The sequence below is a fragment of the Drosophila obscura genome, unplaced genomic scaffold (assembly GCF_018151105.1).
Source record: "Drosophila obscura isolate BZ-5 IFL unplaced genomic scaffold, ASM1815110v1 contig_181, whole genome shotgun sequence".
Taxonomy (NCBI): domain Eukaryota; kingdom Metazoa; phylum Arthropoda; class Insecta; order Diptera; family Drosophilidae; genus Drosophila; species Drosophila obscura.
The window spans coordinates 12,827-80,566 of record NW_024542769.1 but is presented as its reverse complement, the minus strand read 5'-3'; the positions used below and the strand labels follow the sequence as shown (position 1 = coordinate 80,566).

Below are 67,740 nucleotides of genomic sequence, written 5' to 3'. Positions count from 1 at the left end.
TCCATTCGTTTGGGTGGCTCTGGTTTGCTACTTTTGCACATTCTTTTCAATTTCAGCGGCGACGTTTTGGTGGGTGGGGGTTGCCCGCCCGCCTGGGTTGGCTGGAACCGACTTGGCCGAGGCATTTTCTTTTGCAAAACTTTTGCAATTTTCTATTAAAGCAATACACACATGAATGTGTGTGCGTGTGTGTGTGTGTGTGCATGTGGTGGTGGTTTGTTCGTATCTTTCTGTTGATGTGTGTGCGTGTGTGCGAGGGTTTTTCCTATTTTCCATATAAAATGGTAAATTTTCTTTATGTGGCCTTTGTTAGTTTTTCCACCCATGCGAAATGCTTTCATGCCCACCCACCATCCCCGGCTTACTAACTCTCGCATTTATTCATCTCAGCAAATTCTGCAAATGTATTTACAAGGAGCTCGCTCTCGCTCTCTCCCTCTCTCTCTCTGTCTCCTGGCACGGCCGGCCGTGCCGCCATGTTTGTTCGTTCGCAACCTCAAAACTTTGTACGCATTTTCCCCAAATTGCGTGGCATTTTCCATCTTTTTCAGACGCTACAAGAACTTTTTGGCTTTGAAAACAGCATTGGGATAGATAGTTTTAGCCTGGCTTTTGCTTGTGGCATTTGCTTTTAGCAGAATTTCCCCCAATTGGTTTCGCCTTCAGCATTTTAAAGCTTTAACTCTGTGGCGGGCTGGCGTGGCCTGGCGTGGCCTGGCCTGGCGCCCGTTTGCTGGATGTTGGTGGCGTGTGCCTAATCAGGCAGCGTGTCCAAAGCTCGTTCATGCCTCAATGATGACATAAGCTTAACACTTGAACGCCGCACGCAGCAGCAGCAATCGCTTGGGTGCTGGACACGTTGGCAGCAACACTTCAAAGGGTCGATGCACCCCCCCCAGAGCAAAGGATGAACTGAGGATGGGGGGGCTAATGGAGTGCAGCAGTGTACACATTTGCATGCCATCGATTTATCTATTTGGGTAAATTTTCTAACCTTTTCTACTTCATTTCATCGATTGTGTATTCCGGAACAGAGATTAAAAATATTCAAACAATTCTCCTAGCTTTGTAGCTTTGGGATAGTCTTCCATTCCAATTGTTCTTCCATTCCTTCTGATTATTTAAATATAATTTGTTATATTTCCCATCAAGATAAGCTTTTTCTTTATATGCCTCTCTCCACCTCTATACTCTTCGCCCATCAATCTTATCCATATCGTATCTTTATCCAAACCACATCCTATGTATTTTCTGTCCGCTATTTCCAATCCCAAATCGCTCTTTAGCAGCTTTTGTCTTTGCTTGCCAGCGATGAAATTTCCGTTCTCTCTCTCTCTCTCTTTTATATTCTTTTTGTGGAGCCGCAACATTTGGGGCACACAGGTGTAGCGTTGGAGACAATGTGGCATGCGGCATGCGGCATAGGTACAGAAACAGGAACCAGGACTCTAATGTGTCCGCCTGGCAGAGCCCGTTCCGAGCCATTTTCTATTTTTATGTGCGCACAAACTGTAAAAACAGACTCTGCGGAAAATAAAGGAAAAAAGAAAACAAGTTGGAACCTGAACCTGATGCAGAAGCTGAAACTGAATCGTGGGCTGTGGGGGCTGTGGGGCTGGGAGCGTTATAAAACGGCAGTTTTGCTACGGTGGCCATAACAACACGGCCAGAACGAGGGCCAAGCGAGACAGCGAGACCAACGAACGACCAAGTTAACTGCATTTTAACGCGCATTTCAATTTGGAACGGATATAATTTATAGACGACTGACTGGCGCGGCCCGCTTATGTGTCCCGCGCGGTCCAAGTCCAGGTCCGAGGCGACGTGGATGTGGATGTGGATGCGGATGCTGAAGCGGAGACGGAGAGTCTGTTTGCTTCAAAATTGAACCTTGCGCTTGACTGCCTCCACTGAGAGGGATCCTCGTGCCCTTTTGAGACTGGGACTCTGGGTGCTCTGGGGCTGTATCTGCAAGGCATATTTATCTAGATTTTGTTTTGGCCTCCGCCCCACCGCCTGCGAGGCTGTTAATGTGAAAAATTTAATAATAAACGGCGGCGGTTAAAGAGTTTAATGCAAATGCAATTTAATGCAAGTTTTTCCTCTGCACTGCACTTCGGACTGGTCCTTTAATGGTCCACCCCCTGGCCTGTGCTTAAAGACTTTCCTGTGACGGTGACTTCGACTCCGACTGCGACGGTGACTATTTTCTTGCCAAATTTGTCTATGACTGCAAGTGACTGGCTGTCTGGCACTCGTCTTCGTCTTCGTCTTAGTCCCACTTCTCCCACTGCCCCCCGCTCCATTGCTGTGCTGATGCTGATGTTGAACTTTTTTCCACGCTTTTCTTTTTTCGGCCTGTCCTGTGTCCAGCCAACGTGAAATTTTTCCACTCCTTTGCAGCCACTGTCTGCGTGCTTAAATTGAACAATAACCCTAAGTTGTCGTCCTCGAAATAATATTTTCCGTGCTCTCCAATGTTGATTTCTCATACAAAATGTGCGTCTGCCTCGCCTCACCCCCAACTCATTCGCTCTCACTCTCTCTCTCTACATCTCTCTCTTTCTTTCTTCTTAAAACTGTCTGTCTCTTACTTGGTCCACCTTTCTTATTCACTCTACGAGCTAACAACAGCGAAAATCGCAAAGCAATCAAATAAAATTTGAATAAAAGATTTTTGTCTGCCGTTGATTTGCGAAAATGTACGAACAACAACAAGAATAGCAATGGGAAATGGTATTATGGGGGGGAAATAGAGAATGAAAATGATGGGCATGGGAATGGGAGGCGTAACAACTGAAAATGAGGGGCGGTAACTTGTGAGTTTTTCCATTTGCGGGTAGAGATGCGTACATCTCCTATACATACGTACGTATCCAAATAATATTTACTAGAAAATGTTTTCTGAGCGTCAAATGTGAGTACAGTTTTTGGCAAAGTTTTCTACAAATAATGGAAAAAGGAAATATGTTTTTTTGCATGAATCAGAATGAGAGGAAGCTCAAATATTGAAAACATTTTTAGGGAGTTTTCTTAGTGAATTGAGCTCGAGAGAATACTCAAATTTGAATGAAAAATCAACATTTAATCATACGAAAAGTTGCTGAATGAGGCACTGGTAAAGCCTTTTATTTTTTGTTTGTTTAAGAGCTCAATCTGAAGCTTACTGGCAGTAATTTAATTTAATAAATGAATTAATAAAGTAATTATTATTTAATAATAATTCTGCTAACAGTGGAAAATAAAGCACGGGCATCATAAATAAATTCTCAGCATTACTAGGAATATTTCCACTTACTTCCCCTTTTCTCTACTCTCTTTTTCCCATATTTCCATCACCTTTTTGGGGGGCGGTACTCGCTCATTAAATTATTTAACAAAGCCTAAAATAGCAACCAGTTGCCCCAACATGACCCTGAACCGAGTCTGAAATTTATGCTGACATTGACCTTGACCAAAATATACTTGAAATGCAAATTAGTGGAACCCAGAGACCCAGAGACCCAGTGCTCAGTGCCAGACTTGGTCCCAGACCCGCACCCGGACCCAAATAAAAACAAAAACTCATTATAAAGCTCTGTCCAAAAGCGACCCAAACAGAGAAGACATTGCCCCCGCCCCGCCCCCACTTCGCCAGCTCAAACCCGAACCCCTGGGAACTTTGGTCTAATTTCATTTCATACCAAATTACACCCCCCAGCCACCCGCCTGACCGTCAAACGATGACGTCACGCAATACGGAAGCCAGTAGCCAAAACCTAATTAGCCACTCTCCTTCTCCTCCTGCTGCTGCTCCTCTGTGCTATCATTTTCACTGTCACGGGCGGGTGGCCCGGCAGAGGCAGCGACCCGAACAAACACAGGACCCAAGAAGACAGGGGAGGACGGGGGTAAGGCAAACCACCCCGCGAAGGCTGACCCAAAGAAAGGACAAACTGTCCTTTAGCCAAAAGGAAAAGTCGCTGAAGAATAAAAAAGTTTATTAACACGCGGCAAAAGGCAAAAGAGAGAAAGAGAGAGGAAAATATGTACGCATTGCACATAAGCGGAGGAGGAGAAGGAGGAGGAGGAGGAGGAGGAAAATGTTGGGGTGGTCGTGCAGCTGGTGGTGGGCGGTGGTGACCTCGTTACGAAAGTGTTGAAAATGCCGCTGACCGCAAATTGAGGCTGCGACGCGCTGCGGCCAGGGGGTCAAAGTTTGCTGCAAGTGTCGGGACGCTAATGTAATTAACACTCTTCTCTCTCTCTCTGCCTCTCTCTTTGCGATGCGCTCTCTTTCTGTCTCTTTGTGTCCGACTCTCTCTCATTCTCTCTATGGTGAGAGCATGTCTCTCTCTTTCTCGCCACTGAGGTGGCAGAGCAATTTGCCGTCACTTGGAACAGGCGCCCAGGAAGTGCAGAGCACAGTGAAAGTTTTTAATTAAATTTAGCTGCTGCCTGCCTGCTGCTGCCACAGGCTGGAGGCGTGGCTAGACTTATGTGTATCTGCAGTTGTGTGTGTGTATTGTCCTTGCCCCTGAGCTTAAGAGTGTCTGCGTGAGTGTGTGTGTATCCAGGATGTAGGTGTGAATGGGCCACAGAGTTGGCTGCCAAGAAAGTGCCAGGCGAACAGGAGGCTGAACTGAATATCCACGGACAGGCGGAAGGAACTGAGATACATTTCCCACGGGGGTTTGAGGGAGAAAGAGAGAGCGAGAGAGAAGTCTGGAATTAAACAATTAATGAAATGGTAGCCCAAAATACTAAGTCCATTAAATCCACTTCCTGGGATTAATTTCTTTTGTTTACCCAATCGGAACAGCATAATGATGATATAATTTAATGGAAAATATATGCCAAATGTTTGAATACAGATAACAGATATCTGTTATATAGAAACTACAACAAAGGAAATCCCAAAATGCTCATCAGAGTCGCCTCTAGGCATGTTTCTGTAAGTGATCCGCGAAATTTATTACACGCGACTCTGCAAAAGCATCAATTTCAAGTAAAACAGCAGCCATAAACCCCATAATAATCCAGCACTTGACTGGGTGAGTAGCTCATGTAACACGTACTATAATTAGCATTCATTTGGCGGGGTACAGAGAGTCAATGGCAGGCAGAGCTGCAATTAAAATGGCAAAATGGCAAACCCTCTGGCAGGGCTGACACGCAGACAATGCAAATTAGCAGCACTTATTCCCTTCGATTATTGCCAATTGCCAATCTATGGGCACACAAAAAAGGGAATCGGCACAGGCAGAGAGAGGGATAAAAGAGGGGAGAGGGAGAGAGAGTGCCACAACAAAAGGCCCAACAAAACCGATGTCCTGTGTGCTCCTGCAAGTGGCAGTAGGCCTGTCCCTGAATGTTGCAATTAATGCTGAGCGGAGCGGAGCGGAGCAGAGCGGATATATGCGTTCCGTCGCTCCCCTTTGGAGTATCTTTTGCCATGCATTTGCATAATTTGCATATTATTCTCAGTCGCACACAGTTAGAAAAATATATATCCACATAATAGAGGGATAGCAAACAGAAGACAGCGAAAGGGTTCGGTTCGCTATGCAAATGCTGTGCTCTGGCGGCGTGTGAAAATTTCATGCCGCTTATAGAGTCAAGACAGCTGCCGCGACTTCTGCCCCTCCTGATGCTGTGTTGATGCTTCACACCTTTGAGATATCATTCCGTTTGCCAGAACAGAACCATTATCCTTCACTCTTTCGGACTGCAGTCTATAAATATTCAGACCTATCCATTGACAGGCTCCGCTTCGCTGGCGCGCCGCAAAAGTTTACCCCGGCCAAAGTTTTCACGCTGCGCGACAGCTTAAAACAATAAAAAATACCCCGGTAAAAAGAGCGAAAAGAAAAGCAAACATTAGAAGCGAATGAAAACAAAGTTTTTCGAATCATTTGGCATTTTGTGTTGCGCTGATTTGGCGTTGCCACCGCAAGTTGCAACTACTTGGCGAAGGATTTAAAGTTTTTGCGCCACTAAATGAACTGCGTGGCGGAAAATGGCACTTAAGGCTTTTCCGAAATGTGAAAAATAAGAAGGGTGAGAAGGGTGGGAAAAAGGGAAAAGGAAAACTAAAACAGTTTTTACTTTGTGAAGGGAATTATTTTGTAACAAAATCATACCAAAAATGGAGAGGTATATACTATAAACGCTGCAGCAAAAAGAGAGCATACAGCTGAAGCTAGAAGGGGATATTGGAAGATCTAAGGACCATACGAAAAGAGCAGATGATCCATGAAGCATAAATTAGGAAGTTTAAATATGTAAAGATTTTTTTAGCGATAGACACACACATAGCACATAAACAGAGCTGGCAACTCTATAGAAACTTTTTTTTATTTATTTAATATTTATTTATTTTATTTAATTTATTTAAGTTTATTTTATTTATTATTTATTTATTAGTTATTTATTTAATAATAATTAATAATAAATATAGAAGCTAGTATGGCTTAAGGGAAAATTGGGCTTTAATCACAATTTATATAAATTATTAAATAAATAAATTATTATTATTAGTATTATTATTATTATAATTATAATTATTATTAATTAATTTACTATTTACTATTTTATATTGCTAAGTTGATCTTAATTTAAAGGAATACATATTAACTATAGAAACTTAATTCAAAGAACATGTAGAGAGTATATAGAATACCCAGCTCAGAGCTGGTGACCCCAGGCCGAACGTAGAAAGTCATTAAGATTGCTTAGAGCTGCCTTGCCCCATGCAGCTTCATGGCGCAGGCAGTCCACTCCATACTCGTACGATTGTGCAAAGGCTGCAACCAGTGAAACCTGTGAGTTGCCGTTGAGCTAAAATCAATTTCAAGCATCATAAACTCGCATCGAGAATTGCCGAAATTGAAATGAGGCTGAGACAAAAGGCGCACATGCTCGTATCCGTTCGTTTGGCTGGGCTCGCTGATTCCGGTGGCCAATTAACACGCCATAAAGCCCGACTGGCAATCGGATGGATCAGCCTGGCAGCAAACGGTAGCGCATTGCAATTAGCCGGGCTAATTAAGTCGCGCCCATGAATAGTTGGCAGCCGAAAACGTGGCTCATAATGAGCCAATTTGCATGTTTAAGAGCGCATTAAGCATTCAGGCATTAATGCATTAAGGCCTTAGCCTTTAACTGCTAAGCACAAATAAACAGAGACGAAAAGAGGCCACAAAGCAATCTCCAAGCAAGTTCCGGTGCATTTCGCTGCCGAATGCATTCCCAGCCAGAGTGCATCTTGTGGCCAGGAGCCACCACACAGAACCCCTGGGATGTCCTATAAATTTCGGCACTCGGCCATGTCCAAATATGTGGCTGCCACATGCAAACCCCCTGCCCTTTCCCTCCCCAGCCCAATTCCGGTGCAGACATCCAGTAGTTGTTCACATTCACATTTGTGGCCAAAACAAAAGCAGCAGCAGCAGCAGCAGCAAAACGGGGACAGGGATGGGGCCAGGAGGGCCCTGTCTTGCAGTTGGCAGCAGTCACATTTGGGCCAGTGGCCATTTGGCCAGCCATTTGTCTGCCGCAGACACAGCAGCGATGACGATACCAAATGACGACGGGGCGTGCATTTTGTTTAGCAAAGAAACCCCAAAGGGGAAACGGCAATGGTTTTTTTTTTTTTGTTTTTTTTTGGGGGTAGCCAACTTATGATTAATTGCCCCTTGCAGGCGCCGGTTCAACCTCCGCAGAAAATAGCCATTTGAAGAGAGTCGCCTGAGACGCCAACAAAAACAACAAAAACTTCACTTGTTAATACAACAACAACAACAAATTAACGCAAATTATTTCAACGCAAATGCTGCAAATGATGGCCGCATTAAAATCCCCCCCCCCTCACAGGGGGCGTAACGTGACGTGCAGGGGAAAGACTGTATTTAGACGGTAATTAAAATTGATGTGAGCTCGTTTCAAATGGGAAGCACCGACACAGCGGGGCGGGGACAGAAGTGAGTGCCCCGGCAGAAGAGACACAAAATGAAAAAATAAATTGTTGATTGAAGTTGTAAGCAAAATTGATAATGGCAGCGCAGCGTAAATGGAAAAGGTCTGTCTGTAAAGGAAAAGAGAGCCTTAAAAGATGATCAAAAAGATTAAATACTTGTATTTATGTGAGGCTAAATGCCAGAACGAGTTAATTACGTGAGGCAAAAGGCTGCATCAAGTGATTAGGCTAACAGAGTAGTTTGCCCCCGCCCCCACCACTCCATAGCGTGCCACATATTTTTTTTCCATTTCTGTTGCCAATTGAATCATCATTATTGAATCCATTCATTGCCCTGCCGCCCACTCCCCTGGCGGCCACTTCAGATCGGTATTATGGCCTGAATGGACCTGCACTTCAGCTGGCAAGTTGGTTACAAATTTTTTTGCAATTGTATCCCATGGATAGATAGATAGATATCCAGCCAGAGCTCATCTCTGAGCTGCCACTTGTAATTGTATCTATGCATGAAGCGGCAGCCGCACAGTCCCAATCAACCGCACTAATGAAGCCCATTCAAAGTGCAATGATATACCACCACATACCTCTATCCCTGCCCTGCCCTGCCCTGCCCTGCCCCCCGTCCTTGGGGAGGCTTCCGCTTGGCGTCGATTTTAATGGGCGCGAATATTAATGACATTTCCATTGCATTTGGCCAGGCCCAAACAGCAGCGGTGAAAGAGAGAGACAGAGAGAGCCAGAACGCTCTTGTCAGCATAATTATGAGCTCTGCTCTCCCTTGTGAAGATGAATGTCTAGCCGGCAGTCGCTATCCATCTATCTCTTGCCTCTGCGATTTTTCTGTAATTATTTGAATACCCTGGCAGAGCAGGGTCCCATGAGCAGAAGGGAAATCGAATGGATTTTGCTTTCTAAAGAACTTGCTGATAATTCCACCATAGAAACTATTTGTAGAGATATCTTCCTGCCACCAAGGATCTCTGTGGCAACCAAAATCATACCACAAGGGTATCAAAATGTTCAGCAGCCTGCGGCTATGGCCTGCTCTTCTTAATGATTCTTTAGTGCTGTTTTTTCCATTTTGGTTTTATTATTATTTTGTGTAGTATTTTCCATATGCGGCTAAACTAAAGGGAAAGCCCCCGCCTGGTGCTGGTGCTGTGGGGGGCGTGGCAGCGGCCATGCCAAATTTTCCCCTCTCTCTTTCCATCTGTTGGCAGCGTTTCGCGCCAAAGTTAAAGTGCAGCTGTGGCAGTGGCAGTGGCTGCTTCTCTGTGTTGCATGCTTCAATGCATATCCACTTGCCGAGCAACCAACCAAGAGCTCGAGGGGCAGTGGCAAAATGGAGTTGTTGTTGCTGTTGCTTGCTGCTTGCTACTGCTGCTTGGCTGTTGTGGCAATACCTTCAAGTACGAGAATTATTTTCGCTTTTCTTTATTTCCATGTTGCCATAATTGCGTCGTCCCCTTACCCGTTCCGTCCCGTCCCCGTGCCTCCTTCCTGCCATTGCCGTCGCCTGCTGCAATTCTTTCATCAAAGTGCGCGCCTCATCAGTGGGGGGAAAAAAAAAAACTGCTACCCACTCCATCTCGGGGGAAACCTCTTCATGCTCTTCGCTCAACCCCCCACCCATCCTTTCACTGGGCATTCTCCCGCTCTCTCTTTCTCGCTTTTCCGCGCGGTAATTAAAGCAAACTGTGAATTTTTTTCGGCGCTTTTCAGAGCTGTAATTAAAAATGGCAAAAGTTTTGTTTTTGTTTTTGGTTTTTTGCCTCGTCTTTTGTTGCATGCAACAGCAGCAGCAACAGCAGCAGCCAGTGCCGTTGTGTGGGAAAAACCGCGTCAAAAGCAACGGAAATGCAATGGAACGGACTCGACCCTCAGCCAGCCCCGATTCCCGCAGCTTCGCGAGTCCTTTGCTCTGCGCTCTGGGCTCAGGGCCCGGGCCTGGGCCTTGGCTTGGTTTTCCAGCTCTCCAGCTCTCCTTCACTTTTGTGCAGTTTTTTTTTTTGTTTCGTTGTTGTATTTTTTTCTCTGGCATTGATATGGCAAAAGTTGTTGGATTGCTGTTGTTTCATTGCCGCTATGGGGATTGATGCTGGTGGGGCCTGGGGCCTGGGGCCTGGGACTTGTGGCTTGAGGGGCTTGGGTAGTTATGACCGCAAAATCAGCTTAAAGTTGGGTTTGCTTGATGAACCAGAGCTCTCTCTCTCTCTCTCTCTCTCTCTCTCTGTCTCTCTTTGTGTGTGTTTTTCTCTGGCAGAAGTGGAGCTTAAAGAAGGGATTATTTAAGGGACAAACAACAGAAGCTTCCATGCAAAAGAACCCTTTCAAAACGTATCAATCATCGCACTTAATCAACAATCAAACCAACTCCCCCTTCCCCACGGTTCGCAATCATTTACATCCAATCAGATGGTGTCCTTCCGCTGTCAAGCCCGACACTTGTTAAGAAACCTCTCACCTCCCATGAGTCGAGTCAGCAAAAGCAACCAAAACCAAAAAACCAAACCGTCAATCAGCGGAGCCCAAAAGGAAAATAAAAGCCTCAAGAAATGATTCGTCTCTGACTTGCCAACTAGCCATAAATTCGAGTGCAGAGTTGGGGCCGAAATACAAATTAAATTAAGCAACGAGGCGACTCGAGACAGGAGGCAGCAATTTACAGAAAAACTGCCAACAAATCAAATTGCCATAAAACCCAGGGGGGAGGAGCAGCAGCAGCAAAGGAAGGGGCTGGAGAGGGGAGAGGGAGATCTCAATGCTCTGGCCAGGCCAATTCCCGTGTTGACAATTGCGGCGGCGGTGGCGGCGGTGGCTGCTGAGTAAATAATTTCGTCTTGGCCATAAAAAGGCTGACAAAGAGTCCAAGATGCAAGAGGAGCAGCGAGCAGGGCAGTGGATCAGGCCTGTCAATTTCTTGGGAGATTGATGCCCCTGGATAATAGCGACGCGAACAATTTGCAGACGACAACACGCCACAATCTGCAGAGGCTCAGAGCCAGAGACACAGACTCCAGCGGTGGTCCCAGCCACAGAGAAAAAGAGACAACTGAATGACAACTCTTTAGCCTGTCTCTGCCGACTCTCCGCCTCTCCGCCTCTCTGCTGCTCCCCTGTGCGGCAACGCGATAACGGGATTTCTTGAGCAAGTTATTTGCCCAAAAATGGTCAACGACCGGCGGCAGCGGCTGCGGCTGCGGCTGCCACAGGCTGCCTGCAAAACGGACGAAGTGTTGACGTGGCTCAGACGGGTGACAACGGCGCATGCGTGACACCCCCAGAGACAGGGAGACCGCCAGTCGGCAGTCAGCAGTCGGCAGTCAACAGTCAGAGATTGGGGGGACAATCACAGAGATGCTGCTGCTGCTGCCAGAGATGGAGCTCTGCAACGCAGAACAATTGGGGAATGTTGTCGTGTCTCTGGCGCTGCTGATATGGTAAACAATCCTCAATCCTCCTGGCTACGACTTGGACTTGCGACAAATTTCCCGTCTGTCCGCCAGCTCAATTAGCCATCAAGATCGGCTGCTCCATCCCATCCTTCGAATCTTTTATGTGCTGGAACAGCTGCACCGCCTAGACAGGCCTAGACAAAGGCTGCATTGTTCTGTGTTCCCTCTGGTTGTTGCCACAGGATGCAATAAAACGCAGTCAGAGCAGGTGCATGCCTCCATACAATTCCATCTGCCCCCACCCCCACCCCCTGTTCGTGTTGCCATACCCATCTGTAGGTTGAACTCTGGCACTTCTTTTTCCATTTGCCCATCAAATGGTGGGGTCAGGGACAGGGCCAGGCGATCTCAACATGTTGCCAAGTCATTAACTTGAGCCTGTTCCTGGCTCCTTTGTTGCATGTTTGGGCGAAGGCGAAAACGTGGGCGAGGACGAGGACGAGCTTGAGGGGTGTCATGTGTGTGTGGGGGGGCGTCGGCGGCAACAAAAGGCGGCCAGGCCAGGACATGGACATGGACATGGATATGTCGCTGCTGCTGTTGCCTGTTGTTGCGCCTTGAGCGTTTAGGCCATTTGAAAATTGCAGCAACAGCAGCCACAGCAGGGGCAGCAGCAGTGGCAGTGGCAGGGTTGCAAGCGGTGGAGCCACCACTTTGGGCCAGCCCTCTTACGCTTGCCATCTCCCTCCCTCTTTCCCTCTCACTCACTCTGTCGTGCTGTTCGTGCCAGCAGCGGCAGCGCCATTGTCTCGTCTCTGTATGCGTTTCTTGCTCATGTGCGAATTTTTTATGGCTTAAAGAAAACAACCCCCAAGTGGCAGGCACATACACCGAGTGGCAGACACACACACACACGTGTGTGTATGTTGTGTGTGTGTGTGTGTTGTGTGGCAATGTCAACTGCGGCGTCTACAAGCTGCTAAGTGCACTTGCCCAGCATTTCTTTTTCTTTGCCACATCTAATGGTTGGGGAGGGGGGGAGATACGGGGCCCATGCGAGTCCTCTTTGTTGGCTGATGATTTTCTTTTGCCATGAATACATAATGCCCTGCACTTGAGGCGGACGTCGTCTCCGACTCTTCTTTCCTTTGCGACAAAAGCAAGCGGCTAATTCAGATGCCAGCCCGGCAACCCCACCCCCAGCCCTCCCCCTGTTAGCCATAGCCACAGCCACAGCCTTTCAGATTCCCTGCGTGTCCCTGGGCCTGTCCGTCAGATAAATGCATTCTCTAAATGTTGCAAAAACCCAAGCCACTCTCACTCTTGCAACCCTTCTTGGGGCATCTTTGTGTGCGCGAGTGTGTGTGTGTGTGTGTGTGCGCCTTCCGTTGCCAGTCGGCCGGAAAGTAATTAAAATCTGCGCTTAAGTGCAGCTCTTCAAAGTGCAGCCAGCAACAAAAAAAATAAAACACACACAAAAATTGCAAAGAAATGGAAATAGTAGAGGGAAACAGCAAAGGGGTCGGGTAAAGGGGTAGAGTCGCAAACGGGCAGGGGGTGGAGCGGCTGCAGGACCTGCCTAAATCAGCCAGAAAATAGTGAATAATTTTAGGTTAAATAAATAAAATAAAACTAAAAGCCGAAAACTTGTAAAAGCGACCTCTGGTGTGTGTCGCGTGAAGAATCTAACAAATAAAATAGAAAATAACATAGAAAAATAGAAAACATTGAAATATCCAGGCATATCCTTTGAACCTTTTGCACACGAGCGCCATCTGTGTGCAGCTGTGAACTGTTCCCACCGCCTTAGCACAGACACAGCTCAAGTGAGAACAGTCTGTGCCGAGCCGCAGGAGAAATAACATCGAATGGAAGCCACACGCATACGCACACGCAGCCCCAGCCAAGGGGTGGCTGCTTGTCGCATGCGATGAGAACATAGCAAAACGTAGCAAAGCATAATATCGCATGAGTTGTGGCTCAATGGTTGCCCCTGCGGAGCGATGCTCAAATGTTACCCCTGCCGAAAGAACTCACTCGGAAAAAGGGAGCGAGCGCAACTCAAGAGCGAATCGCAGGGGAAATACTCGTAGGACTTGGAGTGAGAGGAACATTGAACAGGCCCCGCGGCACAGGACGGGAATTGCCGTCCTATGTATTAGCCATCCTGACAGCTGTGCTAATTAATTGAAAAGTTGCAATCGAACGGGGAAATAAATGAAATTTGAAGTGGGATAAGACATGGAGCAACATGCGAAGTGTAGGAAAGAGAGATCCCATCTTATTTCTTGCCTGTTCCAAATTCAATAATAATGAATTGATGGATTTTATATCTAAATTTAAATTCAAGTTAAAATTTATACTCAAATATTCATATACATATAATTTTAGCAATTTGATTTGTTATTGTTGTTATTTGCGACCCAAACGGATCTGTAAAATATTAATTTATTGAAATGCCTGCGGACCTGCGGACCTGTGGATATCTTGATTATTTTCAACTTAATTTAATTTGTGCAGGCGCTGTGCGAACTCCCTCCGCTGAGAAATGCCAAAGAGTTTTCAATATGTTGCAAACATTTTCTACATTTCCAAAAACTTTTTCCTGCCCGTCGCATGCCGCATGCCGCAGCTGCGGGGCAAAAAGTTGCCAGTGGGCAAAGAACAAAAAGCCCCAACCGAACCCCCATAGAAGATTCTTCACCATCATCCATCCGCATTCGCATTCGCATCCCGCACATCGCATTCGCTTCGGGCACAAGTTCAATTCTCAAATGCAAGCTGCAAATGAGCAAAAAATTGTCAGACCGTTGTGGGGAGGGAGGACCGAGACTTGGGGGGGGGAAAACTGTGAAAATTGAAATGAAAATTACCCATTGTGGCAGCATCAACAGCAGCAGCAGAACCAGCAGCAGCAGCGTTTCAATTTGAGCTGCCATTTTGCACGTGCCCCGAGAAGGATTCCTCCTTGTTTGGCTTCCTTACTCGTCGTCGTCCTACCACCCCCTCCCCACCCTAATGGACCATGGATGGCTGCCTCCGATCCGGACATGACGCTGGCCCCACTTTACTTCACTCCCCTACCCATGCCCCAGCATAATCTTGGCCAAATGCCGTCGAGTCTTGCATTTTATTCATGGCCCTGGTCCACGTCCGACTTTATTAGTTATTTTCCGCTCAATTTGTGTTCGCTGGGCGGCAGGATAACAAGAAAAATTATTTTCATTTCATTCAACACATTCATTATGGGCTCCCGAATGTCCTTGGTCCTTCGTCCTTTGGCCAATCGAGTTTTCACACCTTTTCCGACACAGACATCTTTTGTTGCAATTGCACGTTGATTAGCGCCCGGTGAAGGTCGCCTCCAAACTCCCTGCCCTGTCCTGTCCTGGCCTGCCCTGTCCTGCCTGGGAACCCACTCAGCTGCCGGCCGAGAGTTAAAAGTTGACAGCTAATTACATTGGCAGTTGAAAAGTTTACGCAGAATTATCAACACTCTGCGAGGTGCCGCATGATGGGGCACAAAAACTTAACAGACACGCCCCCAAAAGTCCAGCCATATAAATGGAAGCGACAGGCCGCAACCGCAAACTAGTTCCTGACCAACATTTAGTGGAAAAGCTAACCGAAAAAAGACAAATGGACAGCCAAGTGCAGAAGGATACGGAGTCGGAGATGGAGATGGACATAGCTCGAACCTTTGAGGACATGATGCGGGTGCCAGTTCAGTTCTATCGGAGCATTGGCGAGGACATCTACGCCCATCGATCGACCAGTCCGTGGCGGTCGCTGCTGCTGCATATCTACCTGTATGCGGGCTTCATTAACTTCAATCTGCTGGTGATTGGGGAGCTGGTCTTCTTCTACAAGTCGATACAGGACTTTGAGACCATTCGGCTGGCCATTGCGGTGGCTCCCTGCATTGGCTTCTCCCTGGTGGCCGACTTCAAGCAGCTGGCGATGGTTTACTACAAGCAAACGCTGATCAAGCTGCTCGACGAGCTGGAGGAGATGCACCCAAAGACGCTGGAGCGGCAGCGCGCCTACAGGATGGCCGACTTTGAGCGCACCATGAAGCGGGTGATCAACATCTTCACGTTCCTGTGCCTGGCCTACACCACCACCTTCTCGTTCTATCCGGCCCTCAAGGCCTCGGTGAAGTTCAATTTTCTCGGCTACGAGACCTTTGACCGCAACTTTGGCTTCCTCATTTGGTTCCCCTTCGACGCGACGAGCAGCAATTTGGTCTACTGGATCGTCTACTGGATTATAGCCCACGGCGCGTATCTGGCCGGCATCGCCTTCCTCTGTGCGGATCTGCTGCTGATTGTGGTCATCACCCAGATCTGCATGCACTTCAGCTACATTTCGATGCGGCTGGAGGAGCACCCGTGCGAGCCCGGCAGGGACAAGGAGAACGTAGAGTTTCTGGTCTGGATCATTCGCTACCACGACAAGTGCCTCATGTGAGTGGGTCCTTCGTCTGTCGTTCCCTCACGCAGTATAAACTCTCTCGCCCTGCAGCCTCTGCGAGCATGTGAACAGCCTGTACAACTTCTCGCTGCTGCTGAACTTCCTGATGGCCTCCATGCAGATCTGCTTCATTGCCTTTCAGGTCACCGAATCCACCGTGGAGGTGATCATCATCTACTGCATTTTCCTGATGACATCGATGGTTCAAGTGTTTCTCGTCTGCTACTACGGCGACACTTTGATTGCAACGGTAAGGGGAGGCGCAGGGTTTCTACTCTCAGCTGTTGGGTATCTCATTTGCCCGCCTACTTTTCAGAGCTTGCAAGTTGGCGATGCTGCCTACAATCAGAAGTGGTTTCAGTGCGGCAAAACCTACTGCCAAATGCTCAAGATGCTGATCATGCGTAGCCAGAAGCCCGCATCGATTAGACCACCGACATTTCCCCCAATATCATTGGTTACCTACATGAAGGTGAGGTTGTAGTTGGGGGGGTAGAGCTATAATTTCATTAACTGATTTTTCTGGTTTTGTTTAGGTCATCAGCATGTCGTATCAGTTCTTTGCCTTGTTGAGGACAACCTACAGTGATAATTGAAACTGAAACTAAAATTATTATTCCCTTATAGCTATATAGATATAGATTTGCTTCCCTTGCCGACACTGCTCTTTATTTCTGAAGCATTCGAACTTAATGATGCCCTCGACACGCTTTGATAATATTTAATTAAAAATCGCATTTAAAATTAATAAGCTTAAATGGAAACCAATAGCGCCTGGCCGAGCACAAATGCCGAGTGCAAATCCCAGGCAGAACCCAGAGAGAAAGACAGAGAGAGCAGGAGAGAGAGCAGGAGAGAGCAGGAGAGAGAGAGAGAGAGAAACACGTACAGAAAATGTGAGGCCAAACTTCAGGTTTTTTTCAAAAGGAATATTACATCACAAACAAAACAAAAAAATCAAACGAAAAAAAAAACACATAAAAATCAACGGCGAAATCAACAAAAAACTGTTATGCAAAGGACCTCCCCCCCATCAGCATCCCCATCCCCTACCCCATCTGCATCCATGTGGCGGTGCTCCATTGGCCTTCCCCCAAGCGACCTGGTAATAAAAGGAACAACATAAAACGCAATCACAATCATCGACAATAATCTGGCAGCCAGCAACAACCAAAAAAGAAACGAGAAAAAAAAACATGAAAAAGCATAAAAAAAAAAGAGAGAAAATGCTTATTATAAAATTTCACAGTTTTTCAATGAGCCAAAATGAAGGCAAACACAGGAGGAGATTCGGTTGGAGAAGAGCGTGGGCTGGCAGGGGGTGGTGGTGGTGTGTGGTGCGGTGCGGTGCGGTGTGGCAGGAATGGCAATGGCTTTTCAAAATCATAATGGCAGCTAGTAACAAGAGTTTTGTGTACAAATAGAAGAGGAGTGGGAGGCGGATAGGGGATGGGGAGTGGGAGTGGGTACGAAAAAAAACTCCACCGATCGAAGCGGTGCGGAGAGGAGAAACGGAGCTGGCAAATACCACGTCAGCAGGAGCAGCAGAGCCGTGGCCCCTCTCCACCCCCCTAGGACTCCGATGTGCACGTCACGCGCGACCACTTAAAAAACCTTGGCCACCCCAGCACACCCCCCACCCATCCAGCCCATCCGGAGAACTCCTCTACTCTCTGGCTCGTTGCATTTTGCCTTAACAGGCCGTTAGTCGTTATTATTTTGGTCCATTGACGCTGCGGGCCAGGGCTATATGTATACACAAGTAGAAGAAGGAGCAGCAGCATGAACGAGTCCTGTTCACTATGTACATAATAATGGCTCCCTGCATACATATATAGAAGAGCTTCACAGAGCAGAGCAGAGCAGAGCAGAGCAAGGCCAGAGCAGAACAGAACAGAACAGAGCAAAACAGGGAAGGCCAACGGCAGTGCAGGGGCCACATTATGTACGAGTGCCACCCCCGAGAAACAGTGCCAGGAGCAGTGGCAGTGGCAGTGGCAAGGGAGTCGTAGCCATAGCCATAGCCGGACCCGGGCACAGCCACCCTCATTGACGTTGATGTCCCGTATTGGAATCGCGTTCGTTTCGTCCTGGTCCTGGTCCTGGTCCTTGTCCTCATCACCATCATCATCATCATCGTCGTCAGGATGCAGGGCCAGGCGGCAGTGGAGGAGGAGGAGGAGGAGGAAGGGATTTTTCAGTGGAAGCGCACTCTCGACAGGCACCACCGGGAGGGCAATTTTTATAATTTTAGTCTCGTTTGCTTTGAATTTATTTTTTATTTTCCATTTTTGTTCTGCCCATTTCATTCCCATTCCCATTTTCTTCTTCTCGTTTGGTGGGACAGACTCCTCCCCCTTGTACGGGACACTGGCTGGGGGGTGGATGCTGTTTTTATTTCTCTTTTTTTTTTATGCCCTGTTTTTGCGCTGTTTCTTCTACGGCTGCTGCTGCCGCCGCCGCCGCCGCCGCCTGTTTCTTTTCTAACATTTCTTGTCAGAAAGAGAGCGTAATAGAAAGTGTGACAGAGAGACAGAGCGAGAGCGAGAGAGAGAGATGCTCAGGCTCACACAGATTTATTTATGGCCTTTGTATTGGTTTCAGTTGACGTTTTTCCTACACAACTACACCCCACACCCCACCCCACCACACTGCCAATGTAAAATGGCGTTGACGGTATTGATTTTTGATTTATTGCCGATTTGCTTTATTTATGCACAGAATGTGGACACACTGTACAGGACTAACAAGGCGGCTAATGGCATGAGCCAATGATTAGTCGCCAGCAAGGGCAACTGTACTTAGTTGTATGCGTGATGGAAGGGGGTTGTAAGGATTTATTTATTTATTTTATTTTATTTTTTTAATCCAAATATAAATCAAAAATTCTTTCATTTTAATTATGAATTAAAATACTTTTGTTTTAGCTTTACCAATCACTTCGACATCCACATCCACTGCCACTGGGGAAGCAGTGCGCATATTCCCATTATCAGTCCATCATTAGTTTTTATCGAATCTGTCGTGCTTTTCCATCCACTCCATTTGCTGCTCATATTTCCTGTCGCATTTTCCAGCTCCAAACATTTTCCGTTCCGCTCGTTTCGGGATTGGCCGCGAAAGAGAAGAAGGGAGAGGAGAAACAAAAAATGTTCAGGGAAAAACGAACTACGCAAATACGTGAAGAAATCTTTTTATTTCGCCCAGCATTTGTGCTCATCAGCTTTTAATTTTATGCTCTTCCTCCTGCCATCCCATGGATGTCTCGTAAGATGGCGATGGTCGAGTCGCAGTCGCAGTTCCTTGTCCGCTGTCCGCTGTCCCCTGTCCCCTGTCCCTGGTTGTTGCAGACACTGACTGGCCCCCGTGGCAACCAACGCTAATGAGATCCAAGCGGAGAGCGCAGGCAACTTTCCATTACGTTGAGTTTTTCCAGCATTTTTTTTGTTGTTTCGCTTTTTCCTCTTGTTGTGTTTCATTTTGAAGCTTTGTGCGATGGACTGGCCTGGCCTGGCCTGGCCTGGCCCTTCTTTGCCTTCTCCTGCGGGACAGCAAATGTCCTTTTGGCTTGTTAAGAAAATGTCGCTCTCTAATGCCCAGGACAAGGAGTGGCTGGCTGGCTCGGCTGAGGCTCGCCAAGGATGTGGGTGGACGAGGGGAATGGGGGAATGGGAATGGGCATGAGTGCCACGACTGACTAGTCGTCGTCGCCGTTGTCGTTGTCGCTGTCGTTGATGTTGCTGCTGCTGCTGCTGCTGCCGCTGCTGCCGTCGCGCTCTTAAATTAGAAAAATGTAAATTTATTTTAATTAAGATAAATAAGTAACAAAATGTTTTATGGAAATTACGTTAACAGAGCGTAGACAAGAGGGTGGCGGGTGGCGGGTGACGGGTGAGTGGGTGGGTGAGTGGGAATTCGTTTTGGCCATTACTGGCCAAGAGGCGACACACTCCAAGCAGGGAGAAGCAGGCCGGCGGACCGCAGGACAACTGCTTTAGCATGCAAATACACATAATCAGCAGGCAGCAGGCACAGCCGGCAAACAGCTAACAAACAACAAGAACAAGAACAACAACAAGCACAGTCCTGGCCGATTGTTAGAGGTCCTTTGCCCACTCCATTCCGCCACTCGAAATGAAATTATTTTTTCCCCATTTACAAATTCCGCCATCTTTTTTATGGCTTTGCTGGCAAAGTTTTCCTGCTGCTTGCTTGCTGTTTTTATTAACAATTTTTTTATTGTATTTTTTTGTTTTTTTTTTATTTGCTGGCTTTCATTAAAACAGCAATTGATGACTGATTCTCCTTTATTTGCATTGATTACCGTGTACACACACTTCTGAGCGCCACTGTTATCGACACTCATACTGGCTGGCTGGCTGGTCGAATGGTTGAAACTTTTAATTGAGCAAACCCCCCCAACCGCCCACAAAAGCTCAACAATTAATAAAATATTTTTGCCCCGTTGTTGGGCAAATTAATCAGAGAAAAATATCAACATAAAATCAATGGAAAATTTATGGTAGGAAAAGTTTCAAAAAATGTCTATAAATTATTTCAATTTGAGTTGAGTTTTAATTGAACATTTGAGACGTGCATATAATGCGGTTGGGTGGGGAAAATATTGTATTGAGTCTTGAAAATTAATTCGTTAAAGCAATTCCTTGCACTGAGTGCCACATCACTCAACATCAGTGATTCCACATCATTCTAGACTTTAACCGCACGACGGCGAACGGTGGGGAGCCCAGGCAACATTCAGTGGACATTCTTGGACAGGCAGCAGCCAGCACTCTGCCTTACTCGTAGCTTACTTTTCATGCTTAATGGTTTAAATATTTACTCGTAATTAAAATTCAGCTCCATGCACATCACATCAAGTGCATAATCACAGAAGGAGCCAAGCCAAGCCAAGCCAAAACGAGTCAAAACGAGCCAAATCCGACCAGACTGGGCAAGGCCATTGAGACAATTTTTATGCTAGGGCATGGGCTGGTGGGGAACTGTGGGTAGAGCTCTGGAGCTGAACAGGAACAGGATCTGGAGTTGGAGCTGTAGCTGTAGCTGGCATTAGCCGTGGGGCAGAGCAAGCAACTGAAGATTATGTCGCCCCCAAAGTAAATGAAACTTATGCACAAATTACACAAGTCAGTTGACGGGCAGTCACAGGGCTCATGGCACCCACTCCCAGCTACACACCCCTACACCCCTACACCCAACCATCTCCCCCAGTGGGCCAGCGCCCTGCCCCCTCTGTGGCTGCAGCGACTATATACACTCGAGGCGCCTTCATTGCGGGGCTCGCTCTGCTCATAATTAAAACTCGTGCTGAATGAAATCCCATAAAATGAATTAAACATTTTAAGGCTATTTAGGGTGGGGCGGGGCGTTGCGGGGCGAGGGGGTGTGGTATTGAGGGATATGGCATGGCTCTTGGGACAATTGCAGCGTTAAATGAAATATTAATGGCATGGATGTCGGCAAGGATCTGAGCAGGAGACGGAGGAGGCGGCCACCTTCTTTGGCTCTAATAAAGCGTTGCCAGAATCCTGCAGGGGATGCTGCTGGGTGGTGCTGCTGCTGCAGGTGGAAGTGGAACTGGAAGAGCAGGGGCTGCTTTTAATGATATACTTTTTTTTTTGTGTTGTGCAACTTGTGCCGCTCTGTTGTTGCACACACACACACACACATGCGCGAAAGAGTTTTTCAAGTGCATCATTATTTGTTGCAAATGGAGGCAGGCCTCAACCAAGTGGGTGGTGGCTCTGTTCTGTTCTGTTCTGCTCTGTTCTGAGACGGGGCGGTTGGGGGTTGCCCGGTAAGAGTTCTGTGCAAATTCAATGCGCTGCATTTTTAATCCCAACGCAAGGTTTTTTCTCTCCTTTTCAATGCCTCAACTCAAGTGGATGCCACACCCACCGCTGCTATTGCCGCTACTGCTGCTGCTGCTGCAGTCGCATGCCTCTCTGCTCGGTTCTGTTCTGTGCTGTTCTGCACTTCATATGCAAACATTTATGATGACGCTGATGTAGGTGGGGAGGCGAGTGTAGCGGTGCGGCAGGGGGCAGAGCCAGGACTGTACAAAGGTAGTCCGCCCAGCCTTTGTTCCCGCTGGGTGCATGTGCATGTGTGTGTGTTTGTGCCGCTTGTCGAGTGCAGGCCGCATAATGGGATGTCTGATGAAGCTCTTAGTCGGCATAATTACTTTTTTTTCCCCACATTTTTACAGCTTTTTTTCGAGTCAGCAAAGCAACTGATACTCTGCGTTGCCTCCGGGCTCCCAGACCACCCAAAACGGCACAAGAAATGATGGGGAAATTCAATCGGTATGCCTAGAGAGCGATGGACTAGGTCAAAAGTGTCGGGGGGTGGAGAGGAGGCCTTGCCTCGAAGATCTTGCCATCCCGCTGTAATTGAACGATTTGGCAACAGCAGGCGGTGCCCGACAACCACTTGAATGCCAATTAAAAATGTGTAAATAATTTCTACAACAATTACGGGGCCCAAACAAAAGGACTCGCTCTTCGAATATGACTGAAGGGGATCGTCGCAATGGCAGGAAAAAGTAAGGCAAACCTGTAGCCAAGCTAGGGCACGGAGCGACACGAATTTATGGCTACTGCATTAGCATATCAGGGTTAAGGATTGTCGAGTGTCAAGACCCGAAGAAGAAGGAGAAGAGAAGAGAAGAAGCGGTCTGTCAGAGCAAGAAACGACGGAGGTTCGAAGGCAAATCATAAACATAAATCGTGGGAAACAACGGCGGCAATATTCAAATTAGATGGAATGTCACTTCACAGGACACAATCCCGAACGCGAACGGAACACAGCCAGGATAATGCGGCATTAGAATAGAAACTGAGGCAAGGCAACAATTTTGTCAACGCATTTCCCTCAAAGGGTGAAAGATGAATGTGGATGGATAATGAATTCTGAATGGAAGAATGGAGACTGATGATTGTGTTCTCACAATGTGGCGATCATCGTTTTGTGTATTCTCTCTGTTCGGTGTTCGGTGATTGTGAGGGTCCAGGATCGGGCCAAGGATGCTGCGGCTCGTCTTTTCATGCTAGACCCGCCGAACCCTTTCGCTTACCCTATTTCCACCCAATTTTAATTGAATTTTTACCTGAATTTACCCGAAACTTGTCTGTAATTTTCGCTGGCAAGCTTGTGCCAGCTGCATCCCAGTTCCAATCCCAATCACAATCCCAGTCCCAGTCCCAGTCCAATCGCGGATCTAATTTATATGCATTCCCTCCGCTCTCTGGATATTTATATTTCAAATGGTTCAAATATTTTCATAAAAAATACCACAATATTTCGTTGAGGAAACTGGTTTAACCGGTTCCATATCATTTACGCTTAGCCCTTTTCTATGGGAATATACAAATACTCGCATTGGGTGAAATATTACTAAAAATGATCCCAGCATCAGGAGGAGACGTTTTCTGTTGTTCCATTTTCCGTTGGGAAATTTAAAGGATCCCTTAGTAATTATCAATTATATAGGCTGAGTCCGGAGAACATATATTCTATCAATAGATTTTTGTGGGAAATATATATTGAGGTTGTTGTCTTATTCCGTGCATATCTGATGTTTCCTGTTGGCCTTCACAATTTTCATTTTGGAAATTAATCGAAAGTTTCTTTACCTCTGAACATTCTACGTACCCGACCCATACAATTTGTTCATTTTTTAATTTTCCTAGCAGTTACATACATATATTTGCCATACCATACACATTCTCAGCATTCGCCCCTAAAGTCCAGGGAAACTTTTTTCCATCTCAAGCCAAACTTCCTCTGTGGCAGCTGTGCGCAGGACGGGGGGTGGGGGCCGCAGTTCTCCATTTTTCGAGCAACTTAATTTACGCTGAAATCCATTTGACTTTATCTGACATTCCAATCAAGTCGTCTAAAAATTTGTACCAAAAAAAAAAAAAAAAAGAATATTATAATAAAATGCTAAAAAAAAAAAACGAGAACAGAAACTTCCCAGCAGTCACGTCGCCGTACAACTTTTGCTACAAATTTTTTCTAGCTTATTTTTTTTTTATGATTTTTTTTGTAGGTTTTCGTTGAGGCGTTGATGAGGAGTGCCCTAACTGGGATATGCTGATGATCGTGGGGTGGCACTCTGCTAATGGGCAATGGACCACCCCTCGCCTCGCTGATGCCACGTACAAAAATAATTCAATTGTTCGTGCCACACAGAAAGCGACGCGGAAAAATTAAAATAGTGTGGCAGCGCGAGAGCGACACAGCCAAAAGATACAAAAAAAACAACAGAAAATGCCGAAAAAAAACGCGCTCCCTGACAACAATATTGTGTTGCGTATTATGGTCTGGTCTATACGGTTGAGTATACATACAGTCAAAGCGAGTGTTATATGCTGCCGGAATTGGGTTTCCTTCTGCGCTTTTTGCCCCCCCTCCATTCAGCATCCTCGTTACGCACATAATTTCCGGTGAGTTTTTATTAAAAATGTTCTGTTCTGTGTTTTTTTTTTTTGTATTTTTTGCTCTTTGGAATCACATGCTGACATATTCTCTTTCAACAATGAAGGACCCAAAAAAAAATACAGAAAAAAAAATGAAGCAAAAAATTTGTAATTTTATAGTCAAACTGTAACAATTTTTTTGTTTATTTTTTATGTGTGCTGCTTTTGGGGTGCTGCTCCCTGAAAATGAAATGAAATTAAAATAAAAAAGCGCCCGCTTTATGCTCTATAAATTTTAATGTAAATGGATTTTTCTTTGTTGCTTGTTGGCTCAAAAGCGCATTGCCACTGACAAGCTGTCGGTTGCATTTAGTGTTATAAATTTTGACTCAACGAAATGTCCAATGAAAAAAACAAAAAACTCAAAAAAAAAACTAGAACTGATTTTCATGCATGAGTTTGTCGAGTGGTATTCTTAGGGCTTAGGGGGAACATAATTTGACTGAATGGAATTATGTAGAGATATCAGATAGGGCAGAAGAGCGCACTCCAGGCAAGTCAGGATCATTGAAGAGAGGCAATAAAAAGCTGTTACTTTGAGGCTTTTAGTTTGAAGAGGAGAGATCACAAATAGGATAAGCGAGAGAGAGTTTTGATGTTCACGTGCCCTCTAAGCTTCCAAATTCTGCTGAAAGAGCGATCAGCACTCAGCACAGGTTCTCTCGTGTCCACTGCGGCCTCACATTGTGCTCTTATCTTAGTTCTCTCGCCCCACTACCTGCTCTTATCTTGAAGTCAGCTCATAGTAGCTTAGATTCGTCATCGTTTGTTATTGTACAGCAGTGGAGCTTGGAGCTGTACCATAACTACAGTAGTCTCTAGCCCTGGTGACCATTTGAATTATGCAATAAATATGTGAATAAGTCAAGGCACATTGTTATACTGGATTTAGTACATAAGAATGTCTCTTAATGATTAGATTGGATATGCACAGGTCCACATTTGATGCACATTGGCGAAATCAAAGTTTCTCTTGGTAGTTCAAGCTTAATTACCTTGATACTTTTACTTAATCTACTTAATTTACTACGCCCACTAAAAAGTTGTTGTTTCCCCCACTCTACAGACCTCATTTATTTATCCAAAATTCATCTGATTAATGGACCAGGGGAATCATTAACTATCCCAACAATTATGGTGAAATTTTCCAGTCGAATTCGTTCCCGCAGACAGACAACAACTTCATCAGCATCTATCAAAACTTTCCACTAACTTAAAACCGCATTAATCTCTTACTCGTTGCCGTCTGATGAGGGAACATCAATCAAACAGATCCGAAATCCAGGCAACAGGCAGCAGCAACAGCTCGGCAACAGGCAACAGCCAACAGACAACAGAAAACAGTTTCCCTGCTTTTTGTGTTTTTTTTTTGTTTTTGCAAATTTATTGACATACAAATGGGATTTTGACGGTACCGTCAAGAGTCAATAAAGCAGAATTCGAATGAGATGCCACGAAAATTGTCAGATTCAAGTGCTTGAGCAAATTTCACAATAAATAAAAGTCGAAAGTGAGTGGACGGACGACAAAAAAGTAAGCCTATTAACCTTTTTCTACTCCACCCTGGGGGGGGGGGCGAACAATGGGATAACAAAGGTTGAACATAAAATACGAAAAAAAATATACATAGAAAAAACTGTGAGGGGTTGCACCCCTGCTGACGTTCACCCCTCACAAAGGACCCAGGGACGGGACTCGGCGTCGATCAATGCTCACTTTGCTGGTGTTGTTGGTGTTGTTCGGGCTCTGGTTACGGCCACAGTTGCTACTGATCGATTGTGCGGTTGTCATTGATTGGGATATCGATTGTTGATACTCTCATTATGGCATCGAAGAAGAAAGGCATTCATTCATTGAGAGGGGTTAATGAGTGAGTGGAGAGGTCACACCCCGAGGGGCCTCATGCCTCATGGACCGCGCCTCAATTTGCTGCACATAATTGCATTGTCTGTGTGTCCCAAACCCAAACCCGAACCCGAACCGCTGCCCCAAGTAATTATTTTAATACTTTAATTTGCCACCTGAGTTCATTGGCGACTCCTCGGGGGTTTCCTGCTGCCGCTGTTGACCCTTTTGTGTGACTGTGCCCGGGCCCGGGCCTGTGCCGCCTCACCAGACGCGAAATGCTAAATGGAAATGCCGCAGACGCGGCAGCCAAACCAACCAGAAGAAGTTCCTTTCGGCCAGAAAGCTGCTCCATGGGGACATGGGGGAAAGGAGCCAAAACCAAGCAAAAAGTCGAAATAAAAGTACAGTCACCAGAAAGCCGAGAACGAGATGCCCTCTTCTTGCTGCGAGATGCCCTACGGCAGGCAGATTGCAGGCAGCAGCTGCTCCACCTCCACCTCTGCCTTGGTCCATTTCATCTGTAGCTCATCCGTGAGTCCTGGTGGCTGTCTCCGTTTCAGGGATTTCATTAAAAAATGCCTCAGCACTTCCATTTGCCATTTGCTATTTCCCATTGCCATTTGCCACATTTGCAAACCGCAGAGAAACGCCGAGAAGCCGAGAGAGAGAGAGACACACACAGAATGGAATGGCAATGCGAAGGAAGGGCAGATACGGATCCAATGAGAATGCCTTTAAACTGAATGTTAAATTCCATTTGGCTGGGGCTCACGAATATTTCCCCATTATGCCGCATATTTGAGGGCTGTGCTAAATATTTTCCAGTTAATAAATTTATTTGACGCCCGCCCACACCTGCTCCATCCGGACTGCATCCGTTGCCGCGGCGGCCAATCCAGTCCGCCTACGAAACTATTATTTTTCACACAAAGTGCAATATGGACTCGCCGGGGTTTCCTTATTAAATTTGCTACGCCCCACCCAGCCAGCCAGCCAGACAAGACCTCTTCTGTTCAGTCCTATCCTGTCCTGTCCTGTCCTGGCGGATCCTGGGGCGGCGGCAGGACCTGGTAGGGATCCGCGCCACGCCACGCCACGCCGTGCCACGCTCGTGTTATTCCTTCAAGGGAAATCTTTTCAATTACAATTCGTGCAGATGGCTGCTTTTCCTTGGCATTTCTTTTTCCTTGCGTGTTATTTTTTCATCCTTTTCTCTGCGTTTTTTTCCTCTTATTTTTTTCTGTGCTTATTTTTTGTTGTTGCTGGTTTGTTTTTTACGCCTCGCAGCAAAAGAGTCAGAGGCTCTCTCTGGCTGTGGCAGAGTCATGGGGCAGGGGGCGAGGGGCAGGCAGCATCAGACAGTGGCAATTTCTTTTCATTTCGTGTGTCTCCTGTTGACAAACTGCTGTGCCGTTGCCACTGGGGTCCCTCGAGTGGCGCTGCGACATTATAAGGATGCTTAAAGCTTTGCTCCCTGCCTGCCCCCCTCCAGCATTTGCTTACTTCAAAAGGTGAGACTGCCACAGGGCGGTGCCTTGTAGTTAATTAGTGTGTGGTGCGCACTTCTAATTGCATGTGACAGATGCTGCTGCTGCTGACTCTGCCACTGCCCCTGCCCCTGCCCCTGCCGCACTTGCCGCCGCCGGATAATAGCCCTAGCCCCGACCCGACCCGAAGAGGGGACATCAGCGCAGTCTCGGCTCGTCTCGTCTCGTCTCTGCTCTTTACGACTTCATAAACCAGGTCCAACCAGACCGATCCACACAGAGCACTCACAGCTCTCTCCCATCCATAATTCGATTGCAGATTGCAACTGGCCGGGAAAGGGGTAGGGGTAGGGATAGGGTAAGTGGAAGTGGTACCCTGCCCCGGTGGTCGGATGTGGAGCGGACATCGCTGGCGGTGCCGCAAGGTGCTGCCGCTCGTAAGTTATGCCAATGGCTACAAATTGGAAAGCCATTTCAGCGCTAATGAAGATCCACCCATTGCTTGTAGCGCCATCGCATATAAAAAACGGTTATGGCCCAGCCAGAAGGAAGCTGAAGGTAAAGGCATCATCCAGGGAGCTGCTGCCGTCTGCCTGCTGTCCGAATGCGCTACAGTGAAGTAAGAATTTCAGAGAAATATCACCAAGAAATGTGAACATTTAGCTGAGATTTATATGCATAATCGGAATATCTTTACTGCAGTGCAAGCCAAAGGTAAGCCCCATTCGTAATTCGCCAGTTTCTCCTCCACTGCAGTGCAGACTCCCTCCTGCCCATCTTCGTGGCTCTCTTTTCCCTCTCTCCAATGGGAGGCAATAAAAAATTTGTTTATTGCCGACATTGATTGAACAGATTCCCTAATGGAAGCGGCCTCCACTTGGGGATCCACTTTGTCTGCACCGCTGCCACACCCACTCTGGGAAACGCCCACCGCTTATCGATGGCCCGGCAACACGCCTTCGAGGGGGGCCTGGGGGAAATATTTGAATATGATTTGTGCATTAATTAACATTTTCTGAACATTCGAAATGGCATAAACAAAAACAGAGTGTGGTGCGGGGGAATGAGTTGACCGATTTTGTCATGTTTGCTGACAAATTACAGTTGAAAATTTATTTACAAGCGAACCCCTGACATAATCCGCTTAAATGCATTGGGTGGAGAGAGGTGGAGAGGAGCGGTGCGGTGCGGTGCAGAGTGTGCTTTTCTGCAATAAATTCCAGTGCATTGTTCCATGTCACTAAATCATATCAACAGCAACAATTTATGCAAACCCACACAGAGAGATCAGATCCGATCGGAACAGCGTTCCCCCCATCGTTTGGGTGGACCAATTAAAATGCAAGAATTGTTAATGCGCGACATTAAAATTCATTATTATTACATACGTTTATTACATGTACGGGCCAGGCCATGCTAGGCAGGCAGCTACGATTGTTGGCCTCAGATCTCTGGCTGGCACTCTACTCTCCTCAGACTGTGGCTGCCCCACATGCAAATGCCTGGCGAAAACGCTTTGAGCCATTTAGGCAGCTTTGGACGTGATTGCAGAGGCGCGAAGCTGCGCTTGGGAGTGAGGCAAGTGTTGAGTGGTCAGAGGCGTCTCCTTAAAAGGGGGGATGGGAATGTACAGGGCTTGGATTCATTAAAATTAAATTTATTAAATTCTTTTAATTGCAAATGCTAGCTCTGAATATGCCCCTACTACGAACTACACCCCTGGGAGCCGATCGGCACCTGAATGCGAATAGAGAACGTCGCACGCCTGCTATTTATGGTGCAACTCCTACCGTCTGTCAAACGCGTCAGAGACCTGGCCCCAGCGCACAGTTTGTAATTAATTGACAATAATTTTAGTTATTTCTTGTGTCAGTTGTATGGATATTTCTTTGCTCTGTGTCTGTGTGTCTCTGTATCTCTGGGGTCTGTGCTCTGTACTCTGTGGCCTGTTGCTGCTGGGTACGTAAGTTCTAACCGAGGCATGTCGTCGTCTACCCTCATTTGGTGCCATTAAAATTGAAAAATGCCCCAACATGTCTGGCCGCATGTTTGTTCATGCCCACCAAGCCAACCCAACCCAACCCAGCGGCCAGCGGACCAATCAAGCCAAACAACCAACCAACCAAAGACAACTCGTTATAATTTATGGACAGACGGAATCTGGCGAGTCTTGCGAGTTGCAACTTTTTCTGCAATTGTTATTATGCTTATTGAGTTGTTAACAAAAGTTGTTATGCCGGGGCCAGCTGTCGAAGTCGAGGCCCAGGTCCAGGTCCAGGCCCAGGCCAAACCGAAGCGCGATAGTCTGTGAAAAACCAAACCCCAGAGAGGGCACACGGCAGATCGATCAACCCCTTGCTAAGCTAAGCTAAACTAAGCTGACCCCTGACCCCCTGTGTGGATGTTTTGAGATGGCGATAGGACAGACTAGATAGCGACAGCTGCACCCCAGCCTCGCGCACACGTTCACACTCGTACGGGAATCAGCACCGGACCAGGACCAGCACCAGCACCAGCACCAGCACCAGGACCTCACAGTTGGCTGCACAACAAAAGCTGCTGCCCGGAGTGGGCCTTAACCCTTTGCCCCTGATCTCCTAGCTGCCTCTCCGCCCCTACCCCACCATCACAGGCTGGACCAAAGCAGGCAGCCGAAAATTTTCAACTGAAAACATTTTTAATATGCACGCATGGTGGCCCCGTCGTTCCCATTGCCTCCCCCCGTTTGATTTGCAGTTCATTGCGAGATGTTCCTTGTACTCGCACTCGCACTGGTGCTGGTCCTCGTCCTCGTCCGGCTAGACAGCTGCCCTGCCCTGCCCAGCCCTGCCCTGCCTTACCCGGTTGAGGCTACTCAACCCCGCCCTTCCACGGTCGGTTCCCTCTCATCCAGTAATTACACAGGGCATTTGGTTTTGCTTTTGTTTCGCGTTGCTTTTTTTTTACTCTGTTCAGTTCAGTTCAGTATGCACATCCTGGCATCCCGTAAAAGGATGAAGGCGCGCACTTAAATAAGCAATTACCGTGTAGCGGCCAGAGGCCAGAGCGGCCACCAGCAGCATCCTGTCAAAGTCCTGCCCAAAGTCCTGCCAAAGGGTTGAGTTGAGGCTGAGCCGCTCACTCGGCGCGGACAAAGCAACGAGAAATCAAAGAAGGGGTTCGGGCAAAATAAACCAAAAACCGAAACCGAAACCGAAACTGAAGCTGAAAGAAAGAGGCACAAAAAATAGCCCAAAACCCGAGACCAGTTCTGCTGCTGCTGCTGTCGACTCTGATTTAAATCTTTGGCCCTGACATGTGGCGCGCCAGACAAGGTCCCGGTCCCGGTCCCCGTCTCGGTCCCTCAAACCCGTTCGCTCCTCTTCTGGCCTGCGCGAAAATCGATAAGAGTTCTCTTTAAAAATGGTCAGACATCAGTCATCAGACAAGTTCAAGTTCAACACTTGATAATTAATTTGCCAGCAGACCCACCGAGCAAAGTGCGTGCCTGACTCATTAGCATAAGCCTCACCCCACCCCACACCCACCGCAGCCCATCGCACACTCTGTCCTGGCCGAGAAAGGGTCACCAGAGTCGAGTCGAGTCGGGTTGGGTCGGGTCATTGTGCTCTTAATTAAAAAACGTTCCACGGCACGAAGCAAGCGGGAAAGGAAAGGCCAAATGAAAACTCATTAAGATTTTTGTGTGTAACCCTTTTTCGTGCTCCGTTTTGACCCAGTTTTTCCGACGAGCAGCTCTGACCTGACCTTCCATCCGCCGCTGCCCGGCAAGTGTCCGGGCCAGATCGTAATTAAGCAATTAAACTAGAAAACACTTTCGCTCTTTCACCGCTTCCCTTGCCACCGCCATTGCCATTTCGGTGTGTTGGTGTCACGCAGCCGTTACTGACCCACGGCAAGGTGAAGTTGCTTGGGCAATCACGCATTCGGTTTCGGGTTGGAGTTTGATTCGGTGGCAGCTGGCAGGTGGCGTTCCTCGCCTCGCCTCTCTGTGTCTGGTTCTGTTGCTGCATTTCCTGTCATTCGTTTTGGGTAATCGCGACACACACGCACACACACACACTGATGCTGTTGCTGAGTGTGTGCACCTGATCCCCTTCCGTTCTGTAGGCGAGGGTCATCCATCTGGTCAATCGGTCGCCCCCCCCCCCAGCTGGTCATTGACCAAATGCAGTTGCAGTTGCTGCTGCTGTTGCTGTTGTTGCCCCAGGTTGCTGCTTGACACATTTTGTGTCTGCTGCTGCTGCCGCTGATGCTGCTGCTGGGGGATATGTTCCCACGCCTCACTGACCCGACTTAATGGGGATTTTGTTGAGGGGATTTCGGATACGCTGTTCGAAACGTTTTATTTACTTGTTTTGGGCATTGCCGCTCGTTCTACGCGCTCGCTGTTGCGACTCTCTGATAACGCTGGGAGAGCGGTCTCCACACCGAGCTCTCCATCCGGCTCTCATATAGATTTAATACTTCAGACAAAGCCTTTGCATTCCCAGTCAATGGTGGAACCTGTAATATTCTCATTATTGTACTTGTATAGCAACACGATGAGCAACCTTCCGAAACCCCGACACACCAAGGACAGCGTTCAAATCATTGCAATGCTGTTGCGGATCAATCGACCTGCCACCATCGAAGAGATCGCCAAGCATGTGATGTCCCACTATAATGTGAGTACTCCTTTGGTAGATCTATTGCAAGGTATCCGTATCCCTTACATCCGCAGGCCAAGCGCGAAGACCGTGACTTTTGGCACACTTTTCACGAGAAGCTCTCTATTGGGGTTAACTGCGGCTATATTCGGAAGAATAGCGGCATCTATACCCTAGTTGATCCACTGCCAACCGTCGAAGAAGTATTAGTCGAGTCCCGCAACCGAGTCCAAGAATGAAAAACGATCAAAACCATCAGCACAAACAATCGCTTAACGCTTTGCTTTGGCAATCTTCTTCGTACTTGACAAATTTCTTGTTTTCTTGCGAATTCTCGGATCAAAACGGATGCCTTGCCTTGGGTCAATTTCCTTTAATATTATTGTTTGTAACATTTACCAATATGTAAATTAAGTAGTCAAATTGTTCCATTATATTTCTGGAGCCGGAAGACCGTTGATCAGAGTCATGCACCACTGTTCTTTATGTTATTTCTATAGCCTACTAGCATCTGTCGACTCTATGCCATCTCTCGACTGATAACTCTATTACCAGCATGTTTAGTTATTTTATTTCGTGGCTCCACGAACGAGCAGATGGTTTCATGTCGTTGGCCGCGTGCCAAAGGGGTTTGGTTTTGATCGATCGCGGCATTAGATGGAATCTTTAAAACTTGATTTATTGTGGCCGTTCGCACAATCGGCGGCAGCTTTTGGCTTCAGTCCGAGGGTCGGGCACATAAATTAGATCAGCTCTGCGATAGCCAAAAAGCAGCCCTTGGTCCTTTCGTTCTCAAAGGACGTCACATCACGTCTCGTCGTGGCTAATGAGAGACGTTTAGTTCTCTAGTCAGTCGATTGGCTGGCGATTCTTTCTGTAATAAACTGTAGAGAAAATATAAATATCGGCGCGCCACAGTAAGCATCCGTTAATGATTCTTTTTGCAGCGATGGATCACTTTTTCCTACTATACTTTCGATATGAGTCTGGGGCATGTACACATTCTTAGTCTCCGTCTCATCTGCTTGCTTTGTTTCAGTCATCTAATTGAATGTGCTGAACGTATACAGCTATCCCCGCCTGCACTAACTAGTTGGTTGCCCAACCACTCTGTCCCCCAGAGATATGTACATGAATATCGCGTTATGTGGCGCATTAGGCGCACATTTCATCATTCCTTGCCGTGACCCTGGAGCGGCCCTAGCCCCAGCGACTTAATCTGCTCCAGGACCTCAACAAGCTTCGGGTCTGGCTGCCATTCTGCGTGGGGGAGTCCCGCTGATTCGCGTTGCACTTGTATTGGTAATTTACTGCAGTGTGTGTAGTGTTTGTAGTGTGGTGTGTGTTTGAGTGAGTGACGTCTGCTGGCTGTCCACGACCCCAGCTCTCTCTCTCTCACTCTCTCTCTCTCACTCTCTCTCTCTCTGCCACGGGGTGGATTCTGCTCGCAATTTTTTTCTATGCACACATTTTTTAGCATTTTTTGTGCGGTTCGCTCTCTGCCTTTACCTCGCCCTCTCTCTGTCGCTCTGCCGCAACAGCAGCAGCGTCTCTCACCCTGGCAGAACACCCGATCCGCCCCACGTCAGGGAGTGGATTTTTTTTCTCCATATCTGTTTTGCGTTTTGCGTCGGAAACCGCCATTTTTTATGCGCTAACTACGCCACCCTCTCGCCCGCTAGTTCGCTCTCCCTCGCACTCTATCTCCGCCGCAATTTGCCCAGCATCTCATTTGAAAAAAATGTGGGCTGTGGTGGTTGTATGTGTGCGCGAAGGTGGGTGCGTGTGTGTGTGTGGCATACAAAATGGTTTTTTTTTCTGTCGTGTAAAATATGCTCAACATTTATTTCCTCTTAAAACAGAGTTAAACAAGGGATTCAAGTGTGTTCTTGCAGCAAAAGATTATCAAATACAATTTATTGTCTCAGAGCGGAAAGTACTTGAAAGTTTAAGCCAGTAAGGAAGCAAATATCAGCGCGCCGAAGTTTATATACCCTTGCGTTTGACACTTAACATGCGGAAAATTAAATATATTTATGTATAAATATCTTTCAAAATATAAACAATTTGCAGCCCTGCATTCAAAAAAATTCGGGATATTTCAGAACAAATTACCACGATTTCCATGTACCTATTATCATGACCTGTAGGTGTACAGGTCGAAATTTCTTCGCGCATCTATATGTTTTTTGAATGAACTTTGTCGCTGGGGAATCCAACAAATTGACGCCGCCAGAACGTCATCACAAGCCCAGCTTAGGAAGCAGCACGCCCACTTCGGGGTCCTCGCAACCAACAGGTGTGTGTTTGAATGTTGTTATTTATAAAAAATTTGATGCATAGTTCAACAGTTATCAACATCCTGCCTTCCACGTCGGCGGCCGCCGCAGCGGCGACATATTCTTTCGCGGGACAAGCGTCCTCAACAACAGCGGCAGAAGATCCCGAAGATTTGGACAACATAGTTAACCCCGTTATAACTGATCATATGCTATATCTTTTTGCAACGTTTGATAACAAAATAGACGTGGGAAGGTTGAAAAGAAACATACAATTTTTGGAGCGCCCGGCACATTTGGATGAGATGATGAATGGAAAGATAAACTTACTACCCTCGTTAACTGTGTTTGTTAATCATCCCTTCGTTATCCATTTTGACGAATACCATCTAAAGCATATGGTAAGTGTTTATTTAACTAAGGTAAAGAATACACACTAATAATTTTTAAATATTTGCAGCCCTACCTTAGGACACCCAGCGATGAAGGAGACGTTAAAATGAGGGCACTGGCATTTTCTGCGTCTAACATTGACGGCAGTAATTTCAGATTTGTTTATATCCGAGTGGAAAGTAACAATTTTATTCAGTAAATGTTAATGTATCAAATTTTTAAAATAATCAATTAATTTTCTATGCAACAGGTCCCAATTTATATTGACAGAATTAGAAAAAGACAATCAAAGCTTGGAAGCGATAAAATTAAAACAGCCCTTGATATCGTTTTAAAAACAATCGTCGATTGGGGCTTATCCGACAATTTGATGGCAATTGTGTCGGATCACAACAAATCAAATTTTGACGCCCTACACGTTGCTACATCAAAGCAATTCCCTGTAATATGGGATATCTTCCATCAGCGGAATATTCCTTCATTCGTACTCAAGACGGATGTCACAGTTCAGAAGTTGTACGAGCTGATTTTTACAGCAGACAATTGGTCAGCTATATTTAAAGGAACGCCGACAAACCCAAGCAATAAAACGGAGGTGGATGGCATACAGAAAATGATACAAAAATACTTCGCGACTGCCGGCAGACCACCATTACAAATAAACTGTATTGACTCAAGCAAGTTCGAAATGCTGGGCCGATTGCTAGCGACTCATATGGCCAATATAATGATGTATGCTACATCACTGCCATTTAAAATGACGGAATTAAAAAAAAACCAATTATATCACGTTACCCGTATTGTTGCCCTTATTTTGTTAATAAACACTCCAAAATTCTCAGCAATTACTCGCTAAAGCAAATATTTAAGATGAAAATAAATTTAAAATTTTATGCGACAATTTTTAAAGAAATATTTTATTTATGTACGATCAGTAACCATACAGTATATAGATGTGCCAGTTCATACAACGAAAGGGGCGCTAGCTGAGTGTTCTGTCCCGGCTCCCAGCGCTTCGGCTCTGTGAGGCTGAGACAGGCCATTCGGGTCGGGAGCTGGGCCGTTCGGCATGTATGACTCATGTCGGGAAGCGAAAGCAAGCTGAGAATTGCAAATGTATGTGTGGTAACAGACACGACAGACATTTGTATCAATTCTTATTTTCCGAAACCGTTTTGAGTTTGTTTTGAGTTTCGTTTCCAGGTTACGTAAATGTGTGTGTGCCATGTATTCACACATACTGTGCTTGTGTGTGGGCTCTACAATTGTTGGCCGCTTGAATTGGTTTTTCGTTTTGTTTTGAGGGCTTATCTGATGTAGCGACCTATTCAGGGCCGGATCAACCCTCAACCGGGCCCTGGGCAACCATCAATCTGGGGCCCTCCTTTATTTTGTATTGTTTTCAGTGGCTTTTATATTTTTTATTCATTATTTGGAGTTTTGTTTTTTCAACAAAATTTTTCTGTTACTGCTAATCCGGCCCTGGACCTATTCCCGTCGTAAGACTTCATATTTTCTTGGTGTGTTCTGTCGCTCGACTCGACGCGGGTCGGGTCGAGGCATTAACGAAGCCGAAAGCAGAGGCAAAGGCTAGCCTAAAAGAGAATGAAAGAAATACCCCGCGCGCCCGACGCAACATCAGCTTTTCAAAACAAAACGAAAAAATATTTTATGAACGGTTCCGTTCCGTCGCTCCGTAATGGCTAAAAATTCAAGAGATGATTCTAAAATACAGAAGCTATACAATATGGAATTCACAAAGGATAATTTTAAGCAAATTTTCGCTGCCCTTGTCTTTAAAGACGGTATAGATAAAATCTATATAGAAAACATAAGGGCGGTGATAGAAAAAATCGTAGAAAGTTCACACAAACCCTTGAAGCTTGACAGTATCAGCAACGACAAGCTTCAATACTTAGGGGAAAAAGCATGTATAGAGTATAAAAATGTAGTCAAGCATGCACTGCTGCTCCCATGCTTAAAAGAATATATAAGCAAAAACAAATGCAATTTTATTGCAAAAGTTTTTGCCACAATCTTATTAGTAATAACTCCGCACTATGACGGAGTAGTTCGTTAATGCACAAACAAAACCAATAAACCATACATTTTTAAAATTTTTTTTATTAGGGCTACAATGTAATAAATATGTTTCGCTGAACTCAGCTGATTTCGCCATCTTGGATATATTATTTGCACAGGTAGTGAGCATTCTGTTCCAGTACGAGGTTTGCTCTTTTGGAAATAAGGCCATTATACTTTTTACGAGTGTTTCCCTATTTACGTTGCTTAATTTTAGGGTTTTCTTTAAATAATAATGGCCAATAGTTGTTACAATTTGTGATCGTTGAGTTTGCAAAAGGACGTTTTTGTTTTTCGTTATTTCCAGAATGTTTTCTGTTATTGGATATGCTTTCAAAATTCCGATTAAATCGCATGACAGCGCCATCTGTTATCCGCTAGAAAAGAACACGCTGCTCGTGGTTCGTTCCGATATCGATATTTTGCTGTTTGGGTATATTTTTTGAGGTTCCGGCGGTATATTTTGTTCAATAAATCCGCGGTCACACTGCTGACTCAATACAAACAGCTCTGAGGTCACTCGAAAAAACAAATCAAGTGAAATATTTATTTTTCCAAATATTAAGACACATTTCAAATTGACCGCCAAACTCAATTTAGCGCACCAAAATTACTGACATTTTTCGATCTCAATTCGTGGAGAGTTTGCAAAATTTCCCGTATGATACATTTGATTTGTATGGGAAAAATTTCAGCAACATGGGGAAATGAATTAGCAGCATTGCTGTGCAACTTTGGCACGGAATGAGCAACAATCTGCATACCTTGGGAAAATGGATATTATGGACTTGAGGTATTGTTTGTAATTTCAGGCTCCAATTAATGCAGAAACTACTCAGTCTCTGTTTTCAAGATATTAACGAAATTTGGCAGCTCACGGGTTCCAATAATAGATATCAGAACCGGGATAAATGTATTTATAAAACACAAAACATATACATTAAGAGGTAAAAAACATGTCAATCTAGGATAAAATCATAAATAATGTTTCACTGGAGCTTGGAACAAAACTTTTCACACCCATTGAAAGAAATAAGGTATACAAAAGTACATACGCATAGAAGATACTTGGTTGACCAGCAACACTGACATAACATTTAGTCAACATTTAAGTTTTATGCTTTGGCCGGTTTTGTTTGAACCTTAATATGTAAACAATCCAATGAAAAAGAGTTCTAAAAACTAGCCGATCCTGAACAAAATTTATGTATCTATCGGATAAAATTATTTGTTTACGGCTGAGAGGGCCAACTATCTAGTAATATTAAACTGAATATCAAAATTGACGAATTTCATATCACAAAATATCACGTTATGGCAGCCCGCAGCAACTACGAATTGTACGAGTCTGGCAGCGCCACAAAACGACGACAAATTCGTTTAATGCTGTTTTTGTTTGAACCTTAATATGTACATAATCCAATAAAAAGGACTTCTGAAAACTTGCCAATCTCTTAAAAAATGTATGTATCTATCGGATAAAATTATTTGTTTAGGGCTGAGAGTCCCAGCTAGCTGGTAATATTAAACGGAATATCAATATCGAGGAATATCAACGTCGAATGTTTTGAAAAAACAATCGATACTGTCGTAATAGTATCGGACTGAAATAATTATTAAAAAACCATTGAAACCCCTTTTAGGAACTTTTCATTGTAAAAATTAGATGCCACCTGTCGATTTGTTTACAAATTTGTCTTCGTATTTTATAGCAGCCAATCCAAACATATCAAAAGCGCAACGACTGTAGCTCGATAATATCATGATAGTCGCAAAACCGTCGATAGTAGAGACTAGCAGTAAAATATCGATACTATCGATAGTGCCCTCGATGGTTTGACACCTCTACAAACAGCTGATTGAAATCGCGATTAAAGTGAGTCCATTTGGATATTTATAATTCCCATGCAATTTGTACACAATTGGGAAAAATCCCATATACCGTTTGTTCCCCCAACGGAAATATGTAATTGGGAATTGTTAGGTTCCATTGTCAAAGGGAGAATTTCACATAATTCTAAATCTATATATACACATATAAATAAACACATTATTAAATATTTCTAGTATAATTAATTGACTAAAAGTGCGTGCAAAACAAATCAGCATTGTTGCGATTGCGTGTGGGGCTTGACAAGGAAAACCCCGCCGTAGGGCAGCAAGAACAACGCACAAGAGGAGCATCAGAGGAGACAATGAACAGCAACGTGAATAAGGGGGGCTATGTGCCGCCTGGTTTTGGCGCTGGTTACCAGCCCAATGCACCGCCACCCGAGGGATACGGATATCCCCCGCCAGCCAATAATCCGTATGCTCCATCGCCGCATCACCAGCCGCCGGGACAGCCGCCATTGAATTACGTGAGTCACATCAAATGGGTGCAGGCCGAGTGGGGGGCGTTGCTAAAGCGAAATGTACGGTATACACGCCACAACCATGACGTCATACTTAAGCAATTTTTAATATTAATCATTATTTGACATGTCCCACATTTGTATACGTACGTATTACCCCATCTGCATGTAGTATGCTTATCAAGTTGAAGAATTCGTTCTGCCCCCACCCCACATAAAGTTCCAGCAATTATACAAAACAGCAAATATTAGTCAGAAGTCAGCGGAACGATGAAGAGAAAGGTTTAAAGTCAAGCCACCCCAGCAGAAATAACAAACAGAACAGGAAAAACACGTTTCATTTGTACAGAAATTGCAACTAAAGTGAATAGAACTGAATTAGTGGAGAAATTATTAATAGATTTTAGGCAGACAGACGCCACGAAAGTACTCCACGGAACGCCCACCAATTGAAAATCTGTTACTCAAGTCTTTATCTTTTTTAGGGTTTTTCGGCGGGCCAGCATCCACAAGGCTACGCTCCAGTGCCACAGATGCCGCCCTACGGAGAGGCGCCACCTTATGGGGCAGGACAGCCGCCGTATGTGGGCGGCGGCGGAGGAGGTCCACCACCGCAGCAATCCTTTGGCTATCCGCCTGGGCCGGCGGGACAGCCGCAGCAAGCATTTGGCTATCCACCAGGACCGGCGGGACCACTGCAGCCCTATGGATATCCCCCAGGACCGGCCGGACCACCGCAGCAGCCCATTGTGACGCAGCCCGGAATGCCGCCCGCTCAGCCTCAGCCAGGCATGGGACCCGGAATGGGAGCAGGAGGCAAGTTATCACGAAAGCCGCGTCTCTGTTTGTTTACGTGCCGCCGTGTCAATGCACCGCGACTCGCGATACTGCATCCAATCAGCTAAAAGAACGCTCGCCGGGGCCGCATCCAATGAACCCATCGGGCAGACCAGACTCCGATGAGCTACGCCACTCGTAGATGTTGAGGTGGGGGAATCGCCACAGAACAAAGTGTTCGATCTAACACTAAGCCGACGAAAAATAGGACGCGTGTAAATATTTACCTAGCTGAGAGATTCGGGTTCTTGTTTTACGATCGCTTATCAGGCCCAGAGATGCGTTTGCCTGCCGCTGTCATTGTCAGTGTGTGTCTTCTGCTGTCCGTTCGAAACTCGAAGCTTATCGGGATGCCTTAATTGGACCAATAAAGTAACACAAAGCGGCATTTAAAACGCTCGACTATGTAGTCTACGTTGATTTTCCGCACACACACAACCTCGGTCGATGTCAACTTGTGTGCTCGGACGGGGCCAGACGCCTCAGTTCATCTCTGTGCAGCTTTGCAAGTGGTCGTCAATAAATCGCGTTCGCCATGTCCACCGCAGGAGAATCAGTAGGCCCTGTACCAGTGCCAGTGGCAGTGCCAGGTGCTGCCTCAAATTACATTTCCACATTGGATTTGAGCGGCGAGCATTGCGAGCAGAGGGGTGGAACAGGTGTTAGCAGCGGCTCAAAGGTGATACGCTTCATATGGCACACGCTCTACAGCAAGTACACTCACCTCTGCTCGAGATCGCAGACGCTGAAGCAGCTGGTCTGCCGCGAGGCCAACAAACCGCTGCCCAAGAAGCTGCGACACACCATGCGCCTGAACAAGTCCGCCAAGCGAAAGGGATACGAGTATTACATCAGCGAAGAGGACAGAAGGTGAGCGGGAATCAGTATCAATTAGAACCCCATTTGGGGGGCGTCATTCCCCCAGTGTAGGACTCGTGTGATATAATTCTGTCGTGATGAAATACAAGAATTAACACATGAGATTTTGCCATAAAGCTTATCTTCATCGCAGAGATTAGATACAGATACAAAAGCCGTGATACGTGCCTTGAAGGCGGACAATAGGTTATACTTGAACTCGGGTTGGTCCCTCCCTTTGTGGGGCCTTCAATTACAGAAGGCAGCAATTGTGTGGCGACATTGACCAATTGACACACTGGCATGAACGATATGAACAAGATGCCTTTTGTGCGCGTTGATTCAATTTGGAACTACATATACACTGTGGAAGATTACGACGAGACTAACTCTAATTGATTGTTATATTCTAGGCGACTGGATGAGTATACCAGCCGGAATTCCGAACTGTCCGCGCGGATTGGAATACCTTACGACTGTCGACCAGCTTTTGGTTAAGCAGAAGGTGGAGCTGCTCGAGGCCTTCACCGGCTTCGAGACCAACAACAAGTTCTCCATCAAGAACGCGCTTGGCCAGAAGGTATACTATGCGGTGGAAGACAACGACTGCTGCACGCGGAACTGCTGTGGTCCGTCCCGTCCCTTCGACATGAAGGTGTTCGACAACTACCGCCAGGAGGTGATCCACATGCACCGGCCCCTGGCCTGCTCGGCCTGTTGCTTCCCCTGCTGCCTGCAAAGCATTGAAGTATCCGCACCGCCGGGTAACGTTATCGGCACCATTGAACAGGAGTGGTCCATCTGCTCGCCCTCCTTCCGCATCCTCAACCACATCGGGGACACAGTGCTGCGCATTGAGGGTCCCTTCTGCACCTTCTCCCTCTGTGGCGAGGTGGAGTTCAATGTGGGTTTTGATTTACTTTAATCCAATTTTTACCGCTTTCTTTACTAATTGTTCTATTGTTTTCTCCACTCACCAGGTGGTCTCGCTGACTGGCGAGAAGATCGGAAAGATCTCGAAGCAGTGGTCTGGACTGGCGCGCGAAATCTTCACGGATGCGGACTTCTTCGGCATCAGCTTCCCACTGGACCTGGATGTGCGTATGAAGGCGGTTCTGCTGGGCGCCACATTCTTGATTGTAAGTAGTTTCCGTTGCTGGCTCAAAGGCTTGCTGCACTAACAGATCGAATGGGCTTGTTGCCACAACTCAGTTGTACAGCGTTCACTTTTATCGGCTTAAGGTTGTCAAACGGGTGCGAGGCAGGCTTCGTTGGTGCTGAGGTAAGGTCTGAATGCACCCAGTCCAGTCCAGTACAAGTCCAGCTTTGTTCGTTTAGGCCCCGCTTGCCCCGCTCTGAGTCAGAACCGAGAATCGTGTCGAAAATTGACTAATGACTAATGTGGCTTTTTCTTTTTCTGTTCCCCCAGGATGCAATGTTCTTTGAGAAGTCTGGCAACCGGGAAACCGACGGACCGGGTATGCTGTAATAATTCGACACGTGTTGTTGTTGCAGTGGTCTCTGAACCACCGCGTTCTAGTCTGCTGATGGCCAAAGCTGACGACTCTCTACCAAATGCTTAAAAATGGAAATGGAATCAAAATACTGGAATCTTTGTTAATGCTAAGGACCGTAAACCGTAAACCGACCTGACAAACTCAGGCCTCATAGCCGGGATATTCGTATCTACTACGCTTAAGTAACACGTTGGCATTTTTGCTCCTTTGCCACAATCGCCACAATCATCTTCAACGAAAAACTGCTTCCTTAATGAAATTTTTTGTACCTCCTACAACGATGCACAGTGAAACAGGAACTACTAGCTAATGAGTAACTCCCACGTGAACCATGTACTTTAATCTGTATTCTGAGTGTCTTATACATAATACTCGTATATGTATGTATATAAAACACACACATAGTACACATGTATGCAATACAATAATCTACATTGATGTTATGCTTAAGTTTTCAGGAGATATTTCTTATATTGATGTAATCGAAGATATTTATGTATTCAAATGTATTACTCGGAAGGTTTAATAAAAGAAAAACAAAAATCAACAGAATGTTACACATAGACTTAGGGCATATATGATGTATTTATAAGAACGGAAATGGGTTTTGTGTACATATATAAATTGCCTTATCGGTTGCCAATTTCTCGTTTCAGAAACTTGACGATTCCATGGATTTATCAACGCAGGCGACGACGCGAGTGCAACTCGACTGCCCTGGCTGTCGGCTGGACTACGAAGACTGCAACATGCAGAGCAGATCTCCTCGGAGAGTCGCAAGCTCAGCTCCTGGACGCCTTTCCCTTTTAAGGCCACGATCTTGGCAAGACATAATATAACATAACATAATCAAACCAAACAAAGGAGAGACTAGAGAGAGGAAAATGAATGCCATGCAAGACAAGCCAAGGAAACGTTTCCCAGGAGAAAATTCAGCTTATTATTATAATTGATTTGCGTAAGTAAGCAGACATTATTTGTAGTCCATCTTGTAAGAAATATCGAACGATGCACAAGCAGTTCTATACTAATCGAAATTAATCCTATTCGTTTCACTTGTGCAAACACTTTCGCGTACATGTATATATCTATGTACATATGCACAAACATTTTGGCAAACAGCACCTTTTGGCAAGTTTCTTAACTCTCACCTGAGAAACCTCGACTCAAGTTTAATGTCAATTAAATTTCAAAATATGTATTAGAGAGCATTGAGGTGTTTATTTTTATTCATAAGAGTTTTCCTGATTTTCCATTTTGCATGAATATTTTATTCGATGGATTCTGTGGGAGGAAGGGGTCTGCCAGTGGTGCGGGTGGGGCGAGGAGTGCGCGTGGGGCGAGTAGTGCGCGTGGGGCGAGGAGTGCGAGTAGGGCGAGGAGTGCGAGTAGGGCGAGGAGTTCTGTCCGTGGTTGGACCAGACTGAAGAGCTCTCCTCACATTTTCACAGGAGAGTGTCCTACACTGCACTATAGTCACTGGAAATACATAAATAAAATGAGATAAATTGATTAATTATAAAATATCATTAATAATATACGCCGCTATAGCGGCTATATCTTTCGTAGACTTACATTGACAGGTGGCATCAGCCAACTGGCACCGGGTAATATCGCGCCAACTGGGATTATTCCTTCGGCATTGGCTGTTAAAGATAGCAGTAACATCGTTGGAAGTTCCCAGACGTGCCTGATTGCGTAGACATCTGGTGTTCTCGCGCTGACAAATCTCACGGCCCCGCGGCGATATGGTCGTCTGGCTAGCCACGCAAATGCAACCGATAGCTAGGACTTGAATAAGTTAGTATCTTCTACTGCAACTGTGGACTCGACTCCTAGATGCTCACCCAATAGCAAAGAAATTTTCCACATCTTGGTGTTGTTACGTAAAGCGCCAGATCAAGTTCTGTGCTGGAATACCGCTGATACTTGGGCTTTTATAATGGGCTGGAAATATTTTGGGAAACACCTGTTTTCTCTGTATAGAAAAGATTCCATTATTACGAATATCAGGAAGCACGAAACAACGGTGCATTCAAATGGCTAAAAGACAATAAAGTCGCGTTGTCAAACATTTCCATTAAAGCTTTCCGAGTTTTTGTTCTCGTTGTACTTGTGTTTCGTAATTTGTTTTTTATGTTTTCGAAAGAACACCTTTATTTTGGTTGATATCTAAAGGTATATAAAGGGTCCGGCTTTAGTAGTATTCAGTAGTTATCAGAACGAGTAGTTCTCATCAGCCACAAGTAAACACAGAGAATGAATATCAGCATAGTTTTGGCTTTATTTGTCGGTAAGTCAGTATAACAATTCAATTAGTTTTGGCATTATCCTTCTTCTCATTATTAGTCCTCTGCCTGACTATGATATCTAGTCAGAGGGATGACTGCGATGCACTGCGACGCGCTTGCGAAAGTTGTTCGAGGAGTTTGAACAATCGGGTGGATCGTACCCTGCCCACATTAAATAGGGAGTGCAGGAGTAAGACTCGTACTACCTGGGTTTGGCGCGATATTAGCCGATGCGAGCTTACCAGATTAAACTGTCTAGGTAAGTCAATTTCAAACTGTTTTTATTCTGGTATTCGAAATTATTTGTATCTGTAGGAGCCAATCGTCGCTTGAACTGTGCAGATATAGCTGAACTTGCTAATATGCAACGTGTCAGGAACTGAGGATTTATTGACAATTGATATGATGATTTAAATTAAAATTAAAATAAAATATACAAGAGAGCATTGGAGTAAAAAGAAAGGTTTTTTTTATGCCCGATATTCAAAGAAGATGGAACCAGTAAATAACAGTGCAGATAATGTGCAGTCACTACTGTTGACCAGGCCATATTTTTCCCGTATTTAGAGATTCGAAGTTTTGACTGTGTCGCAACACAATTAAGTTCCGATACACCCAAACCGCCTGACGCCTAAAAATCTCCGATCGAAAACTGGTTAAATAAATAAATTTATTTAATATTTTAGAACCACAGCGTTTTATTCAATTCATGTTTCATGGCGACAAGCTTTGCTCAGATATCAGAAATATCCTCGATATGGAACTATCGATGGGAAACAGACATATCTATTATATTATTGATGTCTGCCAAAAGCTCGCTACCATGAAACGGACATATCTAGTATATTATTGATGTCTGCCAAAGGCTCGCTACCATGAAATGGTGCTATCGATTGAATTCAAAAAAGATAAATACCCGATAACAATTTGTTAAAAGAGATTCAGCGCATCAGCGTGCACGTGAACTTAATTAAATGAGTACATTGTTTGGCTGTCAAACATTCGTATAATAGAGACTATGTATATATATTTAATAAAAATAGTCAAATGCGTACAAAAAGATTCTCGCCATTTCGAATGTTGCCATCAAATGAGTTTCATAATTTAACTATTTCATTTTGCTAAAGTCTTCCAATTGACTGCCACGCCTCCTGCTGAGTTTTGTTCATTATCATTAATTGTATTATTTATAAGTTAACCTCTGTCAAACTTATACAAACTGTAAAAAGAATGTTAAAATGTTGTGATTTTGGTATTTGGTAATCTTCTCTTTGTTTGCCCTGTCACTCATCGATAGGTAGATCGATCATCGATGCACATTTATAAATTAGACTGTTTGTTGTATACATTTTAGAATTTCTATTTACTCGACTTCTTATAGCTTTTTATGGTCTTTAGCTTCAATTATCATTATTATTATTCTCCATTCATCGTTTTTCCGCTCCTTCTGCTTCCTTAATGAATTTTGTGTACCTCCTACAACGATGCACAGTGAAACAGGAACTACTAGCTTATGATTAACTCCCACGTGAACCATGTAATTTAATCTGTATTCTGAGTGTCGTATACACAATACTCGTATATGTATATAAAACACACACATAGTACACATGTATTCAGTACAATAATCTACATTGATGTTATTGATGCTTAAGTTTTCAGGAGATATTTCTTATATTGATGTACTCGAAGATATTTATGTATTCAAATGTATTACTCGGATTTTTTAATAAAATAAAAACCCAAAATCAACAGAATGTTACACTTAGACTTGAGGCATATATGATGTATTTATAAGAACGCGAATTTATAGGTTTTATATGCCACGTTGTTTAATATACATATATAATATATATATATATTTTGAATCACTGGCCTGCGCATAATTTCTGCATTGATTTGATCACACTGACACACATATTATTTTAAGTTTGACTTGCATTCAAGTACACATAATGTCCAGCAGATGCCAACCTTCTCATTCCCACATGGACTTGGAGTGCGGGCAACTCCAGAGGGTCGTCTTACATGGAGCGTCGATATCGCTATGCCTGCCGTGACTGTGGCCTGCTGTTTGGCCACCTATAGATTCATGAAACAGCGTTTCCTGCTGAGTGCCGAAGAGGAGGCGCTGAATAAGACAACGAAAGCCAGTTTTGATACCTATTCCAATGAGTATTCCAGTTTGCCCACCAAGGATGTAAGCAGTTGCAAAAATTTAATTTGTACCATGCAACACAAGCCAAGAAAACGTTTTCAAGGAGAAAATTCCGCTTTTTATTATCATTTATTTGCATTTAAATTATCATTATCAATTAGCTTAAGTAAGCAGATAATATTTGTTGTCTATTTTGTAAGAAATATCGAACAATGCACAAGCAGTTTTATACTAACCGAAATGCATCCTATTCGTTTAACTTGTGCAAACAACTTCCCGTAAATACGTACAGTTGTGTTCAATGAAATAGTAGTGCCGCACCTCACCACTTTCAAAACTCTTTTTGAGACACTTCTAGCTATCCAAATTGAACAAATTATACCTTTTTAGATAGACTAGAATGTCAGAATTAAAAAATCCATGCATTCGAGTTCCATATTCTTGTTTTACATGACATAAGCCGAGTACCCATGAAATATGTTGTTCAATGAAATGGTAGTATTTTTTTAGAAGATTTAAAGAAAAAACGAAACTCAATTGAAAACTTGCTAAAACGTTGCTCCGGTTGACGGATTGGCTTCCCCCATACGCTTTCGATAAGATTAAGATCCAGTTGGACAGTTGGCCATGGCAAAACGTCGATCTTTTCCGATAAAAATCAATTTCAAAAGTACCGCTATGTCCAAAACTTTCTTTCATCAAATTATTCGATATCTAACTTGAGCTAACGCATGGTGGCTTATTTAAATTAATTTGCTTTGTTTTTTCATTTTAAAAAATTAATTTAACCCAGCACTACTATTTCATTGAACACAACTGTATATGTATGTCCATAAATCGTGGAAAGTTTCTCAACTGTTACCTAAGAACTCAGACGTACGTTTAATGACAGAAAATTTCAAAATATGTATTTGCCAGCATTGAGTTGTTTATTTTTATTCATCAGACTTTCCTGAATTTCCAGATTTTCCAGATTTTCCATTTTGCATAAATATTTTACTCGATGGGTTCTGTGCAAGGGAGGGGTCGGCGAATGGGGCGAGTCGGTCAAGTATAGTAAGAAGGGAGAGTAGGAAGAGTAGGAAGAGTAGGCAGAGTAGGGAGAGTAGGAAGAGTAGGGAGAGTACAATCAGGACAGTTCGGATCGAGAGTAGGAAGAGTAGGGAGTGTAGGAAGAGTAGGGAGAGTAGGAAGAGTAGGGAGAGTAGGGCCATTACGGCCCGTCCATTGTCCCGTGCGACGAGTTCTGTTCTTGGTTGGACCAGACTGAAGAGTTATTCTCACATTTTCACAGGAAGGTGTCCTAAACTGCACTATAGTCACTGAAAATACATACATAAAATTAGATAAATTGATCAATTATAGAATATCATTAATAATATACGCCGCTTTAGCGCTATCTTTCTTAGACTTACATTGGCAGGTGGCGTCAGCCAACTGGCACCGGGTGATATCGCGCCAACTGGGATCACTCCCACGGCATTGGTTGTTAAAGCCAACAGTAACATCGTCGGAAGTTCCCAGACGGACCTCATTGTGTAGACATCTGGTGTTCTTGCGCTGGCAAATCTCACGGCCCCGCGGCGATATGGTCGTCTGGCTAGCCACGCAAATGCAACCGATAGCTAGGACTTGAATAAGTTACTATCTTCTACTGCAACTGTGGACTCGACTCCTAGATGCTCACCCATTAGCAAAGAAATTTTCCACATCTTGGTGTTGTTAAGTAAAGCGCCAGATCAAGTTCTGTGCTGGAACACTGCTGATACTTGGCCTTTTATAAAGGGCTGGAAATATTTTGCGAAGCACCTGTTTTCTCTGTGTTCAAGTCAGCAGCGCTGTTAACATCGCAAAGTTAACAGTCGTTTGACGGCGTTGCCAACAGCTTACTGTTAGCTCGCTCTCTCTCTCTCGTGCCCTTCCCTCTCGCGCTGCTCAGTCAAGATCCACTCGACTCTTCAGCACTGACGCTAGCACTAAGCTGCCAAAATACATAGTATTTATTCGCCTTCTACTCCCCGTACGGAGCGACAGCGCTATTTCTTTGCCTGTTTCCACCACCGAACAAACCTACAAGCGGCTTTCCGAGTGCCAAGCGATCAACACAACTTCTACAAATATACATATATATAAATCGAAGCACGCCCCGATTACTTTACTGGGAACCACGGACTTTGGAAACCTTCTAGCGAACATCCATCCACCCTCCTACAAAAACTCTGTATAGAAAAGATTCCATTATTAAAAATATCAGGAAGTCCGAAACAACGGTGCATCAAATGGCAAAAAGACAATAAAGTCCCGTTGTCAAACATTTCCATTAAAGCTTTCCGAGTTTTGGTTCTCGCTGTACTTGTGTTTCGTAAATTATTTTTCATTTTTTTCAACACCTAAAGAAAAAAAGCACTGGAATTTTAATATTTTCACTTAGATTTTAATATTTTTGCCATTGATTTTCATCCAAGAGTGGTCGCTGCTTGTTTCTCTTTTTTTCTTGTTTCTCTCTGTATTTCGTTGATCTCTTTTTTCGCTCTAATTTTTCCCATTTTACGCCTCCACTTTTATTTTCTACCTTTACTTTCCACCGCTCACGTGGCAGAAAACGGTTAAATTCGAATGTTGCCAACGCTCTTCGATCTTCGCTCATCATTCGCCATCAAATGAGTTTCATAATTTAACTATTTCATTTTGCTAAAGTCTTCCAATTGACTGCCACGCCTCCTGCTGAGTTTTGTTCATTATCATTAATTGTATTATTTATAAGTTAACCTCTGTCAAACTTATACAAACTGTAAAAAGAATGTTAAAATATTGTGATTTTGGTATTTGGTAATCTTCTCTTTGTTTGCCCTGTCACTCATCGATAGGTAGATCGATCATCGATGCACATTTATAAATTAGACTGTTTGTTGTATACATTTTAGAATTTCTATTTACTCGACTTCTTATAGCTTTTTATGGTCTTTAGCTTCAATTATCATTATTATTATTCTCCATTCATCGTTTTTCCGCTCCTTCTGCTTCCTTAATGAATTTTGTGTACCTCCTACAACGATGCACAGTGAAACAGGAACTACTAGCTTATGATTAACTCCCACGTGAACCATGTAATTTAATCTGTATTCTGAGTGTCGTATACACAATACTCGTATATGTATATAAAACACACACATAGTACACATGTATTCAGTACAATAATCTACATTGATGTTATTGATGCTTAAGTTTTCAGGAGATATTTCTTATATTGATGTACTCGAAGATATTTATGTATTCAAATGTATTACTCGGATTTTTTAATAAAATAAAAACCCAAAATCAACAGAATGTTACACTTAGACTTGAGGCATATATGATGTATTTATAAGAACGGGAATTTATAGGTTTTATATGCCACGTTGTTTAATATACATATATAATATATATATATATTTTGAATCACTGGCCTGCGCATAATTTCTGCATTGATTTGATCACACTGACACACATATTATTTTAAGTTTGACTTGCATTCAAGTACACATAATGTCCAGCAGATGCCAACCTTCTCATTCCCACATGGACTTGGAGTGCGGGCAACTCCAGAGGGTCGTCTTACATGGAGCGTCGATATCGCTATGCCTGCCGTGACTGTGGCCTGCTGTTTGGCCACCTATAGATTCATGAAACAGCGTTTCCTGCTGAGTGCCGAAGAGGAGGCGCTGAATAAGACAACGAAAGCCAGTTTTGATACCTATCCCAATGAGTATTCCAGTTTGCCCACCAAGGATGTAAGCAGTTGCAAAAATTTAATTTGTACCATGCAACACAAGCCAAGAAAACGTTTTCAAGGAGAAAATTCCGCTTTTTATCATCATTTATTTGCATTTAAAATATCATTATCAATTAGCTTAAGTAAGCAGATAATATTTGTTGTCTATTTTGTAAGAAATATCGAACAATGCACAAGCAGTTTTATACTAACCGAAATGCATCCTATTCGTTTCACTTGTGCAAACAACTTCCCGTAAATACGTACAGTTGTGTTCAATGAAATAGTAGTGCCGCACCTCACCACTTTCAAAACTCTTTTTGAGACACTTCTAGCTATCCAAATTGAACAAATTATACCTTTTTAGATAGACTAGAATGTCAGAATTAAAAAATCCATGCATTCGAGTTCCATATTCTTGTTTTACATGACATAAGCCGAGTACCCATGAAATATGTTGTTCAATGAAATGGTAGTATTTTTTTAGAAGATTTAAAGAAAAAACGAAACTCAATTGAAAACTTGCTAAAACGTTGCTCCGGTTGACGGATTGGCTTCCCCCATACGCTTTCGATAAGATTAAGATCCAGTTGGACAGTTGGCCATGGCAAAACGTCGATCTTTTCCGATAAAAATCAATTTCAAAAGTACCGCTATGTCCAAAACTTTCTTTCATCAAATTATTCGATATCTAAATTGAGCTAATGCATGGTGGCTTACTTAAATTAATTTGCTTTGTTTTTTCATTTTTTTAAATTAATATAACCCAGCACTACTATATCATTGAACACAACTTTATATGTATGTCCATAAAAGCACCTCGTGGACAGTTTCTCAACTGTTACCTAAGAACTCAGACTTAAGTTTAATGACACAAAATTTCAAAATATGTATTTGCCAGCATTGAGTTGTTTATTTTTATTCATCAGAGTTTTCTGATTTTCTATTTTGCATAAATATTTTATTCGATGGGTTATGTGGAAGGGAGGGGTCTGCGTATGGGGCGAGTCGGTCAAGTACGGTAAGAAGGGAGAGTAGGAAGAGTAGGAAGAGTAGGCAGAGTAGGAAGAGTAGGGAGAGTAGGCAGAGTAGGGAGAGTAGGAAGAGTAGGAAGAGTAGGGAGAGTAGGGAGAGTACAGTCAGGACAGTTCGGATCAAGAGTAGGGAGAGTAGGAAGAGTAGGGAGAGTAGGAAGAGTAGGGAGAGTAGGGAGAGTAGGAAGAGTAGGAAGAGTAGGAAGAGTAGGGAGAGTAGGGAGAGTAGGGCGATTACGGCGCGTCCATTGTCCCGTGCGACGAGTTCTGTTCTTGGTTGGACCAGACTGAAGAGTTATTCCCACATTTTCACAGGAAAGTGCCCTAAACTGCACTATAGTCACTGAAAATACATAAATAAATTTGATAAATTGATCAATTATAAAATATCATTAATAATATACGCCGCTATAGCGCTATCGTTCTTAGACTTACATTGGCAGGTGGCGTCAGCCAACTGGCACCGGGTGATATCGCGCCAACTGGGATCACTCCCACGGCATTGGTTGTTAAAGCCAACAGTAACATCGTCGGAAGTTCCCAGACGGACCTCATTGTGTAGACATCTGGTGTTCTTGCGCTGGCAAATTCTATGGCCCCTCGGCGATATGATCGTCTGGCTAGCCACGCAAATGCAACCGATAGCTAGGACTTGACTAAGTTAGTATCTTCTACTGCAACTGTGGACTCGACTCCTAGATGCTCACCCAATAGCAAAGAAATTTTCCACATCTTGGTGTTGTTACGTAAAGCGCCAAGTTCTGTGCTGGAACACTGCTGATACTTGGCCTTTTATAAAGGGCTGTAAATATTTTGCGAAACAGCTGTTTTCTCTGTGTTCAGGTCAGCAGCGCTGTTAACATCGCAAAGTTAACAGTCGGTTGACGGTGTTGCCAACAGCGGACAGTTAGCTCGCTCTCTCTCTCGTGCCCTTCGATCTCGCGCTGCTCAGTCACGATCCATTTGCTCCCGTTGTACTTGTGTTTCGTAAATTATTTTTCATTTTTTTCAACACCTAACGAAAAAAAAAACACTGAAATTTTAATATTTTCACTTAGATTTTAATATTTATGCCATTGATTTTCATCCAAGAGTGGTCGCTGCTTGTTTCTTTTTTTTTCTTGTTTCTCTGTATTTCGTTGCTCTCTTTTCTCATTTTCTGCCTTTACTTTCCACCGCTCAAATGGCAGAAAACCGTTCAATTCAAATCTGAGATACCAGGCGCACATAAATCAGCAGAAGGTCGCTGCTTTTTTTAAATTCTCTTTTTTTCTTGTTTCTCTTTGTATTTCGTTGATCTCTTTCTTCGCTCTCATTTTCCCCATTTTCTGCCTCCACTTTCCACCGCTCAAATGGCAGAAAACCGTTAAATTCAAATCTGAGATACCAGGCGCACAGAAATCAGCAGAAGGTCGCTGCTTTTTTTAAATTCTCTTTTTTTCTTGTTTCTCTTTGTATTTCGTTGATCTCTTTCTTCGCTCTCATTTTCCCCCATTTTCTGCCTCCACTTTCCACCGCTCAAATGGCAGAAAACCGTTAAATTCAAATCTGAGATACCAGGCGCACAGAAATCAGCAGAAGGTCGCTGCTTTTTTTAAATTCTCTTTTTTTCCTTGTTTCTCTTTGTATTTCGTTGATCTCTCTTTTCGCTCTCATTTTTCCCATTTTCTGCCGCCACTTTCCACCGCTCAAATGGCAGAAAACCGTTAAATTCAAATCTGAGATACCAGGCGCACAGAAATCAGCAGAAGGTCGCTGCTTTTTTTAAATTCTCTTTTTTTCTTGTTTCTCTTTGTATTTCGTTGATCTCTTTCTTCGCTCTCATTTTCCCCATTTTCTGCCTCCACTTTCCACCGCTCAAATGGCAGAAAACCGTTAAATTCAAATCTGAGATACCAGGCGCACAGAAATCAGCAGAAGGTCGCTGCATTTTTTTTTTTATTTTTTTTTTTCTTGTTTCTCTTTGTATTTTGTTTCTCTCTTTTTTCGCTCTCATTTTTCCCATTTTCTGCCTCCACTTTCCACCGCTCAAATGGCAGAAAACCGTTAAATTCAAATCTGAGATACCAGGCGCACAGAAATCAGCAGAAGGTCGCTGCTTTTTTTAAATTCTCTTTTTTTCTTGTTTCTCTTTGTATTTCGTTGATCTCTTTCTTCGCTCTCATTTTCCCCATTTTCTGCCTCCACTTTCCACCGCTCAAATGGCAGAAAACCGTTAAATTCAAATCTGAGATACCAGGCGCACAGAAATCAGCAGAAGGTCGCTGCATTTTTTTTTTAATTTTTTTTTTTCTTGTTTCTCTTTGTATTTTGTTTCTCTCTTTTTTCGCTCTCATTTTTCCCATTTTCTGCCTCCACTTTCCACCGCTTAAATGTCAGAAAACCGTTAAATTCAAATCTGAGATACCAGGCGCACAGAAATCAGCAGAAAGTCGCTGCTTTTTTTAAATTCTCTTTTTTTCTTGTTTCTCTTTGTATTTCGTTGATCTCTTTCTTCGCTCTCATTTTCCCCATTTTCTGCCTCCACTTTCCACCGCTCAAATGGCAGAAAACCGTTAAATTCAAATCTGAGATACCAGGCGCACAGAAATCAGCAGAAGGTCGCTGGTTTTTTTAAATTCTTTTTTTTTCTTGTTTCTCTCTGTATTTCGTTGCTCTCTCTTTTCGCTCTCATTTTTCCCATTTTCTGCCGCCACTTTCCACCGCTCAAATGGCAGAAAACCGTTAAATTCAAATCTGAGATACCAGGCGCACAGAAATCAGCAGAAGGTCGCTGCTTTTTTAAAGTCTCTTTTTTTCTTGTTTCTCTTTGTATTTCGTTTCTCTCTTTTTTCGCTCTCATTTTCCCCATTTTCTGCCTCCACTTTCCACCGCTCAAATGGCAGAAAACCGTTAAATTCAAATCTGAGATACCAGGCGCACAGAAATCAGCAGAAGGTCGCTGCTTTTTTTAAATTCTCTTTTTTTCTTGTTTCTCTTTGTATTTCGTTGATCTCTTTCTTCGCTCTCATTTTCCCCATTTTCTGCCTCCACTTTCCACCGCTCAAATGGCAGAAAACCGTTAAATTCAAATCTGAGATACCAGGCGCACAGAAATCAGCAGAAGGTCGCTGCTTTTTTTAATTTTCTTTTTTTTTCTCATTTCTCTTTGTATTTCGTGTCTCTCTTTTTCGCTCTCATTTTTACCATTTTCTGAATCCACTTTCCACCGCTCAAATGGCAGAAAACGGTTAAATTCAAATCTGACATACCAGGCGCACAGAAATCAGCAGAAGGTCGCTGCATTTTTTTTTTAATTTTTTTTTTTTTCTTGTTTCTCTTTGTATTTCGTTTCTCTCTTTTTTCGCTCTCATTTTCCCATTTTCTGCCTCCACTTTCCACCGCTCAAATGGCAGAAAACCGTTAAATTCAAATCTGAGATACCAGGCGCACAGAAATCAGCAGAAGGTCGCTGCTTTTTTAAAATTCTCTTTTTTTCTTGTTTCTCTTTGTATTTCGTTGCTCTCTTTTTTCGCTCTCATTTTTCCCATTTTCTGCCTCCACTTTCCACCGCTCAAATGGCAGAAAACCGTTAAATTCAAATCTGAGATATCAGGCGCACAGAAATCAGCAGAAGGTCGCTGCATTTTTTTTTTATTTTATTTTTTTTCTTGTTTCTCTTTGTATTTCGTTTCTCTCTTTTTTCGCTCTCATTTTTCCCATTTTCTGCCTCCACTTTCCACCGCTCAAATGGCAGAAAACCGTTAAATTCAAATCTGAGATACCAGGCGCACAGAAATCAGCAGAAGGTCGCTGGTTTTTTTAAATTCTCTTTTTTTCTTGTTTCTCTTTGTATTTCGTTGCTCTCTTTTTTCGCTCTCATTTTTCCCATTTTCTGCCTCCACTTTCCACCGCTCAAATGGCAGAAAACCGTTAAATTCAAATCTGAGATACCAGGCGCACAGAAATCAGCAGAAGGTCGCTGCTTTTTTAAAATTCTCTTTTTTTCTTGTTTCTCTTTGTATTTCGTTGCTCTCTTTCTTCGCTCTCATTTTCCCCATTTTCTGCCTCCACTTTCCACCGCTCAAATGGCAGAAAATCGTTAAATTCAAATCTGAGATACCAGGCGCACAGATATCAGCAGAAGGTCGCTGCTTTTTTTAAATTCTATTTTTTTTCTTGTTTCTCTTTGTATTTCGTTGCTCTCTTTTTTCGCTCTCATTTTTCCCATTTTCTGCCTCCACTTTCCACCGCTCAAATGGCAGAAACCGTTAAATTCAAATCTGAGATACCAGGCGCACAGAAATCAGCAGAAGGTCAATGCTTTTTTTGATTTCTCTTTTTTTCTTGTTTCTCTTTGTATTTCGTTGCTCTCTCTTTTCGCTCTCATTTTTCCCATTTTCTGCCGCCACTTTCCACCGCTCAAATGGCAGAAAACCGTTAAATTCAAATCTGAGATACCAGGCGCACAGAAATCAGCAGAAGGTCGCTGCTTTTTTAAAGTCTCTTTTTTTCTTGTTTCTCTTTGTATTTCGTTTCTCTCTTTTTTCGCTCTCATTTTCCCCATTTTCTGCCTCCACTTTCCACCGCTCAAATGGCAGAAAACCGTTAAATTCAAATCTGAGATACCAGGCGCACAGAAATCAGCAGAAGGTCGCTGCTTTTTTTAAATTCTCTTTTTTTCTTGTTTCTCTTTGTATTTCGTTGATCTCTTTCTTCGCTCTCATTTTCCCCATTTTCTGCCTCCACTTTCCACCGCTCAAATGGCAGAAAACCGTTAAATTCAAATCTGAGATACCAGGCGCACAGAAACCAGCAGAAGGTCGCTGTTTTTTTTTAATTTTCTTTTTTTTCTCATTTCTCTTTGTATTTCGTTTCTCTCTTTTTCGCTCTCATTTTTACCATTTTCTGAATCCACTTTCCACCGCTCAAATGGCAGAAAACGGTTAAATTCAAATCTGAGATACCAGGCGCACAGAAATCAGCAGAAGGTCGCTGCATTTTTTTTTTAATTTTTTTTTTTTCTTGTTTCTCTTTGTATTTCGTTTCTCTCTTTTTTCGCTCTCATTTTTCCCATTTTCTGCCTCCACTTTCCACCGCTCAAATGGCAGAAAACCGTTAAATTCAAATCTGAGATACCAGGCGCACAGAAATCAGCAGAAGGTCGCTGCTTTTTTAAAATTCTCTTTTTTTCTTGTTTCTCTTTGTATTTCGTTGCTCTCTTTTTTCGCTCTCATTTTTCCCATTTTCTGCCTCCACTTTCCACCGCTCAAATGGCAGAAAACCGTTAAATTCAAATCTGAGATATCAGGCGCACAGAAATCAGCAGAAGGTCGCTGCATTTTTTTTTTAATTTTTTTTTTTCTTGTTTCTCTTTGTATTTCGTTTCTCTCTTTTTTCGCTCTCATTTTTCCCATTTTCTGCCTCCACTTTCCACCGCTCAAATGGCAGAAAACCGTTAAATTCAAATCTGAGATACCAGGCGCACAGAAATCAGCAGAAGGTCGCTGCTTTTTTAAAATTCTCTTTTTTCTTGTTTCTCTTTGTATTTCGTTGCTCTCTTTCTTCGCTCTCATTTTTCCCCATTTTCTGCCTCCACTTTCCACCGCTCAAATGGCAGAAAATCGTTAAATTCAAATCTGAGATACCAGGCGCACAGAAATCAGCAGAAGGTCGCTGCTTTTTTTAAATTCTATTTTTTTCTTGTTTCTCTTTGTATTTCGTTGCTCTCTTTTTTCGCTCTCATTTTTCCCATTTTCTGCCTCCACTTTCCACCGCTCAAATGGCAGAAACCGTTAAATTCAAATCTGAGATACCAGGCGCACAGAAATCAGCAGAAGGTCGCTGCTTTTTTTGATTTCTCTTTTTTTCTTGTTTCTCTTTGTATTTCGTTGCTCTCTTTCTTCGCTCTCATTTTCCCCATTTTCTGCCTCCACTTTCCACCGCTCAAATGGCAGAAAACCGTTAAATTCAAATCTGAGATATCAGGCGCACAGAAATCAGCAGAAGGTCGCTGCATTTTTTTTTTAATTTTATTTTTTTTCTTGTTTCTCTTTGTATTTCGTTTCTCTCTTTTTTCGCTCTCATTTTTCCCATTTTCTGCCTCCACTTTCCACCGCTCAAATGGCAGAAAACCGTTAAATTCAAATCTGAGATACCAGGCGCACAGAAATCAGCAGAAGGTCGCTGCTTTTTTAAAATTCTCTTTTTTTCTTGTTTCTCTTTGTATTTCGTTGCTCTCTTTCTTCGCTCTCATTTTCCCCATTTTCTGCCTCCACTTTCCACCGCTCAAATGACAGAAAATCGTTAAATTCAAATCTGAGATACCAGGCGCACAGAAATCAGCAGAAGGTCGCTGCTTTTTTTAAATTCTATTTTTTTCTTGTTTCTCTTTGTATTTCGTTGCTCTCTTTTTTCGCTCTCATTTTTCCCATTTTCTGCCTCCACTTTCCACCGCTCAAATGGCAGAAACCGTTAAATTCAAATCTGAGATACCAGGCGCACAGAAATCAGCAGAAGGTCAATGCTTTTTTTGATTTCTCTTTTTTTCTTGTTTCTCTTTGTATTTCGTTGCTCTCTCTTTTCGCTCTCATTTTTCCCATTTTCTGCCGCCACTTTCCACCGCTCAAATGGCAGAAAACCGTTAAATTCAAATCTGAGATACCAGGCGCACAGAAATCAGCAGAAGGTCGCTGCTTTTTTAAAGTCTCTTTTTTTCTTGTTTCTCTTTGTATTTCGTTTCTCTCTTTTTTCGCTCTCATTTTCCCCATTTTCTGCCTCCACTTTCCACCGCTCAAATGGCAGAAAACCGTTAAATTCAAATCTGAGATACCAGGCGCACAGAAATCAGCAGAAGGTCGCTGCTTTTTTTAAATTCTCTTTTTTTCTTGTTTCTCTTTGTATTTCGTTGATCTCTTTCTTCGCTCTCATTTTCCCCCATTTTCTGCCTCCACTTTCCACCGCTCAAATGGCAGAAAACCGTTAAATTCAAATCTGAGATACCAGGCGCACAGAAATCAGCAGAAGGTCGCTGCTTTTTTTAATTTTCTTTTTTTTTCTCATTTCTCTTTGTATTTCGTGTCTCTCTTTTTCGCTCTCATTTTTACCATTTTCTGAATCCACTTTCCACCGCTCAAATGGCAGAAAACGGTTAAATTCAAATCTGAGATACCAGGCGCACAGAAATCAGCAGAAGGTCGCTGCATTTTTTTTTTATTTTTTTTTTTCTTGTTTCTCTTTGTATTTCGTTTCTCTCTTTTTTCGCTCTCATTTTTCCCATTTTCTGCCTCCACTTTCCACCGCTCAAATGGCAGAAAACCGTTAAATTCAAATCTGAGATACCAGGCGCACAGAAATCAGCAGAAGGTCGCTGCTTTTTTAAAATTCTCTTTTTTTCTTGTTTCTCTTTGTATTTCGTTGCTCTCTTTTTTCGCTCTCATTTTTCCCATTTTCTGCCTCCACTTTCCACCGCTCAAATGGCAGAAAACCGTTAAATTCAAATCTGAGATATCAGGCGCACAGAAATCAGCAGAAGGTCGCTGCATTTTTTTTTAAATTTTTTTTTTTCTTGTTTCTCTTTGTATTTCGTTTCTCTCTTTTTTCGCTCTCATTTTTCCCATTTTCTGCCTCCACTTTCCACCGCTCAAATGGCAGAAAACCGTTAAATTCAAATCTGAGATACCAGGCGCACAGAAATCAGCAGAAGGTCGCTGGTTTTTTTAAATTCTCTTTTTTTCTTGTTTCTCTTTGTATTTCGTTGCTCTCTTTTTTCGCTCTCATTTTTCCCATTTTCTGCCTCCACTTTCCACCGCTCAAATGGCAGAAAACCGTTAAATTCAAATCTGAGATACCAGGCGCACAGAAATCAGCAGAAGGTCGCTGCTTTTTTAAAATTCTCTTTTTTTCTTGTTTCTCTTTGTATTTCGTTGCTCTCTTTCTTCGCTCTCATTTTCCCCATTTTCTGCCTCCACTTTCCACCGCTCAAATGGCAGAAAACCGTTAAATTCAAATCTGAGATATCAGGCGCACAGAAATCAGCAGAAGGTCGCTGCATTTTTTTTTTAATTTTATTTTTTTTCTTGTTTCTCTTTGTATTTCGTTTCTCTCTTTTTTCGCTCTCATTTTTCCCATTTTCTGCCTCCACTTTCCACCGCTCAAATGGCAGAAAACCGTTAAATTCAAATCTGAGATACCAGGCGCACAGAAATCAGCAGAAGGTCGCTGGTTTTTTTAAATTCTCTTTTTTTCTTGTTTCTCTTTGTATTTCGTTGCTCTCTTTTTTCGCTCTCATTTTTCCCATTTTCTGCCTCCACTTTCCACCGCTCAAATGGCAGAAAACCGTTAAATTCAAATCTGAGATACCAGGCGCACAGAAATCAGCAGAAGGTCGCTGCTTTTTTAAAATTCTCTTTTTTTCTTGTTTCTCTTTGTATTTCGTTGCTCTCTTTCTTCGCTCTCATTTTCCCCATTTTCTGCCTCCACTTTCCACCGCTCAAATGACAGAAAATCGTTAAATTCAAATCTGAGATACCAGGCGCACAGAAATCAGCAGAAGGTCGCTGCTTTTTTTAAATTCTATTTTTTTCTTGTTTCTCTTTGTATTTCGTTGCTCTCTTTTTTCGCTCTCATTTTTCCCACTTTCTGCCTCCACTTTCCACCGCTCAAATGGCAGAAACCGTTAAATTCAAATCTGAGATACCAGGCGCACAGAAATCAGCAGAAGGTCGCTGCTTTTTTTGATTTCTCTTTGTTTCTTGTTTCTCTTTGTATTTCGTTGCTCTCTCTTTTCGCTCTCATTTTTCCCATTTTCTGCCGCCACTTTCCACCGCTCAAATGGCAGAAAACCGTTAAATTCAAATCTGAGATACCAGGCGCACAGAAATCAGCAGAAGGTCGCTGCTTTTTTTAAATTCTCTTTTTTTCTTGTTTCTCTTTGTATTTCGTTGCTCTCTTTTTTCGCTCTCATTTTTCCCATTTTCTGCCTCCACTTTCCACCGCTCAAATGGCAGAAAACCGTTAAATTCAAATCTGAGATACCAGGCGCACAGAAATCAGCAGAAGGTCGCTGCATTTTTTTTTAATTTTATTTTTTTTCTTGTTTCTCTTTGTATTTCGTTTCTCTCTTTTTTCGCTCTCATTTTTCCCATTTTCTGCCTCCACTTTCCACCGCTCAAATGGCAGAAAACCGTTAAATTCAAATCTGAGATACCAGGCGCACAGAAATCAGCAGAAGGTCGCTGCTTTTTTTAAATTCTATTTTTTTCTTGTTTCTCTTTGTATTTCGTTGCTCTCTTTTTTCGCTCTCATTTTTCCCACTTTCTGCCTCCACTTTCCACCGCTCAAATGGCAGAAACCGTTTAATTCAAATCTGAGATACCAGGCGCACAGAAATCAGCAGAAGGTCGCTGCTTTTTTTAAATTCTCTTTTTTTCTTGTTTCTCTTTGTATTTCGTTGCTCTCTTTTTTCGCTCTCATTTTTCCCATTTTCTGCCTCCACTTTCCACCGCTCAAATGGCAGAAAACCGTTAAATTCAAATCTGAGATATCAGGCGCACAGAAATCAGCAGAAGGTCGCTGCATTTTTTTTTTAATTTTATTTTTTTTCTTGTTTCTCTTTGTATTTCGTTTCTCTCTTTTTTCGCTCTCATTTTTCCCATTTTCTGCCTCCACTTTCCACCGCTCAAATGGCAGAAAACCGTTAAATTCAAATCTGAGATACCAGGCGCACAGAAATCAGCAGAAGGTCGCTGGTTTTTTTAAATTCTCTTTTTTTCTTGTTTCTCTTTGTATTTCGTTGCTCTCTTTTTTCGCTCTCATTTTTCCCATTTTCTGCCTCCACTTTCCACCGTTCAAATGGCAGAAACCGTTAAATTCAAATCTGAGATACCAGGCGCACAGAAATCAGCAGAAGGTCAATGCTTTTTTTGATTTCTCTTTTTTTCTTGTTTCTCTTTGTATTTCGTTGCTCTCTCTTTTCGCTCTCATTTTTCCCATTTTCTGCCGCCACTTTCCACCGCTCAAATGGCAGAAAACCGTTAAATTCAAATCTGAGATACCAGGCGCACAGAAATCAGCAGAAGGTCGCTGCTTTTTTTAAATTCTCTTTTTTTCTTGTTTCTCTTTGTATTTCGTTGATCTCTTTCTTCGCTCTCATTTTCCCCATTTTCTGCCTCCACTTTCCACCGCTCAAATGGCAGAAAACCGTTAAATTCAAATCTGAGATACCAGGCGCACAGAAATCAGCAGAAGGTCGCTGCTTTTTTTAATTTTCTTTTTTTTTTCTCATTTCTCTTTGTATTTCGTGTCTCTCTTTTTCGCTCTCATTTTTACCATTTTCTGAATCCACTTTCCACCGCTCAAATGGCAGAAAACGGTTAAATTCAAATCTGAGATACCAGGCGCACAGAAATCAGCAGAAGGTCGCTGCATTTTTTTTTTAATTTTATTTTTTTTCTTGTTTCTCTTTGTATTTCGTTTCTCTCTTTTTTCGCTCTCATTTTTCCCATTTTCTGCCTCCACTTTCCACCGCTCAAATGGCAGAAAACCGTTAAATTCAAATCTGAGATACCAGGCGCACAGAAATCAGCAGAAGGTCGCTGCTTTTTTTAAATTCTCTTTTTTTCCTTGTTTCTCTTTGTATTTCGTTGATCTCTTTCTTCGCTCTCATTTTCCCCATTTTCTGCCTCCACTTTCCACCGCTCAAATGGCAGAAAACCGTTAAATTCAAATCTGAGATACCAGGCGCACAGAAATCAGCAGAAGGTCGCTGCTTTTTTTAATTTTCTTTTTTTTTTCTCATTTCTCTTTGTATTTCGTGTCTCTCTTTTTCGCTCTCATTTTTACCATTTTCTGAATCCACTTTCCACCGCTCAAATGGCAGAAAACGGTTAAATTCAAATCTGAGATACCAGGCGCACAGAAATCAGCAGAAGGTCGCTGCATTTTTTTTTAAATTTTTTTTTTTTTCTTGTTTCTCTTTGTATTTCGTTTCTCTCTTTTTTCGCTCTCATTTTTCCCATTTTCTGCCTCCACTTTCCACCGCTCAAATGGCAGAAAACCGTTAAATTCAAATCTGAGATACCAGGCGCACAGAAATCAGCAGAAGGTCGCTGCTTTTTTAAAATTCTCTTTTTTTCTTGTTTCTCTTTGTATTTCGTTGCTCTCTTTTTTCGCTCTCATTTTTCCCATTTTCTGCCTCCACTTTCCACCGCTCAAATGGCAGAAACCCGTTAAATTCAAATCTGAGATATCAGGCGCACAGAAATCAGCAGAAGGTCGCTGCATTTTTTTTTTAATTTTTTTTTTTTCTTGTTTCTCTTTGTATTTCGTTTCTCTCTTTTTTCGCTCTCATTTTTCCCATTTTCTGCCTCCACTTTCCACCGCTCAAATGGCAGAAAACCGTTAAATTCAAATCTGAGATACCAGGCGCACAGAAATCAGCAGAAGGTCGCTGGTTTTTTTAAATTCTCTTTTTTTCTTGTTTCTCTTTGTATTTCGTTGCTCTCTTTTTTCGCTCTCATTTTTCCCATTTTCTGCCTCCACTTTCCACCGCTCAAATGGCAGAAAACCGTTAAATTCAAATCTGAGATACCAGGCGCACAGAAATCAGCAGAAGGTCGCTGCTTTTTTAAAATTCTCTTTTTTTCTTGTTTCTCTTTGTATTTCGTTGCTCTCTTTCTTCGCTCTCATTTTCCCCATTTTCTGCCTCCACTTTCCACCGCTCAAATGGCAGAAAACCGTTAAATTCAAATCTGAGATATCAGGCGCACAGAAATCAGCAGAAGGTCGCTGCATTTTTTTTTTAATTTTTTTTTTTTCTTGTTTCTCTTTGTATTTTGTTTCTCTCTTTTTTCGCTCTCATTTTTCCCATTTTCTGCCTCCACTTTCCACCGCTCAAATGGCAGAAAACCGTTAAATTCAAATCTGAGATACCAGGCGCACAGAAATCAGCAGAAGGTCGCTGCTTTTTTAAAATTCTCTTTTTTTCTTGTTTCTCTTTGTATTTCGTTGCTCTCTTTTTTCGCTCTCATTTTTCCCATTTTCTGCCTCCACTTTCCACCGCTCAAATGGCAGAAAACCGTTAAATTCAATTTGAGATACCAGGCGCACAGAAATCAGCAGAAGGTCGCTGCTTTTTTTAAATTCTCTTTTTTTCTTGCTTCTCTTTGTATTTCGTTGCTCTCTTTTTTCGCTCTCATTTTTCCCATTTTCTGCCTCCACTTTCCACCGCTCAAATGGCAGAAAACCGTTAAATTCAAATCTGAGATACCAGGCGCACAGAAATCAGCAGAAGGTCGCTGGTTTTTTTAAATTCTCTTTTTTTCTTGTTACTCTTTGTATTTCGTTGCTCTCTTTTTTCCCTCTCATTTTTCCCATTTTCTGCCTCCTCTTTCCACCGCTCAAATGGCAGAAACCGTTAAATTCAAATCTGAGATACCAGGCGCACAGAAATCAGCAGAAGGTCGCTGCTTTTTTTGATTTCTCTTTTTTTCTTGTTTCTCTTTGTATTTCGTTGCTCTCTCTTTTCGCTCTCATTTTTCCCATTTTCTGCCGCCACTTTCCACCGCTCAAATGGCAGAAAACCGTTAAATTAAAATCTGAGATACCAGGCGCACAGAAATCAGCAGAAGGTCGCTGCTTTTTTAAAATTCTCTTTTTTTCTTGTTTCTCTTTGTATTTCGTTGCTCTCTTTCTTCGCTCTCATTTTCCCCATTTTCTGCCTCCACTTTCCACCGCTCAAATGACAGAAAATCGTTAAATTCAAATCTGAGATACCAGGCGCACAGAAATCAGCAGAAGATCGCTGCTTTTTTTAAATTCTATTTTTTTCTTGTTTCTCTTTGTATTTCGTTGCTCTCTTTTTTCGCTCTCATTTTTCCCATTTTCTGCCTCCACTTTCCACCGCTCAAATGGCAGAAACCGTTAAATTCAAATCTGAGATACCAGGCGCACAGAAATCAGCAGAAGGTCGCTGCTTTTTTTGATTTCTCTTTTTTTCTTGTTTCTCTTTGTATTTCGTTGCTCTCTCTTTTCGCTCTCATTTTTCCCATTTTCTGCCGCCACTTTCCACCGCTCAAATGGCAGAAAACCGTTAAATTCAAATCTGAGATACCAGGCGCACAGAAATCAGCAGAAGGTCGCTGCTTTTTTAAAGTCTCTTTTTTTCTTGTTTCTCTTTGTATTTCGTTTCTCTCTTTTTTCGCTCTCATTTTCCCCATTTTCTGCCTCCACTTTCCACCGCTCAAATGGCAGAAAACCGTTAAATTCAAATCTGAGATACCAGGCGCACAGAAATCAGCAGAAGGTCGCTGCTTTTTTTAAATTCTCTTTTTTCCTTGTTTCTCTTTGTATTTCGTTGATCTCTTTCTTCGCTCTCATTTTCCCCATTTTCTGCCTCCACTTTCCACCGCTCAAATGGCAGAAAACCGTTAAATTCAAATCTGAGATACCAGGCGCACAGAAATCAGCAGAAGGTCGCTGCTTTTTTTAATTTTCTTTTTTTTTCTCATTTCTCTTTGTATTTCGTGTCTCTCTTTTTCGCTCTCATTTTTACCATTTTCTGAATCCACTTTCCACCGCTCAAATGGCAGAAAACGGTTAAATTCAAATCTGAGATACCAGGCGCACAGAAATCAGCAGAAGGTCGCTGCATTTTTTTTTAAATTTTTTTTTTTTTCTTGTTTCTCTTTGTATTTCGTTTCTCTCTTTTTTCGCTCTCATTTTTCCCATTTTCTGCCTCCACTTTCCACCGCTCAAATGGCAGAAAACCGTTAAATTCAAATCTGAGATACCAGGCGCACAGAAATCAGCAGAAGGTCGCTGCTTTTTTAAAATTCTCTTTTTTTCTTGTTTCTCTTTGTATTTCGTTGCTCTCTTTTTTCGCTCTCATTTTTCCCATTTTCTGCCTCCACTTTCCACCGCTCAAATGGCAGAAAACCGTTAAATTCAAATCTGAGATATCAGGCGCACAGAAATCAGCAGAAGGTCGCTGCATTTTTTTTTTAATTTTTTTTTTTTCTTGTTTCTCTTTGTATTTCGTTTCTCTCTTTTTTCGCTCTCATTTTTCCCATTTTCTGCCTCCACTTTTCACCGCTCAAATGGCAGAAAACCGTTAAATTCAAATCTGAGATACCAGGCGCACAGAAATCAGCAGAAGGTCGCTGGTTTTTTTAAATTCTCTTTTTTTCTTGTTTCTCTTTGTATTTCGTTGCTCTCTTTTTTCGCTCTCATTTTTCCCATTTTCTGCCTCCACTTTCCACCGCTCAAATGGCAGAAAACCGTTAAATTCAAATCTGAGATACCAGGCGCACAGAAATCAGCAGAAGGTCGCTGCTTTTTTAAAATTCTCTTTTTTTCTTGTTTCTCTTTGTATTTCGTTGCTCTCTTTCTTCGCTCTCATTTTCCCCATTTTCTGCCTCCACTTTCCACCGCTCAAATGGCAGAAAACCGTTAAATTCAAATCTGAGATACCAGGCGCACAGAAATCAGCAGAAGGTCGCTGCATTTTTTTTTTAATTTTATTTTTTTTCTTGTTTCTCTTTGTATTTCGTTTCTCTCTTTTTTCGCTCTCATTTTTCCCATTTTCTGCCTCCACTTTCCACCGCTCAAATGGCAGAAAACCGTTAAATTCAAATCTGAGATACCAGGCGCACAGAAATCAGCAGAAGGTCGCTGCTTTTTTAAAATTCTCTTTTTTTCTTGTTTCTCTTTGTATTTCGTTGCTCTCTTTTTTCGCTCTCATTTTTCCCATTTTCTGCCTCCACTTTCCACCGCTCAAATGGCAGAAAACCGTTAAATTCAATTTGAGATACCAGGCGCACAGAAATCAGCAGAAGGTCGCTGCTTTTTTTAAATTCTCTTTTTTTCTTGCTTCTCTTTGTATTTCGTTGCTCTCTTTTTTCGCTCTCATTTTTCCCATTTTCTGCCTCCACTTTCCACCGCTCAAATGGCAGAAAACCGTTAAATTCAAATCTGAGATACCAGGCGCACAGAAATCAGCAGAAGGTCGCTGGTTTTTTTAAATTCTCTTTTTTTCTTGTTACTCTTTGTATTTCGTTGCTCTCTTTTTTCGCTCTCATTTTTCCCATTTTCTGCCTCCTCTTTCCACCGCTCAAATGGCAGAAACCGTTAAATTCAAATCTGAGATACCAGGCGCACAGAAATCAGCAGAAGGTCGCTGCTTTTTTTGATTTCTCTTTTTTTTCTTGTTTCTCTTTGTATTTCGTTGCTCTCTCTTTTCGCTCTCATTTTTCCCATTTTCTGCCGCCACTTTCCACCGCTCAAATGGCAGAAAACCGTTAAATTCAAATCTGAGATACCAGGCGCACAGAAATCAGCAGAAGGTCGCTGCTTTTTTAAAGTCTCTTTTTTTCTTGTTTCTCTTTGTATTTCGTTTCTCTCATTTTTCGCTCTCATTTTCCCCATTTTCTGCCTCCACTTTCCACCGCTCAAATGGCAGAAAACCGTTAAACTCAGATTTGAGATACCAGGCGCACAGAAATCAGCAGAAGGTCGCTGCTTTTTTTGATTTCTCTTTTTTTCTTGTTTCTCTTTGTATTTCGTTGCTCTCTCTTTTCGCTCTCATTTTTCCCATTTTCTGCCGCCACTTTCCACCGCTCAAATGGCAGAAAACCGTTAAATTCAAATCTGAGATACCAGGCGCACAGAAATCAGCAGAAGGTCGCTGCTTTTTTAAAGTCTCTTTTTTTCTTGTTTCTCTTTGTATTTCGTTTCTCTCATTTTTCGCTCTCATTTTCCCCATTTTCTGCCTCCACTTTCCACCGCTCAAATGGCAGAAAACCGTTAAACTCAGATTTGAGATACCAGGCGCACAGAAATCAGCAGAAGGTCGCTGCTTTTTTTAAATTCTCTTTTTTTCTTGTTTCTCTTTGTATT

General features: G+C 43.4%; 7 protein-coding genes and 1 long non-coding RNA gene across 19 annotated transcripts; 5 read left to right on the top strand and 3 right to left on the bottom strand.

Moving 5' to 3' along the window:
* The first annotated feature begins 14,814 nt into the window (after positions 1-14,814).
* On the top strand, positions 14,815-16,803 carry LOC111080907 (odorant receptor 67c). The gene is made up of 4 exons (XM_022376756.2): positions 14,815-15,818; positions 15,877-16,075; positions 16,142-16,297; positions 16,362-16,803. The coding sequence occupies exons 1-4, from the start codon at positions 14,917-14,919 to the stop codon at positions 16,419-16,421; spliced, it is 1,317 nt and encodes a 438-aa protein (XP_022232448.2). The 5' UTR covers positions 14,815-14,916; the 3' UTR covers positions 16,422-16,803.
* A 6,553-nt stretch (positions 16,804-23,356) lies between these two features.
* On the bottom strand, positions 23,357-24,474 carry LOC121404043. 4 transcript variants are annotated; one of them, XR_005967658.1, is made up of 3 exons: positions 24,201-24,472; positions 23,500-23,743; positions 23,357-23,437 (listed from the first exon to the last, which is right to left on the bottom strand). It is a non-coding gene; the product is annotated as an uncharacterized LOC121404043 (long non-coding RNA). The 4 variants fall into 4 exon arrangements; XR_005967660.1 differs by having other exon boundaries at positions 23,359-23,429; positions 24,201-24,473; XR_005967659.1 differs by having other exon boundaries at positions 23,365-23,429; positions 23,481-23,743; positions 24,201-24,474.
* Positions 24,475-32,148: 7,674 nt separating this feature from the next.
* LOC111080908 lies at positions 32,149-32,778 on the top strand. Its single transcript, XM_022376757.2, has 2 exons — positions 32,149-32,331; positions 32,388-32,778. The coding sequence occupies exons 1-2, from the start codon at positions 32,161-32,163 to the stop codon at positions 32,550-32,552; spliced, it is 336 nt and encodes a 111-aa protein (XP_022232449.2). The 5' UTR covers positions 32,149-32,160; the 3' UTR covers positions 32,553-32,778.
* Positions 32,779-34,467: 1,689 nt separating this feature from the next.
* Positions 34,468-35,184, top strand: LOC121404047. The gene is made up of 3 exons (XM_041592621.1): positions 34,468-34,612; positions 34,665-34,993; positions 35,053-35,184. Exons 1-3 carry the CDS (start codon positions 34,507-34,509, stop codon positions 35,182-35,184), a joined length of 567 nt encoding a protein of 188 aa, XP_041448555.1. The 5' UTR covers positions 34,468-34,506.
* A 3,699-nt stretch (positions 35,185-38,883) lies between these two features.
* On the top strand, positions 38,884-43,180 carry LOC111080902 (phospholipid scramblase 1). 5 transcript variants are annotated; one of them, XM_022376744.2, is made up of 6 exons: positions 38,884-38,943; positions 39,135-39,427; positions 39,907-40,237; positions 41,530-42,020; positions 42,097-42,255; positions 42,546-43,180. In XM_022376744.2, the coding sequence occupies exons 2-6, from the start codon at positions 39,263-39,265 to the stop codon at positions 42,603-42,605; spliced, it is 1,206 nt and encodes a 401-aa protein (XP_022232436.2). In that variant the 5' UTR covers positions 38,884-38,943; positions 39,135-39,262; the 3' UTR covers positions 42,606-43,180. The 5 variants fall into 5 exon arrangements, with proteins under 5 accessions (XP_022232436.2, XP_022232438.2, XP_022232439.2 ...); XM_022376746.2 differs by lacking the exon at positions 38,884-38,943 and adding an exon at positions 39,016-39,033; XM_022376747.2 differs by lacking the exons at positions 38,884-38,943; positions 39,135-39,427 and adding an exon at positions 39,689-39,847.
* A 654-nt stretch (positions 43,181-43,834) lies between these two features.
* Positions 43,835-44,590, bottom strand: LOC111080904. 2 transcript variants are annotated; one of them, XM_022376753.2, is made up of 3 exons: positions 44,481-44,590; positions 44,209-44,418; positions 43,835-44,112 (listed from the first exon to the last, which is right to left on the bottom strand). In XM_022376753.2, exons 1-3 carry the CDS (start codon positions 44,503-44,505, stop codon positions 43,904-43,906), a joined length of 444 nt encoding a protein of 147 aa, XP_022232445.1. In that variant the 5' UTR covers positions 44,506-44,590; the 3' UTR covers positions 43,835-43,903. The 2 variants fall into 2 exon arrangements, with proteins under 2 accessions (XP_022232445.1, XP_022232442.1); XM_022376750.2 differs by having other exon boundaries at positions 44,209-44,424; positions 44,481-44,532.
* A 228-nt stretch (positions 44,591-44,818) lies between these two features.
* On the top strand, positions 44,819-45,382 carry LOC111080905. Its single transcript, XM_022376754.2, has 3 exons — positions 44,819-44,926; positions 44,983-45,183; positions 45,240-45,382. Exons 1-3 carry the CDS (start codon positions 44,893-44,895, stop codon positions 45,305-45,307), a joined length of 303 nt encoding a protein of 100 aa, XP_022232446.1. The 5' UTR covers positions 44,819-44,892; the 3' UTR covers positions 45,308-45,382.
* A 2,581-nt stretch (positions 45,383-47,963) lies between these two features.
* LOC111080901 (integumentary mucin A.1-like) lies at positions 47,964-52,614 on the bottom strand. 4 transcript variants are annotated; one of them, XM_041592562.1, is made up of 3 exons: positions 52,575-52,614; positions 48,498-48,707; positions 47,964-48,404 (listed from the first exon to the last, which is right to left on the bottom strand). In XM_041592562.1, exons 1-3 carry the CDS (start codon positions 52,597-52,599, stop codon positions 48,130-48,132), a joined length of 510 nt encoding a protein of 169 aa, XP_041448496.1. In that variant the 5' UTR covers positions 52,600-52,614; the 3' UTR covers positions 47,964-48,129. The 4 variants fall into 4 exon arrangements, with proteins under 4 accessions (XP_041448496.1, XP_022232434.2, XP_022232433.2 ...); XM_022376742.2 differs by lacking the exon at positions 52,575-52,614 and adding an exon at positions 48,770-48,876; XM_022376741.2 differs by lacking the exon at positions 52,575-52,614 and adding an exon at positions 48,770-48,874 and having other exon boundaries at positions 48,498-48,713.
* Positions 52,615-67,740: the final 15,126 nt, after the last annotated feature.

What these genes read in the sequence shown, in the direction of transcription:
- LOC111080907 (XM_022376756.2), top strand. Translation starts at nt 14,917, where the DNA reads ATGGAAGCGACAGGCCGCAACCGCAAACTAGTTCCTGACCAACATTTA. An exon ending in GCGACACTTTGATTGCAACG is followed by an intron (nt 16,076 to 16,141) that starts GTAAGGGGAGGC and finishes CCTACTTTTCAG; the next exon opens with AGCTTGCAAGTTGGCGATGC. An exon ending in CATTGGTTACCTACATGAAG is followed by an intron (nt 16,298 to 16,361) that starts GTGAGGTTGTAG and finishes GGTTTTGTTTAG; the next exon opens with GTCATCAGCATGTCGTATCA.
- LOC111080908 (XM_022376757.2), top strand. Translation starts at nt 32,161, where the DNA reads ATGGTGGAACCTGTAATATTCTCATTATTGTACTTGTATAGCAACACG. An exon ending in ATGTGATGTCCCACTATAAT is followed by an intron (nt 32,332 to 32,387) that starts GTGAGTACTCCT and finishes TTACATCCGCAG; the next exon opens with GCCAAGCGCGAAGACCGTGA.
- LOC121404047 (XM_041592621.1), top strand. Translation starts at nt 34,507, where the DNA reads ATGAACTTTGTCGCTGGGGAATCCAACAAATTGACGCCGCCAGAACGT. An exon ending in GGGGTCCTCGCAACCAACAG is followed by an intron (nt 34,613 to 34,664) that starts GTGTGTGTTTGA and finishes ATAGTTCAACAG; the next exon opens with TTATCAACATCCTGCCTTCC. An exon ending in AATACCATCTAAAGCATATG is followed by an intron (nt 34,994 to 35,052) that starts GTAAGTGTTTAT and finishes AAATATTTGCAG; the next exon opens with CCCTACCTTAGGACACCCAG.
- LOC111080902 (XM_022376744.2), top strand. Translation starts at nt 39,263, where the DNA reads ATGAACAGCAACGTGAATAAGGGGGGCTATGTGCCGCCTGGTTTTGGC. An exon ending in ACCCGGAATGGGAGCAGGAG is followed by an intron (nt 40,238 to 41,529) that starts GCAAGTTATCAC and finishes GTTATATTCTAG; the next exon opens with GCGACTGGATGAGTATACCA. An exon ending in GTGGCGAGGTGGAGTTCAAT is followed by an intron (nt 42,021 to 42,096) that starts GTGGGTTTTGAT and finishes TCCACTCACCAG; the next exon opens with GTGGTCTCGCTGACTGGCGA.
- LOC111080904 (XM_022376750.2), bottom strand. Translation starts at nt 44,505, where the DNA reads ATGTGGAAAATTTCTTTGCTATTGG. An exon ending in GAAAATTTCTTTGCTATTGG is followed by an intron (nt 44,425 to 44,480) that starts GTGAGCATCTAG and finishes AACTTATTCAAG; the next exon opens with TCCTAGCTATCGGTTGCATT. An exon ending in GGCTGATGCCACCTGTCAAT is followed by an intron (nt 44,113 to 44,208) that starts GTAAGTCTACGA and finishes ATGTATTTCCAG; the next exon opens with TGACTATAGTGCAGTGTAGG.
- LOC111080905 (XM_022376754.2), top strand. Translation starts at nt 44,893, where the DNA reads ATGAATATCAGCATAGTTTTGGCTTTATTTGTCG. An exon ending in AGTTTTGGCTTTATTTGTCG is followed by an intron (nt 44,927 to 44,982) that starts GTAAGTCAGTAT and finishes TCTCATTATTAG; the next exon opens with TCCTCTGCCTGACTATGATA. An exon ending in TACCAGATTAAACTGTCTAG is followed by an intron (nt 45,184 to 45,239) that starts GTAAGTCAATTT and finishes TTGTATCTGTAG; the next exon opens with GAGCCAATCGTCGCTTGAAC.
- LOC111080901 (XM_022376743.1), bottom strand. Translation starts at nt 52,599, where the DNA reads ATGTGGAAAATTTCTTTGCTATTGG. An exon ending in GAAAATTTCTTTGCTATTGG is followed by an intron (nt 52,519 to 52,574) that starts GTGAGCATCTAG and finishes AACTTAGTCAAG; the next exon opens with TCCTAGCTATCGGTTGCATT. An exon ending in GGCTGACGCCACCTGCCAAT is followed by an intron (nt 52,211 to 52,302) that starts GTAAGTCTAAGA and finishes ATGTATTTTCAG; the next exon opens with TGACTATAGTGCAGTTTAGG.